This window comes from Lynx rufus, unplaced genomic scaffold (genome assembly GCF_022079265.1).
Source record: "Lynx rufus isolate CCGP_SWC_20201006 ecotype Redwood Valley unplaced genomic scaffold, mLynRuf1.p SCAF_14, whole genome shotgun sequence".
NCBI classification, from domain to species: Eukaryota; Metazoa; Chordata; class Mammalia; order Carnivora; family Felidae; genus Lynx; species Lynx rufus.
In genome coordinates this window covers 48,083,124-48,155,212 of record NW_025814828.1, presented here as the reverse complement: position 1 = coordinate 48,155,212, position 72,089 = coordinate 48,083,124, and the positions used below count along the sequence as shown (strand labels likewise).

General features: G+C 35.9%; 1 non-coding gene and 1 pseudogene across 1 annotated transcript; one reads left to right on the top strand and one right to left on the bottom strand.

The window, feature by feature from the left end:
* Positions 1-15,800: 15,800 nt before the first annotated feature.
* LOC124509712 (U6 spliceosomal RNA) lies at positions 15,801-15,908 on the bottom strand. Its single transcript, XR_006961491.1, has one exon. It is a non-coding gene; the product is annotated as a U6 spliceosomal RNA (small nuclear RNA).
* Positions 15,909-17,101: 1,193 nt separating this feature from the next.
* LOC124509266 (SUMO-conjugating enzyme UBC9-like) lies at positions 17,102-57,985 on the top strand (annotated as a pseudogene).
* Positions 57,986-72,089: the final 14,104 nt, after the last annotated feature.

Sequence of the window (72,089 nt, the reverse complement as noted above, 5' to 3'; positions counted from 1 at the left end):
GTTGAGCATCTGACTTCAGCTGGAGTCACGATCTCGTGGTCCTCGAGTTCGAGCCCCGCATCGAGCTCTGTGCTGACAGCTCGGGGCCTGGAGCCTGCTTCGGATTCTGTGTCTCCCTCTCTCTGCCCCTCCCCCATTCATGCTCTGTCTCTCTCTTTCTCTGTCAAAAATAAATAAACTTAAAAAAATAAAATAAAATAGAAGTTCCACCCTTTATTGCCCATCATTTCATTTTGGCATTGAAAAGATTTAAAAGTCAGTTTTAAATGGGTTTTTAGGGAGTTTATCCAGCACTGATTCACTGTTCACTTTTCCTCTAGATGTATTGATAAAAAGGAGTGATCATTGAATATCTGTGCGCTCCAGGACACCAGAGCTGGCTCAATCTGAGGGTATTGGTTTGGTAGAGGTCTCAGTCTATTCCTTCAAGTTCTCTAGAAACTATAAGCCAGCCTAGGTCAAGCTGTTATGGAGGGATATACTGATAGAAGACTCAGTGGGTCTCTGTTCCCATCTCCTTATCAGTTTTGGTGTCTCTTCTTTGATGTCTCTCTCTTTGTCATGCTACTAGAACTTTTCTGTGTGTGTTTCTATCTCATTCTGTGTCTCCTGATTTGTATTTATCACTTTCCTCTCATTCTTCTGTTTAGTCCTCTTTTTCCCTCTCTCTGTTGTTCTTTCTTATATTCTCCCTCCTTCTAATAGCCTCAGAAGGCCTCCGTGGGGAGGAACAAGTTGTACAGAATCAGCCATACCACCTTACAGCAATTTCTTTGGCATTCCTTTCATTGTCAGTTGCCTTCTGTATTCTCCTTCTCTAGCTTGTAGGTAGATGGTGTGTGTGTGGAGGGGGGGACAGGGGGTTATATTTTGGCTGGTCTTTCCCTCAGGCCGATCCTCTGCAGAGTTTTTCCTTGCTTTCAAGTGGGGGAGGTTTTGGACCTTGGCCAGAGTGTGGCAAGTTTTAACTTGGTGTGCTCTGTCTGGTCTGCTTGTTTAAAGAGACATGATGCTATTTCCACTAGAGCTAAATCTTTGCTAAACTCTATTATCACTAGACATGGTGCCTATTGGGGGTTTGTGGTGATATTCTGGGATAGGGCCCCGCTGCTCTTGTTCTCAGGCAATCTTTCCCTAGAAAGCAACACCTGCATAGTACAGGGGTGTGGAGCTTGGTGTAAGCCATTTAGGTCACCACTGTTGGCATTCTGCTGCTTACTGAAGTTAGTGTATTCTGTATATTCTGAAGGGTGGAGAAGAGAAATGGTGCCAGCCACCTCCCTTATCCCATAGAATAGAATTTGTATCCACTGCTGTCCAGGACACACTCCCAGAAAGATGAACAATCTCCCTTCATGTGTCCCAAGCTTCCCTTTGATCCCTGACTTCAAACTGACAGTGTCTGGGCTGTCTGCCCACCTGGCAGTGAAGTACAACTATGTTCTATTCCAGAAAGGCCAGATGAGTTTTAAAACTCCAAATTTTAGGGGCCTGGAATAGTGGGGGAGAGTAATGGCGCCTGCTGGCACTTTCGTCCCCATAGAGTCAATGCCACCACTCCCTGATGTGCTCCAACAAGGGTGAACTGTCTTTCCCAATGCAACTTAGGGGATCCTAAGATTGTGCCATCTGCTACCAGGGTATTTGCCCTCCTTCTCCACCGGAGTAGTGTAACAACTTCCAGGCTCCACACCAGCCATGCCATGGACCTCTAAAACTCCAGTCTTTGAGCTCTGCTGGTTGTAAAAATTTATAAAAATCTGCTCCTCTCATTTTCCCAGTCGATGTCTTTGGGGAAATGTTTTCCTTATGTAATACCCTGTGCATTCCTCTCTCTCTCTCTTTCATTCTCTCTCTTCTCTCTTTCCATAACCAGAGCTCCCTCCCTTCCACAGCACCCACAATCCTTTTCTCCCCAAATCACATCTCCACCTCCTACCTTCCATGATGTGGCCTCTTCTCTCCCTTTAGTTGTTCATTTTGTTCTGTTAGTCCTCAGATTGAATTCTTAGGTATTAAGAATGACTTTATATTCATCTAGCTGCTTTTGAGGGACCAGGCAACCCTAAGGTCCTCCTCCTACTCCACCCTTAGTTTTCTTCACAGTTTGTGATTTAGACCACTGCTTAGAAAAGAGAAAGTAAGGAATTTCTAAATATAGTACCATTACATAGCCCTCTCTATCCCCAGTTCTCTTCAGTGATTCAAGGTAAGAGAAGCAGTATAGAGCTGGGCCCAAAACTCAGCTGCTGCCTTTCAAGGAGGGCAAGCCATTCTCTTTGGTTTGATCTTCTTGTCTCCCCTCCATGGTGTTCTCCCCCACCCCCATTATGTTCTGGCAATTTGAAGAGTCTGGCATTCTGAGCTCATCTGGAAACCTCACCTTCTCGTAGCCAAATTTATAGCTGCCCTGGTGCCAAAATGCACTCAGAATTTTGGGAAAAGGCTGATGCCACTCACCAGGACATCAAAAAGCTCCTTCTTATGATAAGAAAGCTCCATCTGGTGGTAAACAGGCTTCCTGACAAACAATACTTTTGGAAGTCAAAGCATAAAAGTCACCATGTAGTGTGCTTCTCTGAGTTTGTATTACCCAGTGGTATTACCTCATATGTGGTTCATTTTCCCGCCATTTTCCTGGACCATAATGATCTTTGAAGTATCACAATCCATGGGGTCATTCATTTATTAAGAATTTGACTTTGTTAGAAGACAAGAACCTTTCAGACACAATTCCTCTTTCTAGAATGTATCAAAATGTCACTTGTGTTTTTAATATTTTTAAAGTTTTTATTTATTTATTTTGAGAGAGAGAGCAAGAGTGAAAGTGGGAGTGGGGAGAGAGAGAGGGAGAGACAGAGTCCCAAGCAGGCTTTGCACTGTCAGCCCAGAGCCTGATGTAGGGCTTGATCCCACAAACTGTGAGATCATTACCTGAGCTGAAATCAAGAGTCAAATGATCAACTGACTGAGCCAGCCAGGCACCCCACCACTTGTGTTGTTATTTTTATTTATTTTGTTTATTTTTTTAACATTTATTTATTATTGAGAGACAGAGAGACACAGAGCGTGAGCAGGGGAGGGGTAGAGAGAGGGGGAGACACAGAATCTAAAGCAGTCTCCAGGCTCTGAGCTGTCAGCACAGAGCCCGACGCAGGGCTCGAACTCACAAACTGCAAGATCATTACCTGAGCCGAAGTTGGTCACCCAACCAATTGAGGTACCCAGGCGCCCCCCACTTGTGTTTTTAAATTAGAAACCTTAGACAGTTTATTTTGATCATTCTTAGAAAAGGATGACATTGGACATGATTAATAGAAAATTATGGGCTAGGCTTTCAGACAACATTCTTTCTTAGTATCATTACTTAACTGTGTTCAGATTAGCCACTACTTCTATTTTCAAAAATAGAAGTGGCCCATTCCAGGTGCAATTAGCACATCAGCACCTAGGAAGCCCACTGAAATGACTTTGAAAATTAGGTTGCCAACAATTTTTGTTTTATTGTATTTGCATACACCTGTTAGCTTTTTAATTGTCATTATTTTAAATGGATTTTTGGGTATTTGCTAAAACTTCTTTGAACTTGGAAGCAATTGTAAAACTTTTTTCTTTCAGTGTAGTAAATCGTAAACAACTACCATTTGGAGAAAATAGAAGATATTTTCCCATTCAGCACTTTGAATGACACCAGCTATTGAGATGATGTGACTGATGTTGAAAAGATGACATTATAATATATAATATTTTATGGTGCATGAGGTACATGATACTTTTGAAATGAAGTTTTAAAAAATTTAAATATTTCAATTTGCTTTTAGCACTTTTATTTTTCAATACCTAACGAGGATGTATTGTGTCAGTTATTTATGCTTTAATAAAATTTAGATTTTATCCTTTGTCTGATCTTAATACACATACCTTGGATTCCAATTTTCATTCAAAATTGTTAACAAAATGATGCAAGTGTATGTTTAACACTTGTTGACTTATATTTAATATTTAAAGTCATGTTTATTTGATGAAAACCATGGATTGAAAAATGACTGATCACTTGCATAGGGTCATCCAAACAACTGAAAAAGATTGGACAGCATATCTAATTGATTGAAGAGAGTTTGGTCACAGGACAGCTGCCACAAAATGACCATACCCCCCCACCAAAAAAAAAAAAAATAAAGTATAACTTTGTTACTTGAGTGAAGACATTTTTATTGCAACCAATGTAGGGATTGTAGGAATTCCAAAATTCAGAAAGCTTTAAAATGGAAAATAGACTTAAGTTTACAAAAGCTAGTCATACTTCATAGGTTTTATTATAGTTCATTAGGTGATCTCTGATTAAAGTATAAAGGACTTTCTTAGTAGAAGGTATTTGATAGTGTCAAGTGTATGTTACTAATTAATATTTCTAATTTACTTTCTTGATTTTTGATCTTTACCTAATTCTTAGTTCACTGTTAGTTGCTGAATTTTTCTTTGGTTTCATTGTTATCACTTACTTGGTTTTACTTTTATATTTGTGTTAAGCATGAAAATAAAACAAGAACTTTTTCATTATATTATTTGAATATCATTGTTTAGTTACACTTCCTAAATTAATGAGGTTCTCTCAACAAATACATAATTACAACATACATAGCAAATGTACCTGTCATTACGTTACATGTAATTACAAATTCAATATTAGGAAGAATTATGTGGTAGTCTATATTTTACTTATTAACTTATTTTCTCTTTTAATTGATACTGAAAGAACACAGCTGAGACACTTTTATCTCCAATCAGATATTATTTTAAAGCATGTCAAATATGTTTTCTTTTTTATTTTTTTTAAATTACATTTATTTATTTTTGAGAGACAGAGTGAGACAGAGCATGAGTGGGGGAGGGGCAGAGAGAGGGAGACACAGAATCAAAAGCAGGCTCCAGGCTCTGAGCTGTCAGCACACAGCCCGACATGGGGCTGAAACCCATGAACTGTGAGATCATGACCTGAACAGAAGTTGGACACTTAACCGACTGAGCCACCCAGGTGCCCCTGTTTTATTTCTTTATTACAGCACATTTCAGAAACTTGAACAAAGATCAACCAAATCAATTTAATTTTCCATGGTGAAAAATGTAAAAAACAAAAATAGACAATTGAGATAATATAATCAAGGACATTTTTGAAGGGAATGTAGCTTTATATGTTATGTTGAACAACATTTTCTGTTGAATTTGGGAAACTTTATCTATTATAGATTGGCCCAGATCATGTTGGCATTTTCTAATCTTACTGAGTCCTAAGAAATTATTTTTATGCTATGTAGTACACTCTGGTTAGTAAGCAAAATTAAAAAAAAATATTTGAAACTGATCTATATGCTTTTTTAAAAATATCTCACTTTCATACTTGCAAATATAAACAATATTTTAATTATGTATTAATTTTTCCAAAGCTCAAAGATTAATACTACAGTAAAACAAAACTCAGCAGGCAGGAGATTCAGATTTTCTATGGTTGTACTATTTCATTCTTACAATTACATAAAACTGGTGTTTAGCATTCAGGTATAGTTCAGCTTGACAAATCACCTGTATTTAGTTTAGTAACTGATATTGTTATTTATTGTGTCTTCATCTATCTTAAAATCTATGGCTTTATGTAGTGTTATAGTTATGAATTTGATACTAACCGATTTCCATTATAACATTTACTTTCATTAACCCAATCCATATCTGAATAATTACTTACAACATAGATCACAAAACTTGTGAGCATATAACAACTGCATCACTATAGTTTTATACTTAATTATAGAAAAGAACAATGGCTTTCTTTAGAAAGTCCTCTAATGTGTAGAGTACAGATTTGGCATTAAATCATTAGTAGTTAAGAGATTTGAATTCAGTCACACAGACCTAGGTTAGCATTTTAAATCTACCACTTAATTACCTGATAAATTGGGTTTTTGTTTGTTTTATGGAGAAAGTTTCTTTGGACACCTTTATGTTATTACTTTATTTTAGTTTAGTTTAATTTATTTAGATGAATTTGGTTTAGTTTGTATTTAAATTCTAGTTTATTAACATACAGTGTAATATTAGTTTTGGGTGTAGAGCTTAGTGATTCATCACTTACATATAACACCCAGTGCTCACCACAAGTGCCATCGTTTTTTTTTTAATTTTTTTTCTTTTAAGTTTATTTTTGACAGAGACAGAGTGCAAGCATGAGCTGGGGAGGGGTAGAGAGAGTAGGAGACACAGAATCAGAAACAGGCTTCAGGCTCCAAGCTGTCAGCACAGAGCCCGACGCGGGGCTCGAACTCACAAACTGAGAGATCATGACCTGGGCCGATGTCAGTTGCATAACCGACTGAGCCACCCAGGCGCCCCACAGGTGCCATTCTTAATACCTATCACCTATTTAACCCATCCCCCACTGACCTTCCCTACAGTAACCCTCAGTTTGTTCTCTATAGTTAGAAGTTTCTTATGCTTTCCCTTTCTTTTTCTTTACCCTATGTTCATCTGTTTTCTTTCTCAAATTCCACATATTAATTACACCAAATGGTATTTGTCTTTCTCTGATTGACTTAATTCACGTACCACAATACTGTTTAGCTCCATCCAAGAACTTAAGTGTCAAGATTTAATTCTTTTTTATGACTAATTAATATTCCATTGTGTATATATACCACATCATTTTTTTTTTAATCCATTCATCAGCCCATGGACATTTGGGGCCTTTCCATAATTTGGCTATTGGTGATAATGCTGCTATAAACATCTTGGTGCATGTGTCCCTTCAAATCAGTATTTTTGTATCCTTTGGGTAAATTCCTAGTAGTGCAATTGCTGGATTATGGGATAGTTCTAGTTTTAACTTTTTGAGGAAACTCCATACTGTTTCACAGAGTGGTTGCACCAATTTGCATTACCACAGTGTACAAGTGTTACCCTTGCTCCACATTCTTGTGAACACCTATTCTTTCTTGTGTTGTTAATGTTAGCCATTCTGTCTGGTGTGAGGTGGTATATCATTGTTGTCTTGACTTGTATGTTCTTAATGATGAGTGATGTGCTCTTTTCATGTGTAGGTTAGCCATCTGTATGTCTTTGGAAAATGTTTATTCGTGTCTTCTGCCCATTTCTTAACAGGATTATTTGTTTTTTGGGTGTTGAGATTTATAAGTTCTTTATAGATTGTGGATACTGCTTTATCAGGAATGGAATTTGCAAATGTCTTCTACCATTCTGAAGGTTGATGTTTAGTTTTATCGATTGTTTCCATTGCTGTGCAGAAAGTTTTCATCTTGATGAAGTCCCAGTGTTCATTTTTGCTTTGGTTTCCCTTGCTTCCTGAGGTATATCTAGTAAGAAGTTGCTACAGCAAATGTCAAAGAGGTTACTACTTACGTTCTTCTCTAGGATTTTGATGGTTTCCTGTCTCACATTTAGGTATTTCATCTGTTTTGAATTTATTTTTGTGTATGGTGTAGTAAAGTGGTCCAGTTTCATTCTTCTGCATGTTGCTGTCCTGTTGTCCCAACACCATTTGTTGAAAAGACTGTCTTTTTTCCATTGGATATTCTTTCTGCTTTGTCAAAAATTAGTTGACCTTATCTTTTTAGGTTCATTTCTGGGTTTCCATTCTGTTCCATTGATCTATGTGTCTGTTTTTGTGCCAGGACCATACTCTCTTGACTACAGCTTTGTAATACAACTTGAAATCTGGAAATGTGATGCCTCCAGATTTACTTTTATTTTGAAGATTGCTTCATCTATTTGGGATCTTTTGTGGTTCCATACAAACTTTAAGATTGTTTTTTCTAATTCTGTGGGAAATTTTGTTTGCATATTGATAGGGATTGTATTAAATGTGTCGACAGCATAAGGTAGTATAGACATTATAACAATATTTGTTCTTCCATCCATGAGCAAGGGATGTTTTCCCATGTCTTTATGTCACCTTTAATTCCTTTATGCGTGTTTGGAGTATAGATATTTTACTTCTTTGGTTAGGTTTATTCCTAGGATATCTTATGGTTTTTGGTGCAATTATAAATGGGATTGATTCTTTGATTTCCTTTCCTGCTGCTTCATTATTGGTGTATAGAAATGCAACAGATTTCCATACATTGATTTTGTATCCTGTGACTGTATGGAATTCATGTATCAGTTCTAGCAAATTTTGGTGGAGTCTTTTGGGTTTTTTATATAGAGCAATATATTATCTGCAAATAGTGAAAGTTTGACTTCTTCCTTGCCAATTTGGATGTCTTTTATTTCTTTGTGTTGTCTGATTTCTGAGGCCAGGACTTCCAGTACTATGTTAAATAACAGTGGTGAGAGAGGGCATCCCTGTCTTGTTCCTGACCACAATGTAAAAGCTTTCAGTTTTTTTTCCCTTTTGGGATTATAATAACTGTGTGTTTCTTGGTATATGGCCTTCATTGTGTTGAGGTAGGCTCCCTCTTTCCTTTGCTGATGGTTTTTATTCTGAATGGATGTTGTATTTTCTCAAATGCTTTTTCTGCATCTATTGAGAGGATCATATGTTTCTTATCCTTTCTTTTATTAATGTGGTGTATCATGATGATTCATTTGTGAATATTGAACCACACTTGAAGCCTATGAATCAATTTCATTTGATTTTGGTGAATGATTCTTTTAATGTAGTGTGGGATTTCCTTTCCTAATATTTTGCTGAGAATTTTTGCATCCATGTTCATCAGAGATATTGGTCTGTATTTTGCTTTTAGTGGAGTCTTTGGTTTTGGAACAGGGAAAAGCTGGCTTCTTAGAATGAGTTTGGAAGTTTTCCTTCCATTTCTATTTTTTTGGAGTAGTTTGAGAAGAATAGGTATTAACTCTTCTTCAAGTGCTTGGTATAATTCCCTTGGGGAGCCATCTGGCCCTGGGCTTTTGTTTGTTGGGAGATTTTTGATTACCTATTCAATTTATTTTCTGGCTATCATTGTGTTCCAATTTTCTATTTCCTCCTGTTTTGCTTTTGGCAGTTGATATGTTTCTAAGAATTTATCCATTGCTTCCAGATTGTCTTACTTGGTGGCATATCATTTTTCATAATATTCTGTGAAAACTGTTTGTATTTCTGTGGTGTTGTTTGTTATTTATCTTCCCTCATTGGTGATTTTCTTTATTTGGGTCCTTTTTAAAATAAGTCTGGCTAACTTTTCAAAGAAGCAGCTCCTAGTTTCATTGATTTTTTTCTATTTTTTTGTTTCTATATCATTTATTTCTGCTTTAATCTTTATTATTTCCCTTCTTCTGATGGCTTTTTGCTTTATTTATTGTTCTTTTTCTAGTTCCTTTAAGTGTAAGATTAGGTTGTTCATTTGGGATTTTTCTTACCTCTTGAGGTAGACCTGTATTGCTATATAATTCTCTCTTTATTTTTTTAAAATTTTTTTAACATTTATTATTATTAAGAGACAGAGAGACAGAGCATGAGCAGGGGAGGGGCCGAGAGATGAGGAGACACAGAATCCGAAGCAGGCTCCAGGCTCTGATCTGTCAGCACAGAGCCCGATGCGGGGCTCGATCTCACAAACTGTGAGATCATGACCTGAGCCGAAGTCGGACGCTTAACCGACGGAGCCGCCCAGGTGTCCCTATAATTCTGTCTTTATGGCTGCCTTTGCTGCATCCCAAAGGTTCTGGACTTTCATATTTTTATTTTCATTTGTTTTCATTTACTTTTTATTTCTTCTTGAATTTCCTCGTTGACCTATTCATTCCTTAGTAGCATATTCTTTAATTTCCATATATTTGTGGTCTTTTCAATTTTTTTTCTTGTGGTTGACTTCAAATTTCATAGTGTTGTGTCTGGAAATAAGCCTGGTATGATCACAATCATCTTGTACTTATTAAGGCCTGCTTTGTGACACTATGTAATATCTTCTGGAGAATGTCCCATGTGCACTTGGAAAGAATGTCTATTCTGCTGCTTTAGGATGAAATATTTTGAATACTTGTGTTAAGTCCATCAGGACTAGTGTGTCATTCAAAGCCATTGTTTCCTTGCTAATTTTCTGTTTAGATAATCTGCCCATTGCTGTAGGTGGGGTGTTAAAGCCCTCTACTAGTATTGTATTATTATCAATAAGTTCCTTCACATTTGTTTTTAATTGTTTTATAAACTTGGGTGCTTCCACTTTGAGGGCATATGTATTTACAATTGTTAGATATTATTAGATTGACTTCCATTATGATATATTTCCCTTCTTCATCTCTTGTTACAGTCTTTGGTTTAAAATCTTGTCTGATATAAGTATTGCTACTCTGGCTTTCTTTTGACATGCCTTAGCATGATAAATATGTCTCTATCCTCTCACTTTCACACTACAGGTGTCTTTAGGTACAAAATGAGTCTCTTGCATCCAGAATATTGATTGGTCTTGTTTTTTTAAATACATTCTGACACCTTATGTGTTTTAATTAGAGTGTTTAATCTATTTACATTCAGAGTAATTATTGATATGTATTTTGTTCCATATTTATTACTTTTTTTGTCTTTGTTTCTAGAGATTTTCTTTGTTCCTCTCTAGTGTTTGTTGCTTTTAGTTTTTCCTTCCCACCCAAAGAGTCCCTTTTAATATTTCTTCCAGGGCTGATTTAGTGGTCACTGACCCCTTTAGTTTTTGTTTCTCTTGGAAACTCTCTCTTTCTATTCTGAATGATAGCCTTGCTAGACAGAGTATTCTTGTCTGCAAATTGTTCCCTTTCAGCACTTTGAATGTATCATGCCACTCCCTTTTTTTTCTTGCCGAGTTTCTTTTGAAAGATCTGCTGCTAGTCTTATGGGTCTTCCTTTGTAAGTTAAGGACATTTTTTGTCTTGCTGCTTTAGTATTTGTTCTTTATCTCTATTTTTTGCAAATTTGTTTACAATAGTCTTGATGTTGGCCTGCTTTTGTTGATTTTGATGGTAGTTGTCTATGCCTCTTGGACTTGAATGTCTGTTTCTTTCCCTATATTAGAGAAGTTTGCAGCTATTATTTCCTCAAATATACATTCTGCCCCCTTTTCTCTGTTCTCTTCTGAAACTTCTAGGATATGAATGTTATTACATTGAATGGAGTCACTGAATTCCCTGTCTATTCTTGTGATCCTAAATTTTTCTTTTTCTCTTTTGTTCAGCTTCATTATTTTCATTAATTCTATCTTCTATATCACTTATTTGTTCCTCTGCTTCTTCAATCTTTATGGTCATTACATCCAGACAGTTTCACATCTCAGTTATAGCATTTTTTTTTGCCTGACTAGTTTTTAGGTCTTTTCTTTTTGAAGTAAGGGACTCTCTGATGTCTTCTATGCTTTTCTCACACCCAGCTAGTATCCTTATGGTTGTTGCTTTAAATTCTGGACCAATCATAGTTATATCTGTTACAATTAGATCCCTGAATGTGACCATTTCTTATTCTTTCTCTTGGGATGAATTTCCTCTACCTTGGCATTTTGTCTAGGTCTTTTTGCCTTCTTCTCTGTGTCAGAAAATCCTGTTCTATTTCCTGCCTATGAGAGTAATGGTTTTATAAAGAACAAGTCATATACTGTCCAGGCCCTAGTGCTTTAGAAAGTGTCTCTGGTGTGTGCTGCATGCACTCTGTTGCTGTGTTTTGGCTGCTGTATCCCTCAGCTCAGTCTTATGCACATGTTCACCTTGCCTGCAATGGGCGGTGTTTGGACCTTGTCCAGAGCATGGCAAGTTTTAACTAGGTGTGTTCTGCTCTGCTCATTAAAAGAGATCTGATGCTATTTCTACTAAGACTGAAGCTTTATAGAGCTCTATGGTCAATAGAGCTGTTGTGTGTGTAGTTTTGTGCTGGTCTTATGGGGAAGGGGCCCATGCTAGTCCTTAAGCACACTTGCCCAAAAAAAGCACAACAAAGTGCAGAGGGGCAGGACCTGGTGTAAGCAGGTAAGGCAACCAGTGTTGGCCCTGTGCTCTTTACTGAAGCTAGTTTATGCTGAAGGGTAGGGGAGGAAAATTGTTCCAGTTCACCTCTTTGTCTCTGGAGACGGGAGTCCATGCTTGCTGCTGTTAGGGAAACACTTCCAGGGGAATGAATAATTTCCACTTGTGCATCCTATGTGTTTTTCAGATTGCTGTTTTCAGACTGTCTGCCTCTGGGTTGGTTGCCCATTTGAAGCATCACAGTGCACCTTGGGGTCCGTCCCAGCCAGGGATGCTGACTTTAAAAACTACAAATTTTAGGGACCTGGTGTTGCAGGAACCTGCACTGGTTCTCTGGGAAAGAGTCTTGCCATACTGGGACTGTTACAGGATTGACCCAGATGGAAAGTCATGCCAGGGTGCAGAGGTGTGGGATTTGGAGCAAAGCAGGCTAAATAGCCAGTGTCTGGATTAGCTACCATCAGCAGGTGTCTCTACACCTATGCTGAAGGGGAAGGAGGGAAATGGCACCTGCTGGCTCTTTTGTCCCTGGGAGACAATGATATGCTCTAATAGATGTGCTCTAAGGAGAGGGATAAGTCTACCTGATAACTTTGAATAAATTATTTAGATTTTCAGAGCCTTATTTTCTTTAATTATGTAATGTGGAGAAGAGGAGGAAACCATTTCATAGGGTTCCTATATGAATGAAATAATGATAATGCTTGCCTGGCATTTAGTTAACTTTGTTGAACACTCATTAACAACAACAACAAAAAAACAAAATCAGTGCTCATTGATTTAGATCCAATACTTTGAAGAAAATTCCTGAAATCAAACCCTTTCAAAAGATTATTTTTCCAAATTCTAGCTTGGATTGTTTTATAACTATTATCTATAGTTCAATCTACCCTGGTTTAAAATAAAAGTGAAAAACTTTAATTTCTGATGAGTCCACGTTTTGATTAGGAATGAAAGCTAACATAGAACAGTATAATTAAAAAAAAACTTGAATCATGAACTCTGCTTTTATTTTTCACAGATTTTTAAAAACTTTTTATTTTGAAGTAATTGTAGGTTTACATACAATTGGAAGCATAAATACAGAGAGATCCTACATACTATTCACCAAGTTTCCCCCAGTGGTAGCATCTTGCAGATCTATAGTACAATACCAAAACCAGGATTTTGACTTTAATACAATCCACTGATTTTGTCCAGCTTTCACCAGTTTTACACATATTCAGCTGTGTGTGTGTGTGCACGTGCACGCCCATATATATATTTAGTTCTATGTAATTTTGTGATAGGTGTAGGTTTGTGTGATCACCACCACAGTCAAGATATAAAATGCCACAAAGATTCCTCATGCTTTCTTTTTATAACTCTACCCAACTACCTACAGCCCTCACACCCGTAAATGGCAAATACATGTAACCTTTTGGTATTAACTTTTTTGGGGGAATAATTGGCATAATTCTTTAGAGATTTATCCAAATTGTGTATAGCCATAGTTTATTCCTTTTTATTATGGTAACACCCATGGTATGAATGTACACAATTTATTTAAGCATTTATCCATTGAAAGACATTCAATTGTTTCCAGCTTTTGGTGATTAAAAGTAAATCTGCTATGAACATTTGAGTACAGGTTTTTAAAACTGCTTCTTCTATCACCATCATAAACACTGGGGTCTGGCATTTTGTCAGTATTATATAAGCAGTTTCAATAGTAAAAATTCTTCTCCCATACTAATGTACCTACTATGTTTCAGCTGCCTACCCACTTAATTCGACCTTGATAAAGATGCTTTTCATTTTGGTACAATGTATCCAATGAACCTTGGACAAAGATATTATTGATAAAAGGTTAATTGTCATTAGAAAATAAAACAGTTTTGGAATTCAGCTAAAGTCACTATAATAAGTAGAGCTAAAGTTTTCATCACCACACCTACTACATTTATTTCATCCACTTCCCCACAATCTTGGATTGTTAAAGATTTAACTGTACTTGAGTACAAAAAACAAACAAAACTGTAAATAAACTTCTATAATATTGTAATTGGAGAGTAGAATATTTAAAACCTGTCTTGATTGGTTTGCACTAAATTGGTAAAGCATCTAAATATCTGTGACAAAGCTTCGTTTAATTAACTAGCTAGATAACTAACAAACTAAACATATACATTAAAAAGTAAAGGCTTTGGAAAATTAAATGCAAAATTACTTGCACAGAAAATTCTATGGGAAGGCAATATTGGTAGACACTATTCTTTTTTCTTCAATTCACAGAAAAATAAATAGCACTGCTATGTCAGAAATCAATTGCTCAGTCAGAAATAACCTGGACATCAAGGCCTAAGACCTTTTAGAGGGTCATACCACTTCAGAAAGGGATAGAATATTCAATATTAAATAGAATATACACAAGAATGGGACCTGAGTCAGCTGACCACAAAATGAATGTTACTCATCAAGCTATCCTTGGCATAGAGTAATCGTTTAGGTGTGGTTTGAGTTTCACTGGAGGACAACTCATTCTTGAAGGACCCTAAATGGTGCTTTAGAGAGTACTATAGCAATGACTACTATCCAGTAATTAAGACTAAACTTACTTCTCCACCCTAAAAAAAGTTTGAGTTGAGAAAAAAGAGAAGATAAAATAGAGAAATACCTCTACAATAGTGTTTGTAAAAGTGAATTCCATAGATTAGCTACATCTGAATTCTCTGTAGGTGTTGTTAAAAATCCAGAAGCTCTATCTTAGATCTAGACCCAGTCTTTGAGTGTGACTTAGGTCTATACGCTTAGGCATTTGGCATGTTATTAGAGAATTCTTGACCTGTATAATGAGGACCTCAAGGGAACCAGGGAGAATATGGAGATATGAGGTTTTCTAAAATACAGATTTTCTCAAATTAACCCTGAGAAATTCTTTCTGGGAACCATCAGCAATGACTAGTAAATACAAACACCATGATGCTGCCAGTAGCTGACAAATATTTAGTAGAAAGATGAGAATTGTACTATTTCTATTAGTATTATACCCCTGCTTGGTAAATGCTGCCCAGAAAACTCATATTGTGTGAAAGAATGGTCATTATTACATTTTATCTTATTTCTTAAAATCGCTAAGCAATGTAATTTGTGATTAGTTACTTCTCTGGGTTGTAGGCCTGAAAGACCTATCTGTGAACATTAGTTCTTTTGATGCTTCATAAGGTCCATATATTTATGTGTGTTGTTTCACATACACATATGCAGATTTGTGTATGTACATCTGTGTGTATAAAATTATTTTCAATTAAACCATAGAAGGTGCTGGCTTTTAAGCCCAGAGACTCCATTTCCTGTAGTCCTCCAGTTCTCCTGGAGTTGTCCTCCCTGATTTTTAAAGCTTTTAGAGTTAATCTCCACTTATTTTCAAAGCCCAGTATTATGAAGCATCAGTTTCCCAGTGATGGTCCCCATGGCCAGAATGTGCCAGGTATGGGGTCTGATCCTCCCAGTCCTCCATGTTCATGATGTCCCTCCCACTTGTGTTTAGTCACGCTGGAGGTTTGGTTTTCAATCGCATCTCTACCTCTCTTACTTTTTTGATGTGACCTCTCCAAGAGTAGTCATGAAAGACCTGTTCTGCCAGTCTTCAGGTTGTTTACATAGTGAGTTGTAATACATGTAGTTGTTGCCTCAATGTGTTTGTGGGAGGTGAGCTCAAGATTCTCCTACTCTTCTTCCTTTGAGATCGATTTTCTCTTGCCATTTTCAAAATTCTCTCTTTGTCCTTGACTTGGGACAATTTAATTATAATATGTCTAGTGTAATTCTTTGGTTGATACTTTTTTAGGACATTTTACCTTCATGAATGTGGATGTCCATTTCTTTTCCTCAAATTGGGAGACTTCATGAATTTGTGTAACATCCCTGTGTAGGCACCATGCTAATCTTCTTGATTTATTTCCAATTTTTAGTATATGTGCTGCTGAAGTGAGAACATACTATTTTTAGTAGGTTTATTTATATGTATTTTTATTTCTTCATGCAAATACAAGCAAACTTGAATACTCATACTTTATTCCCATTTTACACAAAAGATAGCATGCTTTAAACATTGCTCTGTAGTTTCCTTTTTTTCACTTGATATATCCTGGAGTCTTTGCAGTACATAGGGATATTCCTTATCATTTATTAATAGCTGTATTATATTCCATTCTGTGGATAAAGCATGGCTAATTTTACAAGTGTACCATAGTTGTCCACTGAGTCGTTTTCAATCTTGGATTATTACAAATAATCTTGTAATGAATAACCTTGCACATATTCTGTATGATATGTGTTTTTGTGTTTGCGTTCTGTAGGATTGTTTCCAGAAGCGGAAATGCTGAGCCAAAAGATATATACCTTTAAATTGTTCACAGATAGAACCAAATTCTACCCCATAGGTGTATTATTTTGCTTTTCCCACCAGTTATATGTGAGAATAACTGTCTTCTCACTATATTATTGAGTGTGCTATAATAAAAAAAGAAGTGGCATTTCACTGTAGTTTCATTTTAAAATTCTGTTATTATGAGTGAGGTTGTGCATCTTCAATATTTTCAGGAACATTGCTATTTCTTATACTGTGAATCGTCTGTTAATGTTTTCCCCACATTTCATATTGAATTGTTAGTCTTTTTTATGAATTTTATGAGAATTATTTATGTTGGAAATATTAGATCTCTTTTTGTGACACAAATTGTATTCCTTCAGTTTGCCATTTGTCTTTTGACCTCGCATAGGGTATTTTTTAATAAAAGTTTTAAATGCTTCCTGTAGTCAATTCTATCAATCTTTGGACTGCTTTGTGGTATGGTTTGAGCTATGGCTTTTGCTTTCTTTTCCAAATTACAACCCAGTTGTCCCCAAACCATGTATTACAAAGTTTAAGTACACTATTATCACATGTTCTTAAATTTATGTCTGGAATTTGTAGTTTTTTCAAATGGTTAATCTATCTGTTAATATCATGCTGATTTAATTACTTAGCATTTATACTATGTTTACATATCTGGATAGCCTGTGTTTTGTATTCTTATATAAAATGGTTATTCATATAAGGCCACATAAGAAGACAGAGGAGAGGCTCAGGAGAAAGAAAATTCACTATACTCACAGATTCTAGAGACAGAAGGCATGCTATGCCATGATGTGCTACATGGAAATACACCTGGGTGTTCAGGAAGTAGAAGACAAGAGCAAAGGGAAGGTTCGGGCCACTGTATTTATTGGGATTTCTGCAGGAAAAACAAACTTGGGAAAGGTGAGGAGCTTGGGGCTGTCTAGTTTGAATGATTTCAGTGGACTCTCAGGGTTTGTCCCTAGTTGCCTGGCACCTGGCCATGGGATGATTAAAGCAGAGGAATATTGCCTCCTGGGATGTGTGGGCCAAATAGAGGAGGTGTGGCTTTGAACTGGTTATTTTGTATATCAAAACACCATCCCTGATGAGCTCTTTGCTATCACTAAATATTGGCTAGTTTCAGGAGGGGTAGTTTCTCCCCATCCAGAGGTCAAAACATCATAGTATCAGAATTATTTTAGTTATAATGCAGATGGTACGCCTCATATTTTTTCATTTTCATTATTCTTCTGGCCCTTTTCTTTAAAAAATGTAATTTACATGAAGTAAAATATTCAAATTTTAAAGTGTAGAATTAATGAGGTTTTAAAAATAGATACACTTTTGTAATAACCAACCTAATTAAGGCATACAACAATTTTATCACTTCATTAACTTTCATCATAGCTTTTTCCAGTCAGTCTCCAGACCCCCAGAGGCAATCATCATCCCACTTTTTACACCATAGATAAGTTTTTAGTGTTCTAGGACTTAAAAATGGAAATAAATAGAATGTGTTCTTTTGTAATTGGTTTCATTGACTCAAAAAATATTCATTTATATTTTTGTTATTATGTATGTTGGTTGTGAATTAATTTTCACTGATGGGTAGTATTCTATTTTATGGACACATTACAATTTATTTATCTTTTCATGTGTTTAAAGACATAGTGATTGTTTACAGTCTTTAGCTACTGTGAATAACACTGCCGTGAATAACACTGTACTGTGAATACAAAATTTTGTGAGCTTATCTTTCAATTTCTCTTCAGTGAATGAGTGGATCATAAGGTACAAGTAGATATACAGATATAGATGATATATAGATGATATAAATAAATATATACACATAGATACAGCTATACATATAGATATCCAAACTGTTTTCCAAAGTGGTACTTTCATTTTACACTCCCACAAGCATTGTATGAGCATTCCAGTTGCTCCACATCCTTAGTAACATTTCGTGTTATCAGTCTTTTTAACTCTAGCCATTATAGCTTGCTTGAAGTGCTATTATTTTTGTCTGTTGAGAATTTCTCACGTGCTAATTAGTCAAAATATTTACTTTTGTAAAGTTTTTATTCAAGTCTGGTCCATTTTAATTGGTCAGCCATTTTTAAAAATTAATGAATAGTAAGAGATCTTTATATAGTCTGGTTTAGAGTCCTTTGATATGTACTTTGCAAATATTTCTCCCAGTCTATGGCTAGTGTTTTCATTTAATTAATGGTAACTCTTGAAGAGAAACATTTTTAATTTTGATGAAATAACATTAACCATTTTTTCTTATATACTTCATGTTTTTTTATGCTTGTATGTATCTTTGCCTATTTTGGGGGGAAGTTTGGGAAGACGGTGGAGTAAGAGGACCTTGAACTCACCCCATACCACATTTACAACTGTATATGATCCACATCCAAGTCAATTAACCAGCAGAGCAAACCAAAGACTGGCAGAACAAACTCTACAACTAAATATAGGGAAGAAGCTGCACATGAAGTGTTAGGAAGGTCAGAAAGTTGGAGGGAGGCTGTCTTCAGAAAAATGAGACATTGCATGAAGGAGCTCACACAGGGAAGACTAATCCCCATAAAAACTGGCTTTAAAAACAAGAAAGGCTGAATTCCATGAGTTTTTTTTTCTATTTTATTTTATTTTATTTTATATATATATATGAAATTCATTGACAAATTGGTTTCCATGAGTTTTTAAAACCAGTGGGCCTTGGGGCCTGGAACTTTAAGAGACAGCTAACTCAGCACTGAATGAGTCCTGAGGTCAAAGGATAGCTGGATTGCTGCCCTTAAAGAGATAGCAGCTTGCATGGAGAAGCAAGATAAAAACGGCACTTTACACAATGCCAGGGAGCAAACAGGAAACATATCTGTTCATACCAATTTTAAGTGTGCTGGGGGGACTTTGAAAAGGAGGAACATGGCAGGTGCCACTTTCCAAGTGCATAAACCCAGAGCCACCTGTAGGAGATAAGGTTGCATGGACACCTCTTGTAGCCTTGGCACAAGGCTAAGGGTAAATTTTGTTAAAGCTGCCCACATGCCCACACAAACGCTGGGTGCACAGCTACGTTTGCATGCAGAGCCCAGCTGCCACAGTATTCCCATATGCACACCCCTAGCCACAATTACATGATGAGCCTAGGTGTGTGCACTCATCATCGCAATTTGTGCCCAGCCCCAGGCCACCACAGTGGTTTAGAGAATCTAGCACAGGATTTATATCAGACAAACTAGATATTAAAACAAAGACTATAACAAGAGATGTAAAAGAACACTATATCACAATAAAGGGGTTTATCCAACAAGATCTAAAAATTATAAATATTTATGCATCCAACATGGAATCACCCAAATATATAAAACAACTAGTAATAAACATAAAGAAACTCATAAATAATAATACAATAATAGTAAAGGACTTTAACACTCCACCTACAGCAACGGACAGATTGTCTAAGCATAAAATCGAGAAGGATACCATAGCTTTGAATGACACACTGGACCAGATGGACTTAACAGATATACTCAGAACATTCATCCTAAAGCAGCAAAATAAACATTTTTTTGAAACCACATGGGACATTATCCAGAATAGATCACATACTGGGTGACAAATCAACCCTAAACAAGTACAAAAAGTTTGACATCATACCACACATACTTTCCAACCACAAAGCTATGAAACTTAAAGTCAACCACAAGAAAAAGTTTGGCAAGACAATAAATACATGGAGACTAAATAACATCCTACTTAAGAATGAATGGGTCAACAAGGAAATTAACGAAGAAATTTTAAAAATACATGGGATGAGAGAGAGAGAAGATGATGGCATAGGAGGATGCTGATATCACCTGCTGATCACTTATATTCCACCCACATCTGCCTAAATAACCCAGAAAACCACCAGAAGACTAGCAGAACAGATTCTCTGGAGCCAAGCATAGACAAGAGGCCCACGGAAGAGGGAAGGAAGGGCGGAGAGGCGGTACATGCTAAATAGACTGGCTGGAGGGAGCCAGGGCAGTGGAAGGGCAGCCCGCCCAGGCAAGGCAGAGCCCCCAAGTCTGGCTTGCAAAAGTGGAAGGGCCAGACACCGTGAGTTCTGACAGCCAGCAGGACTTAACATCTGGAATGTTAAAAGTCAACAGCTCTGCTCTTGGAGAGTAGGGAGGGTGAGAGGACACAAGGAGGGACAATTGTTGAGCCCCAGGACACAGAGCTCAGCTCACCAGGGGAACAAAGGTGCTGGAAAGTGCTGTCTCCCTCTCCAATCCCCCAGCCGAAATTCAAAGGGGACCAGTTCCCATCAATGAACTTGCTTACACCATTCAAACACCCAAGACTATGCTTCTGTGGATACATCCCTCCAACAGGTTTGCTTCCCTCCCAGTGCTGCAGGGTCCCTCCTGCAGGGGACCACCGACAGCAAAGCAAGCTAACCCTGCTGCTCCCACCCCTGTGCACCTTGCAGATCCACCCTGGTTAATATGCCAGATCCCATCGAAGCAGCGCAACAAGCCTGGAAATGTGCAAATAGCCCAGACAGGGGCCACACCACTCCACAATGAGTCTTGCCCCCGGGAGAGGGGGAAGATAAGGTACACACCAGTCTGACTGTGGCCCTGCGGTGGGCTGGGAGCAGACATTGGGTCTGACTATGGCCCCGCCCACCAACACAAGTTACTCTGGACAGTACAGGGGAAGTGTCCTGTAGTTTGGAGCACCCCGGGGAATACCCAAAATGATGAAACATAAGAATTATCTTCAAAAGAAACTCCAGGAAGTAGCGACAGCTAACTAATTGATCCAAAACAATTTAAACAATATAACAGAATAAGAATTTAGAATTATAGTCATAAAACTAAAGGCTGGGCTTGATAAAAGTATACAGGACAGCAGAGAATTTATTGCTACAGAGATCAGGGGACTAAGGAGCTAATGAGGAGATAAAAACTGCTATAAATGAGGTGCAAAATAAAATGGAGGTGACCACAGCACGGATTGAAGAGGCAGAGGAGAGAATAGGTGAATTGGAAGATAAAATTATGGAAAAAGAGGAAACTGAGAAAAAGAGAGATAAAAAAAATTAGGAGTATGAGGGGAGAATTAGAGAATTAAGTGATGCAATCAAATGAAACAATATCCGCTTAATGGGAATTCCAGAAGAGGAAGAGAGAGAAAAAGGGGCTGAAGGTGTACTTGAACAAATCATAGCTGAGAACTTCCCTGATCTGGGGAAGGAAAAAGGCATTGAAATTCAAGAGGCACAGAGAACTCCCTTCAGACGGAACTTGAATCAATCTTCTGCACAACATATCATAGTGAAACTAGCAAAATACAAGGATAAAGAGAGAATTCTGAAAGCAGCTAGGGATAAACAGGCTCTAACCTACAAAGGGAGACTGATAAGACTAGTGGCAGCCCCATCTACTGAAACTTGGCAGGCCAGAAAAGAATGGCAGGAAATCTTCAATGTGATGAACATAAAAAAATATGAAGCCAAGAATCCTTTATCCAGCAAGTCTGTCATTCAGAATAGAAGGAGAGATAAAGGTTTTCCCAAACAAACAAAAACTGAAGGAATTCATCACCACTAAACCAGCCTTACAAGAGATCCTAAAGGGGGACTCTGAGAGTGAAATATTGCAAGGACCACAAAGTACCAGAGACATCACTACAAGCATGAAACCTACAGAAATCACAATACCTCTAAACCCATATGTTTCAATAATAACACTGAATGTAAATGGACTAAATGCTCCAACCAAAACACATAAGGGTATCAGAATGGATAAAAATACAAGACCCATCTATTTTCTGTCTATAATAGACTCATTTTAGAACTGAGGACACCTTAAGATTGAAAGTGAGGGAATGGAGAACTATCTATCATGCTACTGGAAGCCAAAAGAAAGCTGGAGTAGCCATACTTATATCAGACAAACTAGACTTTAAATTAAAGGCTGTAACAAGAGATGAAGAAGGGCATTATATAATAATTAAAGGGACTATCTATCAGGAAAAGCTAACAATTATAAATGTCTATGCACCGAATATGGGAGTCCCCAAACATATAAAACAGTTAATCACAAACATAAGCAACCTTATTGATAAGAATGTGGGAATGGGGAATTTAATACTGTATTTAAAGCAATGGATAGATCATCTAGACACGTATCAATAAAGAAACAAGAGCCCTGAAAGATACATTGGGTCAGATGGACTTGACAGATATATTTAGAACTCTGCACCCTAAAGCAACAGAATATACTTTCTTTTCGAGTGCACATGGAACATTCTCCAAGATAGATCACATACCAGGTCGCAAAACAGCCCTTAATAAGTATAAAAGAATTGATATCATACCATGCACACTTTCAGACGACAATGCTATGAAACTTGAAATCCACCACAGGAAAAAGTCTGGAAAACCTCCAAAAGCATGGAGGTTAAAGAACACCCTACTAAACAATGAATTGGTCAACGAGGCAATTAGGGAAGAAATTTAAAAATATATGGAAAAAAATGAAAATGAAAATACAACAATCCATATGCTTTGGGATTCAGCAAAGAGTGTCCTGAGAGGAAAATACATTGCAATCCAGGCTTATCTCAGGAAACAAGAAAAATTCCAAATACAAAATTTAACCACACCTAAAGGACATAGAAGCAGAGCAGCAAAGACATTCCAAACCCAGCAGAAGAGAAATAATAAAGATTAGAGCAGAAAGAAACAATATAGAATCTAAAAAAAAAAAACAGCAGAGCAGATCAATGAAACAAAGAGTTGGTTTAAAAATTGATAAACCTCTAGCCAGGCTTCTCAAAAAGAAGAGGGAGATGACCCAAATAGATAAAATCATGAATAAATGGAATTATTACGACCAATCTCTCAGAAATACAGGCAATTATCAAGGAATACTATAAAAAATTATATGCCAACAAACTGGACAACCTGGAAGATATGGACAAATTCCTAAGCACACACACACTTCCAAAACTCAAACAGGAAGAAATAGAAAACTTGAACAGACCCATAACCAGCGAAGAAATTGAATCAGTTATCAAAAATCGCCCAACAAATAAGAGTCCAGGACCAGATAGTTTCCCTGGGGAATTCTACCAGACATTTAAAACAGAGATAATACCTATCCTTCTGAAGCTATTCCAAAAAATAGAAAGGGAAGGAAAACTTCCAGACTCATTCTATGAAGCCAGCATTACTTTGATTCCTAAACCAGACAGAGACCCAAGAAAAAAAAGAGAACTACAGTCCAATATCCCTGATGAATATGGTAGCAAAACTTCTCAACAAGATACTAGCAAATCGAATTCAATAGCATATAAAAAGAATTATTCACCATGATCAACTGGGATTCATTCCTGGGCTGCAGCGCTGGTTCAACATTCACAAATCAATCAATGTGATACATCACATTAATAAAAGAAAAGGACCATATGATCCTGCCAATCGATGCAGAAAAAGCATTTGACAAAATTCAGCATCGTTTCTTAATAAAAACCCTCAAGAAGGGCAGGATAGAAGGAACATACTTAAACATCATAAAAGCCATTTATGAAAAGCCCACAGCTAATATCATCCTCAATGGGGAAAAACTGAGAGGTTTCCCCCTGAGATCAGGAACATGACAGGGATGTCCACTGTTGCCGCTGTTGTTTAACATAGTGTTGGAAGTTCTAGCATCAGCAATCAGACAACAAAATGAAATCAAAGGCATCAAAATTGGCACAGGTGAAGTCAAGCTTTCACTTTTTGCAGATGACACGATATTATACATGGAAAACCCAATAAACTTCACCAAAAGTGTACTAAAACTGATACATGAATTCAGCAAAGTCGCAGGATACAAAATCAATGTACAGAAATCAGTTGCATGCTTATACACTAATAATGAAGCAACAGAAAGACAAATAAAGAAACTGATCCCATTCACAATGGCACCAAGAAGCATAAAATACCTAGGAAATAAACCTAACCAAAGATGTAAAAGATCTGTATGCTGAAAACAGAAAGCTTATGAAGGAAATTGAAGAAGATATAAAGAAATGGAAAAACATTCCGTGCTCATGGATTGGAAGAATAAATATTGTTAAAATGTGTATACTTCCCAATGTAATCTACACATTCAATGCAATCCCAATCAAAGTTGCACCAGCATTCTTTTGAAGCTAGAACACGCAATCTGAAAATTTGTATGGAACCACAAAAGACCCCGAATAGCCAAAGTAATTTTGAAGAAGAAGACCAAAGCAGGAGGCATTGCAATCCTAGAATTTAGCCTCTACTCCAAAGCTGTAATCATCAAGACAGCATGATATTGGTACAAAAACAGACACATAGACAATGGAATAGAATAGAGACTCGAGAATTGGACCCACACAAGTATGGCCAACTAATCTTTGACAAAGCATGAAGGAATATCTAATGGAAAGAAGACAGTCTCTTTAACAAATGGTGCTGGGAGAACTGGACAGCAACATGCAGAAGGATGAATCTAGACCACTTTCATACACAATTCACAAAAATAAATTCAAAATGGACAAAGGACCTGAATGTGAGAAAGGAAACCACCAAAACCCTAGAGGAGAAAGCAGTTAAAAACTTCTCTAACCTCAGCCACAGCAATTTCTTACTTGACACTTCCCCACAAGCAAGGGAATTAAAGCAAAAATGAACTATTGGGACCTCATGAAGATAAAAAGCTTTTGCACTGCAAAGGAAACAATCTACAAACTAAAAGGCAACTAAGGATTGAGAAAAGATATTTGCAAATGACATATCAGACAAAGGGCTAGTATCCAAAATCTATAAAGAACTCACCAAACTCCACACCCAAAAAACAAATAATCCAGTGAAAAAATGGGCAGAAGACATGAATGGACACTTCTCTAAAGAAGACATCCAGATGGCCAACAGGCACATGAAAAGATCCTCGGCGTCGTTCCTCACCAGGGAAATACAAATCAAAACCACACTGAAATACCACCTCACGGCAGTCAGAGAGGCTAAAATGAACAAATCAGGAGACTATAGATGCTGGAGAGGATGTGGAGAAATGGGAACTCTCTTGCACTGTTGGTGAGAACGCAAACTATTGCAGATGCTGTGGAAAACAGTGTGGAGTTTCCTCAAAAAATTAAAAATAGATCTACTCTATGATCCAGCAATAGCACTGCTAGGAATATACCCAAGGGATACAGTAGTGCTGATGCGTAGGGGCACTTGCACCCCAATGTTTATAGCAGCACTCTCAACAATAGCCAAATTATGGAAAGAGCCTAAATGTCCATCAAATGATGAATGGATAAAGAAATTGTGGAATATATACACAATGAAATACTATGAGGCAATGAGAAAGAATGAAATATGGCCTTTTGTAGCAACATGGATGGAACTGGAGAGTGTTATGCTAAGTGACATAAGTCATACAGAGAAAGACAGATACCATATGTTTTCACTCCTATGTGGATCCTGAGAAACTTAACAGAAGACCATGGGGGAGGGGAAGGAAAAGAAAAGTTAGAGAGGGAGGGAGCCAAAACATAAGAGAGTCTTAAAAACTGAGAACAAACTGAGGGTTGATGGAGGGTTAGAGGGAGGGAAGGGTGGGTCATGGGTATTGAGGAGGGCATCTGTTGGGATGAGCACTGGGTGTTGTATGGAAACCAACTGGATAATAAATTTCGTATTTAAAAAGAATTAAAAAATACAAAAAATTTAAAAAAGAATATAAAAATAAAAATACCTAGAAACAAACATGTTCCAAATCTTTGAGATGCAGCAGAAGTAGGGAAGTATATAGCAAAACAGGCCCACCTACAGAAGCAAGAAAAGTCTCAAATACACAACCTAACCTAAAGAAGCTAGAAAAAGAACAACAAATGAAGCATAAAGTAGAAGGAGGGAAATAATAAATATTAGAGCATAAATAAATGATGTATAAACAAATAAAAGGCACAGAACAGATCAATGAAACAAGGGGCTGATTTTTTGAAAGAATTAATAACATTTTTAAACCCTTAGCCAGACTTATCTAAAAGAAAAGATAAAGGTTCCAAATAGATAAAATCATGGATAAAAGCCGAGATATTACAGCCAACACCACAGAAATGGACACAATTACTAGAAAATATTATGAAAAATTAAATCTCAGCCGATTCGGGAAACTGAAGGAAATTCATGAATTCTTAGAAATATACAAACAACCAGAACTGAATCAGGAAGAAATAGAAAAACTTGAGTAGACTGAAAGACAGCAAAAACATTTAATCTGCAATCAAAAATCTCCAAACAAACAAAGTCCAGGGCCAGATGGCTTCACAGCAGAATTCTATCAAATATTTAAAGAGGAGTTAATACCTATTCTTCTCAAACTATTCCAAATAGTTGAAATGGAAGGGAAATTTCCAAACTCATTCTGAGAGGCCACCATAATTGTGTTTTCACAAAGACTTGACTAAAAAGGACAATTACAGGCCAATATACCTGATGAACATGGAGGCAAAAATTCTCAAAAAAATATTATCAAATTGAATCCAACAGTACATTTTGAAAGAATCATTCACCATAATCAATTTGAATTTATTCCTGGGCTACAAAGTTGGTTCTGTATTCACAAACCAAACAACGTGATACACCACATTAGTAAAAGAAAGAATAAGGACCATACGATCTCAATAGTTGCAGAAACAACATTTGACAAAGTACATCATCCATTCTTGATTAAAATCCTCAACAAAGTAGGGATACAGGGAATTTACATCAACATCATAAACGCCACATATGAAACACCGACAGATAATATACTCCTCAATGAAGAACAACTGAAAGCTCTTCCTCTCTCACCATTGGGATTTCCACTATCACCATTGTTTCTAAACATAGTACTGGAAGTCCTTGTCTCAGGAGTCAGGCAACAAAAAGAAATAAAAGACATTCAAGTCATTAATTAAATATTCAAACTTTTACTATTCAGTGATGTTATGATATTGTATGTGAATACCTGAAAGGACTCCACCAAAAAATTACTAGAACTGATAAACGAATTCAGCAAAGTGGTGGAATATAAAATCAATGTACAGAAATCTGTTGTATTTCTATATACCAATAATAAAGCAGCAGAAAGAGAAATCAAGGAATCAATCCATTTACAATTGCACAAAAAATTGTTAGATACCTATGAATAAACCTAACCAAAGAAGTAAAATATATCTACTCTAAAAACTATAGAACACTGATGAAAGAAATTGAAGATGACACAAAGAAATGGAAAAAATATCCCATGCTCATATATTAGAAAAAACAAACTTTGTTAAATGTCTATACTATGCAAAGCCATCTAGACACTTAATGTAATTCCTTTCAAAATACCACCAGTATTCTTCACAGAGCTAGAATAAACAATCCTAAAATTTTCACGGTACCACACAACATCCAGAATAGCCAAAGCAACCTTGAAAAAGAAATGCAAATCTGGAGGCATCACAATTCCAGACTTCAAGCTATATGCCAAAGTTTTAGAGATCAAGACAGTATAATATTGGCAGAAAAAGAGACACATAAATCAATGGAACAGAATAGAAAACAGAGAAATGGACCCACAACTCTATGGTCAATTAATCTTCAAAAAGCAGGAAAGAATATCCAATGGGCAAAAGACAGTATCTTCAACAAATGGTGTTGGGGAACCCAGACAGTAACATTCAAAAAGAATGAAAGTGGATCACTTTATTACACCATACACAAAAATAAATTCAAAATCAATGAAAGACTTAAATGTGAGACAAGAAATCATTAAAATCCTAAAGGAGACATAGCAGCAACCCCTTTGAACTCAGCTGTAGCGACCAACTTCTTACTAAAAAATTCTCAGGAGTCAAGGGAAAAAAAAGAAAAAAATGAACTATTGGGACTTCATCAAGATAAATAGCTTCTACACAGCGAATGATACAGTCAACATATTAAATGGTAACCTTTGGAAAGGGAGACAATATTTGCAAATAACATATTGGATAAAGGGTTAGTATCCAAAACCCATAAATAACTCATCAAATCCAACCCACCAAAACATATATAATCCAGTTAAGAATAGATATTTTTCCAAAGAAGACATAACAGACACATGAAAAGATGCTCAACATCACCAATCATTAGAGAAATAGAAATCAAAACCACAATGAGATATCACCTCAAGCCTATCAGAATGGCAGAAATTAACAACACAGGACACTACATGCATTAGTGAGGATGCTGAGAAAAGTGAACACTCTTACACTGTTGGTGGGAATGCGAACTGGTGCAGCCATTCTGGAAAACAGTATGGAGGTTTCTGAAAAAGTTAAAAATAGAATCTCCCTACAAACCACCAATTGCACTATTAGGTACTTAGCCAAAGGATACAAAAGTACTGATTCAAAAGGACACATGCATCCTGATGTTTATAGCAGCATTATCAACAATTGCCAAATTATGGAAAGAGCCCAAATGTCCATTGACTGATGAATGGATAAAGAAATTGTGATATATATGTGACATATATATATATATATATAAACTCATTCATCAAAAAGAATGAAATATGCCATTTGCAATGATGTGGATATAGGTGGAACGTATTATGCTACATGAAATAAGTCAGTCAGAGAAAGAGAAATATCATTAGGTTTCACTCATATGTGGAACTTAAGAAACAAAAGAGATGAACATGGGGGGAAAAGAGTCAGGCAAACCATAAAAGAGACTCTTAGATATAGAGAACAAACAGATTCATTGGAGGGTGTGTGTGTGGGGGGGGGTGAGATGGGCTAATGTATGGTGAGTATTAAGAAGAGCACTTGTTGTGACACCTGGTGTTGTATGTAAGTGATGAATCACAAAATTCTACTACTTAAACTTATATTGCACTATGTGTTAACAAGGTGGAATTTAAATAAAAACTTGAAAAAAACAAAGAGAAAATTAAAATATTCTCAGATTTTAAAAAAATCTGAAGGAATTCATTACCATTAAACATGCCCTACCAAAAAAAATGCTAAATGCTAAAGGGGTTTATTTAAGTTGAAATGAAAGGACACAAAACAATAACCTGAAATGATACAAAAATATAAATGTGTGTGGTAAAGTTAATTGAATAGACTTGATAAGGTTGATAATAGGGGAGGATATACATGTGTGGTGACAGAGGCTATTGGGTGAATCTCTATACCGTCTGCTCAGTTTTACTGTGATCCTAAAACTGCTCTAAAAAACTATTGTATATAACATTGTTGGAGAAGTAGAGAAATTGGAACTCTGAGCATTGCTGGTGAGAGTGTTAAGTGATACAGTTGCTATGAAAAACAGTATGGTGGATACTCAAAAAAATTAAACAGCACTAACATATAATCCAGGAATTCTACTTCTGAGTATGTACCCCAAAGAATTGGAAGTAAGGTCTTGGGCATATATTTGTACACAAATATTTTCAGAGTTTTATTCACATTAGGCAAAAGGTAGAAGCAACCCAATTGTCCACCAATAAATGCACGGCATACAAAATTGCAATTTCCTAAGATGAAAAAGTTAGTGAAGATGGATAGTGATGTTCATAAAACAATGTAAATGTACTTAAAACCTCTGAACTGTTTACTTAAACATATTTAAAGCTATAAATTTTATTATATGTATTTTACCACAATTTTTAAAAAAGAATAAAGCTATGCCATTTATGTACAGGTTTTTGAATAAGCATGTTTTTATTGTTTTCTTTATTTTTTATTGAGATGTTATTAACATATAGTGTTATATTAGCTGCAAGAGTACAATAAATGATTAAACAATTCTATACATTACTCAGTGTACATCACAATATTAACTTCAAGAGTACAAAAAATTATTAAACAATTCTATACATTATTCAGTGTACATCACAATAAGTGGACTATTAATCCCTTTTATCTATTTTACCAATACTCCTCGCCCCTTTGTCAGCCACCAGTTTGTTATCTATTTAAGTGTCTAAGATTTTTTGGTTTGTCTCTTTTTATGCTTTGTTTTGCTTCTTAAATTCCACATATGAGTGAAATTATATAGCATTTGTCTTTCTGTATCTGACTGGTTTAACTTACAATTATACCTTCTAGGATCTATCCATGATGTTGCACGTGTCAGGATTTCATTCTTTTTTATGAGTAAGTAATATTACTGTGTGTGTGTGTGTGCGCATAATTTTTAAATCAATTTATGTATGTATGGACACAGGTTGCTTGCATATCTTGGCTATTGTGAAAAATGGTGCAATAAACATAGGGGTACATATATCTTTTAAAATCAGTGTTTTCATTTTCTCTGGGTAAATACCCAGTAGTGGAATTACTGAATCATGTGATATTTCTATTTTTATTCTTTTGAGGAAGTTCCATAGTGTTCTCCACAGTGGCTGCACCAATTTGTAATCCCTACTGAAATACCAACAGCACTTTTTACACAACTGGAATGAATAATCCTAAAATATGCATAAAACCACAAAAGATCTCAAATAGGCAAAGCAATTTTGACAAAGAACAAAGCTGGAGGTATTACCATCCCAGATTTTAAGATGTAATACAAAGCTTTAGTAATCAAAAGAGTATGGCACTGATACAAAGTAGACACATAGGTCAATGAAAGAGAATATAGAAGCCAGAAGTAAACCCATGCTTATATAGTTAATTAAGGTATGATGAAGGAACCAGGAATATACAATGGGGAAAAACAGTCTCTTCAACAAATGGTGTTGGAAAACTGTACAGTTACATGTAAAAGCATAAAACTAGGCCACTTTCTATTGCCATCCACAAAAATAAACTCAAAATGAATTAAAGACCTAAATGTGAGACTTAAAACGATAAGATTCTTAGAAGAAAAAATATGCAGTAAATAGTTTGACATCACTCGTAACAGTATTTTTATAAATATATCTCATGACACAAGGGAAACAAAAGTAAAAATACACTTTGGGACTATATCAAAATAAAAAGCTTCTGTTCAGCAAAGGAAAAAAAAACAACAATACTAAAAGACAACCTACTGAATGGGAGAAAATATTTGTAATTGACATATCTGTTTAAGGGTAAGTATGCAAAATATATAAAAAACTAATACAACTCAACATCCTGAAAAAACAAACCAATTTAAAAATGGGCAGAAGACATGAACAGACATTTCTCCAAATAAGACATACATATGGCCAACAAATACACGAGAATATGCTCAACATCACTTATCATCAGAGAAATGCAAATAAAAACCACAATGAAATATCACCTCACACCTCTTAGCATGGCTAAAATAAAAAACTCAAGAAGCAACCAATGTTGGCAAGGATGTGGAGAAAAAGGAACCCTTATGCACTGCTTTTGACAATGGAAACTGGTGAAGCCACTGTGGAAGACAGTATGGAGTTTCCTCCAAAATTAAAAAATATATCTACCCTACCTATTATCCAGTAATCACACTACTGAATATTTAGTCAAAGAATATGAAAAAACTAATTCAAAGTGACATATGCACCTCTCTCTTTATTGTAGCATTATTTACAACAGCCCAGTTATGGAAGCAGCCTAAGTGTCCATGACAGATGAATGGATAAAGAAGATATGGTATATATATGGTATATATATGTGTATATATAGATATGGCATATATATGGTGTGTGTATATATATATATATTTATGTACATATATATATGGTATATATATATATAAAGAAGTTATATATATATATATATAAAATGGAATATTATTCATTCATAAAAATGAATGAAATCTTGCCATTGTCAACATCATGGATATATCTAGAGTATAATGCTAAGTGAAATCAGCCACTCAGGGAACGACAAATACCATACGATTTCACTGGTCTGTGGGATTTAAGAAACAAAACTAATGAACAAAGGTAAAAAAAAAGATACAAACCCAAAAAAGACTCTTAAGTATGTAGAACAAACATAAGTGGGCAGGGGTTGGGTGAAATAGGTGAAGGGGATTAAAGGTACACTTATCTTGATGAGCAGTGAGTAATATATGGAGCTGTTTAATCACCATATTGTACACCTAAAACTAATATAACACAGCATGTTAACTACACTGCAATTAAAATAAAAAAAAAGAACTTATACAGCACAAAAAAATAATATACATAAAAGATGAGGAGAGAACCTGAATAGACATGTTTTTAAAAAATAAATCCAAATGGTCAACAGACACACGAAAGGATGTTCAACATCAATAATTATCAGGGAAGTGAAAATCAAAACCCCAGTGAGATACTACTTTACATCTGTCAGAATGGCTAGAATAAAAAATATGAGAAATAATAAGTGTTGACGAAATCGTGGAGAGAAAGGAACCCTCATGCACTGTTGATGGGACATGTTTTCATTTTTCTCAGATAAAGGCCTGAATCCAGTTCTGTGTTTTTATGACAATTTCATATTTATTTTTATAAGAAACTGTCAATGAATTTAGAGTGGATGTTGAATCTTACATTTCCACTAAATATAATTTAGTTATCCAGTTTTTCTGAATTCTTACCAGCATTTCCTGCTGTCCTTATTTTTTACTTTAGCCATTCTGACAGATATGTAATATCACTTTGTGCTATTATTTTGCATTTCTCTAATGAAGAGATATTGATCAAAAATTATTGATCAATAATTTTTGTTGATTATTTTGTTGTCATATCTAACATCTCTTTGCCTAACACCAGTTAACAATTTTTTTCTTATTTTTTTCCTAAAATTTTGATTATTTTTATGTATTACTTACAATTCTATTATCCACTTTGAGTTATGTTTAAATATACTCTAAGTTTTGGTTCTAATTTTTTTTTCTTTTGCTCTGGATGCCCAATTCTTTTAGAGCCATGTGTTGAAAAGGCTATCCTTCTTCCATTGAAATGCTTTTTAATCTATGTCAAAATTCAATTGGCTGTTTCTTTGTGAGTCTATGACTGGGTGATTCTATTCTGTTCTATTGATCTATGTGGCTATTCCTCAATGAATACTACAGTGTCTTGGTTGCTGTAGCTATATTGTAAGCATTAATATAAGGTAGAGTGATTTCACACACTTTATTGTATTTTTTCAGATTGTTTTTATCAGAGTTTGTGCCATTTCATATAATTTTAGAATAATCCAGCCCATGTAAACAAAACAAAAAAGGGATGCCTGGGTGGCTCAGTCAGTAAGGGGTGTCTGACTCTTGGTTTCGGCACACGTCCTGAACTGTTGGTTTCGGCATGAGTCCTGAACTTATAGTTCATGGGATTGCACCCCACATTGAGCTATGTGCTGACAGCATGAAGCCTGCTTGGGATTCTCTCTCTCCTTCTCTCTCTGCCCCTACCCTCACACTTTCTCTCTCTCAAAATAAATAAACTTAAAAAAATTCAAAAAAATTTCTGGGATTTTGATAGTAATTTAGGAGAATTGGCATCTTTACTACGTTGAGTATTCCAATCCATGAACATGCTGTATTTTTGCATACATATATAGGTCTTCATTGATTTATTTTGTTAACATTTTGTCAGTTCCCCTGCACAGAACCTATACATATTTTATTACATTTATACATAACTACTTAATTTTTTTACAGTTGAAAATGGTTTCATGATTTAATTTCAGCTTTCATGCATTACATTGTTAATATATAGAATATTATTCATTTTATATGCTGATTTTGTATTCTGCACCCTTGGGGGAACTCACTGAATAACTTAATATATGTTTTGGTATATTTCCTTGGATTTCTATGTAGGCAATAATGCCATCTGCAAATAGTGACAATTTTATGTCTTCTTTTGCAATTGCATTTATTTTATATTTATTTATTTATTTATTTTTTGCCTTACTGCAAGGGGCAGACCTCCCAGAATTATGTAAAATAAGGGTGGTTATAGGGAACATTTGTACTTTATTCCCATATTAATAGTCATCATTTTTCATCATTAAGTTTGATGTCACCTATACATTTTGTAGGTACCAGTTATCAAGTTAAGGATTCCTGCTCTTAAATTGCTGAGAGATTTTTTAAAATCATGAATGTGTTGTATTTTGTAAAATTATTTTTTGCATCAATTGATACAATTATGTGATTATTCTTGCTTACTTTGTTAATATGGTCGATTACATTGATTGATTTTCAACTGCTGAGGCAACCTTACCTATCTGGAATAAATGTGTGTGTGTGTGTGTGTGTGTGTGTGTGTGTGTGTGTGTGTATTTAACATAACTTATTGTCAAATTGGTTTCCATACAACACCCAGTGCTCATCCAAACAAGTGCCCTCCTCACTACTTGGAATAAATATATTTAAGTTAAATTTTTTATTTTCTTTGGGAAATATACACTAGTAGAAATACTGAATCGTAGGGTAGTTGTATTTTTAATTTTTTGAGGAATTTCCATACTGTTTTCCAGAGTGGCTGCATTCTCACAAACAGTACACAAAGGTTCCAAAACTTAAAAATATTTTAATAGTGGCAAAAATCATAACATGAGATTTACTCTTTTGAAAAGATTCTTAATTGATCACAGTGTCTTTATTTTTTAAATACATTGTTGGTTTTGTTTTTGTAACATTTAATTGAAGATTTTTGGCCTGTAGTTTTCTTTTTCTTCTTTCTGGTTTTAGTATTAAAACTGTGTTAAACACGTGTCAATTCTACTTTAGATGTTTGGTTAATATCTGCAGTTATTTGGGATTGAGGATTCTTTATTGGGTGCTTTTAAATTATATTCACTTTTTCTAATGCTTTTAGGACTATTAAGGGTTCCTATTTCAACTTGGTTTATCTTTGATAGTTTGCCATTTTTTAGCAATTGCTTCATTTTCCCTAAGTTGTCAAATTTATGAGCATAAGATTTTCCAACCTGTTTTTACAAATCTTTGTGGACTGCAAAATAAACAGTGATACACCTAGTTTCACTTCTGATATAAATGATCTCACGTTTTACTCTTGGGAATTTTGTCAATCTTACTAGTGGTTTATTATTTTTTTTTCAAAAGCCATCTTTTCATTTTATTGATTTTTATGTTGTTTTCATACTTATTTTGGCTCTTATCTTTATTATTTCTTTCTTTTTTTGCTGTGAGCTTATTTCACGTTTATTTTCCTGTTTATTGTAGAAACTTACATTTTTATTTGGTGCATATACTGTTATCAAAAGTAAAATTTTAGTGCTATAAATATTCCTTTCAGCATTGCTTAAGTTGAATTACATGCTTTTAAAATATTGTGTTATGTATATATATATAACATCAATTTAATCTTTCCTAAGTGTGCGTTTCAGTGACATTGAAGTGATGAAAAAGTTTGATGTAGTTATACTTTTTTTTTTGTAGTTATACTTTTTTAAAAATTTTGATTCAAGTTAGTTAACATACAATGTAGTCTTGGCTTCAGGAGTAGAACCCAGTGATTCATCTCTTACATATGACACCCAGTGCTCATTTCACAAAGTGTCCTTCTTAGTGCCCATCACCAGTTTAACCCATCCCCCCACCCACCTCCCCTCCAGAAACCATCAGTTTGTTCTCTGTATTTAAGAATATCTTTTGGGGGCGCCTGGGTGGCGCAGTCGGTTAAGCGTCCGACTTCAGCCAGGTCACGATCTCGCGGTCCGTGAGCTCGAGCCCCGCGTCGGGCTCTGGGCTGATGGCTCAGAGCCTGGAGCCTGTTTCCGATTCTGTGTCTCCCTCTCTCTCTGCCCCTCCCCCGTTCATGCTCTGTCTCTCTCTGTCGCAAAAATAAATAAACGTTGAAAAAAAAATTAAAAAAAAAAAAGAATATCTTTTGGTTTCTTTCCTTCACTGTTTTTATCATACTTTTCCTTGCTTCCCCTATATTCATCTGTTTTGTTTCTCAAGTTCCACATATGAGTTAACTCATATGAAAACTGTCTTTCTCTGACTTATTTCATTTAGCATAATACACTCTAGTTCTATCCACGTTGTTGCAAATGGCAAGATTTCATTCTTTTTAATTGCTGAGTAGTATTCCATTATGTATATGTGTATATATATGTATGTATATACATATATGTGTGTGTGTGTGTGTGTGTGTGTGTGTGTGTACACACACCACATCATCTTTATCCATTCATCAGTTAATGAACATTTAGGCTCTTTCAATAATTTGGCTATTGTTGATAGTGCTGGTATGAACACTGGGGTGCATGTGCCCCTTTGAATCAGCATTTTGTATCCTTTGGAGAAATTCCTAGCAATGCAATTGCTGGGTTGTATGGTAATTCTTTTTTTTTTCTTTTAGTTTTTTGAGGAACCTCCATACTATTTTCCAGAGTGGCTGCACCAGTTTGCATTACCACCAACAGTGCAAAATTTCCCCTTTATCCACATCCTCACCAACAGCTGTTGTTTCCTGAGTTATTAATTCTAGCCATTCTGACAGGTATGAAGTGTTATCTCATTGTGGTTTTGATTTTTATTTCCCTGATGATAGTTGCACTTATTTTGTGTGTTTGTTTTGCTGCTTTTGGAGTCTTATCAAAACCAATCGTAGACAGAACTTCTGTCAAAAATCTAATTATCTATGTTTTTTCCTAGGATTATATGTCTTCATATCTTATGTTGAATTCTTTAATCCATGATGTGTAAAACTTTGTATATGGTGTAAGATAGTGTTCCACTTTTATTGTTTTACATGTGTCTGCCCAGTTTTTCCAGTATTGTTTCTTGAAAAGACTGTCATTTCCCCCTTTGAATATTACTGGCTCCTTTGTTGTAAATTAAGTGACCATATGCACATGGATTTTTTTCTGGTCTCTATTCTGTTCTCTAGATGAATGTGTCTGTTTTTATGCCAGTAAGATACTGTTTTATGACTGTAAATTTGCAATATTTTTAAAAATCAAGATATGTGATGCTTCCAGCATTGTCCTTTCCCCTCAAGATTGCTTTGCCTATTTTGTGCCTGTTGTGTTACATACAAATTTTAGGATTGCTTGTTCTCTCTGAAAAATGTTACTGGAATTTTAATTGGGATATCTATAGATTGGATTACATACAATCCAACAATAATAATTTTAACAATATCAATTCTTTTGGTATATAAACATGGAATATCTTCCCATGTATTTGTGTAATCTTCAGTTTTATTTACTGATGTCTTATAGTTTTCAGTGTGCAGATTATTAAACACCTTGTATAATTTATTCCTAAGTAGTTTATTTTTTGGATACAATTGTAATTGAGATTGTTTATATATTTTTTTTAATTTTATTTTAAATTATATTTAGTTAACATATAGTGTAATATTAATTTCAGGTATACAATAGTGATTCAAATCTTTCATCCAACACAAGGTTCTCATCACAAGTGCACTCTTTAAACCCCATTACTTATGTGACCCATCCCCCACCCACTTTTCTTCTGGTAACCATCAGTTTGTTGTCTATACTTAAGAGTCTTTTTCTTGGTTTGCCTCTCTCTCTCTCTCCCTCTTTTTGTCCCTTTGCTCATTTTTTTGTTTCATAATTCCACGTGTGAGTGAAATCACATAGTTTTTGTCTTTATTGACTGTTTTTCACTTAGCATTACATTCTTTAGTTACATCTATGTCTTTATAAATGGCAAGATTTTATTATAGTTTATGGCTCAGTAATATTCCATTGTTTATATATACCACCTCCTTATCCATTCATCAGTTGATGGACACTGGGTCTATTTCCATAAATTGGCTATTATACATAAGTTTCCATAAAAATCGGGTTGCAAGTATTCCTTTGAAGTAGTATTTTTGTATTTTTGGGTAAATACCTAATAGTGCAATTACTGTATCATAGGGTAGTTCTATATTTAATTTCTTGAGGAACCTCCATACTGTTTTACAGAGTGGTTGAGCATGTTTGTATTTCCACCAAGAGTGCAAGAGTGTTTCCCTTTCTCCACATCCTCACCAACACCTGTTGTTTCTTGTGTGTTTATTTTAGACATTCTGACAGGAGTTAGGTAATATCTCATTGTAGTTTTGACTTACATTTCCCTGATAATCAGGGACATTGAGCATCTTTCTATAAATCGGTTGGCCATCTGGATTTCTTCTTTCGAAAAATGTCTATTCACGTTTTCTGGGCATTTTTTAAATTGGATTATTTGTTTTTTCGGTGTTGAGTTTGATAAGTTCTTTATATATTGTGGGTACTAGCCCTGTATCAGATATGTCGTTTGCAAAATCTTCTCCCATCCCTTCAGTTTTGTTGATTGTTTCCTTCAGTGCAGAAGCTTTTTATTTTGATTAGCTTCCAATGGCTTATGTTTTCTTTTGTTTCCTTGCCTCAGGAGACATCTTTAAAAAGAAGTTGCTATGGCCAATGTCAAAGAGTTTCCTGCCTGTGTCGTCTTTTAAGATTTTTATGGTTTCGGGTTTCACATTTAGGTCTTTAATACATTTTGAATTTATTTTCATCTATGGCTTAGGAAAGTGGTCCAGTTACATTCTTTTGCATGTAGCTTTCCAGTTTTCCCAAAGCCATTTGTTGATGAGACATTCTTTTGGCCATTGGGTATTATTTTCTGCTTCGTCAAAGATTCATTGGCCATAAAGTTGTGGGTTCATTCCTTGATTTTCTATTCTGTTCCATGGACCATGTGTTTATTTTTGTACCAGTACCATAGTACTGATTTGTTTTTTTTATTCCTACAGCTTTGTACTATAACTTGAAGACTTGAATTATGATGTCTCCAGATTTGCTTTTTTTTTTTTTTTCAAGATTGCTTTGGGTATTCAGGGTCTTTGGTAGTTCCATACAAATTTAGGATTGTTTTAGTGCTGTGAAAATTGCTATTGCTATTTTTTTAATGTTTATTTATTTTTTGACAGAGAGAGAGAGAGAGAGAGAGCATGAGCAAGGGAGGGGCAGAGAGAGAGGGAGACACAGAATCTGAAGCAGGCTCCAGGCTCTGAGCTGTCAGCACAGAACCCAAAGCGGGGCTTGAACTCACAGATCGCGAGATCATGACCTGAGCCGAAGTCCGACACTCAACCAACTGAGCCACCCAGCGCCCCTGCTATTGCTATTTTGATAGGGATTGCATTAAAAGGTGTAGATTCCTTTGGATTATATAGACATTTTAATAATATTTGTTTCTCCAATCCATGAGCATCACATTTATTTCATTTCTTTATGTCATCTTCACTTTGTTTTATCAATGTTTTATAGATTTCAGAATATAGGTCTTTCACCTCTTTGGTTAGGTGGATTCCTAGGTATCTTATGGGTTAGGGTACAATTGTAAGTGGGGTTGATTTTTTAATTTCCCTTTCTGCTGCTTAATTAGTGGTATACAGAAATACAACAGGCTTCTGTATATTGAATTAGCATACTACAATTTTACAGAATTTATCAGTTCTAGCAGATTTTTGATGGAAGTTTTCAGGCTTCCTCTATATAGCATCATGTCTTCTGCAACTATCTAACGTTTGACTTCTTCCTTGCTGACTTGGATGTCTCCCTTCCTTTCTTCCTCCTTCCCTCCCTCCCTTCCTCTTTCCTTCCCTCCTTTCTTTCTTTCTTTCTTTCTTTCTTTCTTTCTTTCTTTCTTTCTTTCCTTTTATTTATTTCGATTGCTGTGGTTAGGACTTTCATTACTACTTTGAATTAAAGTGGTGGGAGTGCACATCCCTGTATTGTTCCTGATCATAGAAAAAATGTTCTCATTTTTACTTCATCTAGAATATTAGTTGTGGGTTTTTCATGTATGGTCTTCATTATGTTGAGATATATTCCCTCTAAACCTGCTTTTTGAAGTTTTTTTTTTACCATGAATGAATTTGTATTTTGTCAAAATGCGTTTTCTTCATTTATTGAAATGATCATATGGTTCATGTCCTTCCTTTCATTACTGTGGTGTACTACATTGATTTGTGAATATTGAGCTTCCCTTGCAATGCAGGAATAAATTACACTTGGTAATGGTGAATTATTCTCTTAAGGTATTATTGGAGTCAGTCTGTTAGTATTTTATTGAGAATTTTTGTATCTGTCTTTTTTTTTTTATATATGAAATTTATTGACAAATTGGTTTCCATACAACACCCAGTGCTCATCCCAAAAGGTGCCCTCCTCAATACCCATCACCCACCCTCCCCTCCCTCCCACCCCCCATCAACCCTCAGTTTGTTCTCAGTTTTTAACAGTCTCTTATGCTTTGGCTCTCTCCCACTCTAACGTCCTTTTTTTTTTTTTTTCCTTCCCCTCCCCCATGGGTTCCTGTTAAGTTTCTCAGGATCCACATAAGAGTGAAACCATATGGTATCTGTCTTTCTCTGTATGGCTTATTTCACTTAGCATCACACTCTCCAGTTCCATCCACGTTGCTACAAAAGGCCATATTTCATTTTTTCTCATTGCCACGTAGTATTCCATTGTGTATATAAACCACAACTTCTTTATCCATTCATCAGTTGATGGACATTTAGGCTCTTTCCATAATTTGGCTATTGTTGAGAGTGCTGCTATGAACATTGGGGTACAAGTGCCCCTATGCATCAGTACTCCTGTATCCCTTGGGTAAATTCCTAGCAGTGCTATTGCTGGGTCATAGGGTAGGTCTATTTTTAATTTTCTGAGGAACCTCCACACTGCTTTCCAGAGCGGCTGCACCAATTTGCATTCCCACCAACAGTGCAAGAGGGTTCCCGTTTCTCCACATCCTCGCCATTCAATAATTATTTAAAAGAACCTGTTCCTAGTTTCAATCATCTGTTCTACTGTGGGTTTTTTTTTTCTGTATCGTTATTTCTGCTCTAATCTTAATGTTCCTCTTCTGTTGGTATTAGGATTTATATGTCGTTCCTTTTCTAGTTCCTTTAGGTATAAAGTTACAGTGTGTATTTTAGATATTTCTTGCTTCTTGAGGAAGGCCTGTATTACTATACACTTAGGTCTTATGACCACTTTTACTGCATCCCAAATGTTTTGGATAGTCGTGTTTTCATTTTCACTTGCGTCCATGTATTTTTAAAATTTCTTCTTTAGTTTTCTGGTTAACCCATTCATACTTTAGTAGGATGTTCTTTAATCTCCATGTATTTGTAGTCTTTCCATTTTTTTTCTCCTGTGGTCAACTTCAAGTTATATAGTGTTGTGGTCTGAAAATATGCATAGTATTATCTTAATCTTTTTGTATTTGTTGAGGCCTGGTTTTTGACTCAGTTTGATCTATTTTAGAGAATGTCCCATGTGCATTTGAAAAGAATGTCTACGCTGCTGCTTTAGAAGAAATGTTCTGAATATAACTGTTGGTCCATTTTGTCCAGTGGGTCATTCAAAGCCCTTGTTTCCTTGTTGGTTTCCTGCTTAGATCATCTGTACATTGCTTTAAGTGAGGAGTTAGTGTCCCCTACTATTATTGTAATATTGTCAATGAATTTCTTTATGTTTGTTATTAATTATATATTTGAGTGTCCAAGTTGGGGGCATAAATATTTATAATTGTTAGATCTTTCTGTTGGATAGAACCCTTCATTATTATATAGTTCCCTTCTTCATCTCTTGTTACAGCCTTTGGTTTAAAATCTAGTTTCTCTGAGATAAGTATGGTTAGTCTGGCTTACTCTTGACATCTGTTAGCATGATAAATGGTTCTCAATCCCCTCACTTTCAGTCTATATTTGTCTTAAGGTCTAATGTGAATCTCTTGTAGGCAGCATGTGGATGATTCTTGTTGTTTTTATCCATTCTGATACCCTATGCCTATTGATTAGAGCATTTAGTCCATTTACATTCAGTGTGATTATTGAAGGATCTGAATTCAGTGCCATTGTATTACTTGTTAAGTCCCTGCTTTCAGAGATTTTTTTCCATTCCTTTATTGTATTTGTTGTGTTTGCTCTTTATTTCACCCTGAAAATGTCCTATTTAATATTTTTTTTTACAGGGCTGGTTTAGTTTTCACAAAATCCTTAAGTGTTATGTGTCTAGGAAACTCTTTATCTCTCCTATTCTGAATGTTGCCTCTGTCCCTATGCTAATGAACAGGGCCGCACAATGGTTACCACTGGCTCTATTATATCTTGAGAGGTAGTGCCTCCTCTCCCAAGTCCACTTCAGGAAGGAGAACCAGCTTTTCAAGTGTGACCCAGGGGATCCTTGGACAACACTGTCCACTCCAAGGCTTATGCCCTCCTTCTCCAAAGGAGCACAACTATGTCCATCAGTCTTTTCATCAGCCATTGAGTGGACTTCTAAAACTTTAGTCTTTGAAATCTAATGGTTGTAAAAACTCATGATAATAAGCCAATCTCATTTTCCTAGTGAATGGTTTTGGGGAAGTGTTTTTCTTGTGCAATCCCTGTGTGCTGTGCTCTCTCTCTCTCATGCTCTTTCTCCCTTTCTCTCTTTCTTTCTTTCTCTCTTTCCTCTGTCTGATCAAAACTTCCTTCCCTCTGTAGAAACTTCAATTCGTTTCTACCCCAAATAACATCTCTGCACCTCCTACTTTCCACAATGTGGCCTCTTTTCTACTCTAATTGTCCAGTTTGTTTGCTCAGTCATCACATCAATTTCTGGGGAGTTCAGAATTATTTATATAGCTGTGGTCAAGGGAAGAGGCAAGCATAGGGTCCCCTACAACTTGGACATCTTAAGTCCTCCCCCATATTTTGCTTTGATATAAGTATAACTACCCCATCTTTCTTTTGGTTTTTACTTGCATGCAATATCCCTTTACTTTCGATCTGTGTGCCTGTGTATTTGAAATGAGTCTCTGATAGGCAAGATAGAGATGAATCTTGTTTTTTTTATCCATTAAACCATTAAATGTCCTTTGTATAATTTAGTCCATTTATATTAAAAAATATTGCTACATAGGGACTTATTGCCATTTTGTTACTTGTTTTATAGATTTTTAAAATTCCTTGTTTCTTTTTTATATTTTGCTCTCTTGCTTTGTGATTTGATCACTTTCTGTAGTGGGATGTTTAGATTCCTTTCTCTTTATTTTTTGTGTATCTACAATAGAATTTTGCTTTTTGTTACAATAAGGTTTGCATAAAGCAACCTATATTTATGTCTATTTTACATTGATAACAACTTAAGTTTGAATGCATTCTAAGGTTTTACATTTCTACACTCCCCCCCAAAATTTTGTTTTTGGTGCCACAATCTACATTTTTTACATTGTGTGTACACTAACAAGTTATTGTAAAGTGATTTTTTAACTTTTTTTTCTTCCAACCTTTATACTAGCTTTATAAGTCATTAACCCACAACTTTTACAACATTAGATAGACTGTTCTGGATTTTCATATTCATTTGTCTTTACAATGAGCTTTATATTTTCATATGTTTTCCTGTTACTAATTACCAACCTTTTATTTCAGTTTAAATAATTTGTAAGGTAAGTATAATGGTACTTTATCTTTTGCTTGACTGGAAAACTCTATGTCTCCTAAAATTTTGAAGGACAACAAATTAGCATCTTTTCATTTGCTTACTGGCTATTTATGAATCTCATAATATGAGATATGAGATATGTCTGTTTAAATTTTTGACTTATTTTTGGGGGCTCCTGGGTGGCCTAGTCAGCTAAGCATCCAAATCTTGATTTCAACTCAGGTAATGATCTCATGGTTCATGAGATCAAGCTCTGTGTTGGTCTCTGTGTTGACAGCACAGAGCCTGCTTGGGATTCTTTCTGTCCCTCTCCTCTCTGCCCCTCCCCTACTCATTCTCTCTCTCTCTTTCTCTCCCTCTCTCTCTCCCTCTCTCACACACACACAAAAAGCACACACACACACACACACAAAACAATAAACAAATACTCTTTAAAAAATAAAAATAAATCAACATTTGACTGATTTTATTGGATTTTTAGTTTTCTTATTGTTTAGTTTAGAAATTTCTTTCTATATACTGGATACAATTCCTTGATTGGGTATGTGATTTTCCAGTATTTTCTCCAAGGTTTTGGCTTATCTTTTCAATTTCTTAAAAACTTTTGGAGAAAAGAGTACTAAAATTTTGTTGACTCTCAATCTGTCTATTTTTTGTGGATTTGCTATTTTGTTATCACATCAAAGAAATTTTCTAACCTAGGATGACAAAGGTTTTGTTCCATGCTTTGGTTTAGACATTTCAGAGTTTTAAGTGTTGCATTTAGGTCTACGTTTCATTTTGAATTAAATTTTATTTATGCTGTGAGGAATAAATTCAAGTTATTTTTTTCTTTCTTCTTTCTTTCTTTCTTTCTTTCTTTCTTTCTTTTTCTTTCTTTCTTTTTGCACTTGGATATCCAATTGTTACAGCACCATTTATAGAAAAGATCACTCTATCACTTCAGTACCATCTTTGTGTATTTGTTAAAAATTAGTTGTCCAGGGCAGCGTAGGAGGACGTTGAGCTCACAGTGTCCTGCGGATCACTTAAATTCCACCAACACCTGCCTAAATAACCCAGAAAATTGCCAGAAGACTAGCAGAATGGATCCTCTGGAGGCAAGCATAGACGAGAGGTCCACGGAAGAGGGTAGGAAGGGCAGAGAGGCAGTACCGCTCCACGGACTGGCGGGAGGGAGCCAGGGAAGAGGGGCAGCCTGCAGGCAAAGCAGAGCCCCTGAGTCTGGCTGGCAAAAGCGGAGGGGCCGGATGGAGTGTGTTCTGACATCAAGCAGGACTTAACATCTGGAAGGTTATAAGTTAACAGCTCTGCTCCAAGAACGGGTGGGCTGGAGGACAACGGGAGGGAGAGTTGTCGAGCCCTGGACTACAGAGCACAGCTTGGCAGGGAACAAAGGCGCTTGTCAGTGCCATTTCCCTCGCCCATCCCCCAGCCAAAATCCCAAAGGGAACCAGTTCCTGCCAGGGAACGTGCTTGCACCACGCAAACACTGAACACTGTGCTTCTGCGGATCCATCCCTCTGGCAGATCTGACTCCCTCCTGGTGCTACAGGGCCCCACCTGAAGTAGATCTCCAAAGGAAAAGCGAGCTGAGCTTGCCTCCCGGCCCCCGCCCCTGTGCACCTTGCCAATCTACACCGGCAAATACACCAGATCCCCAGCACCACAAGCCTGGCAGTGTACAAGTAGCCCAGATGGGCCACACAACCCCACAGTGAATCCCGCCCCTAGGAGAGGGGAAGAGAAGGCACACACCAGTCTGACAGTGGCCCCACGGTGGGCTGGTGGCAGACATCAGGTCTGACTGCGGCCCCGCCCATCAATGCAAGTTATTCAAGACAGCACAGGGGAAGGGCCCCACAGTCCAGCACCACTCCAGGGACTATCCAGAATGATGAAACGGAAGAATTCCCCTCAAAAAAAGTCCTGGAAATAACGACAGCTAATGACTGATCAAAAACGATTTAAACAATATAACAGAAAGGGAATTTAGAACAATAGTCATAAAATTAATCACTGGGCTTGAAAAGAGTCTAAAGGACAGCAGAGAATCTCTTGCTACAGAGATCAAGGTACTAAGGAACAGCCAGGAGGAGCTAAAAATGCTATTAATGAGCTGCAAAATAAAATGGAGACAACTACTTCTCGGATTCAAGAGGAAGAGGAGAGAATAGGTGAACTAGTAGATAACATTATGGAAAAAGAAGAAGCTGAGAAAAAGATAAAAAAATCCATGAGTATGAGGGGAAAATTAGAGAACTAAGTGATGCACTAAACAGAAATAATCTGTGCATTATTGGTATTCCAGAGGAGGAAGAGAGAGGGAAAGGTGCTGAAGGTGTACTTGAAGAAATCATAGCTGAGAACTTCCCGGATCTGGGGAAGGAAAAAGGCATTGAAATCCAAGAGGCACAGAGAACTCCCTTCAGACGGAACTTGAATCGATCTTCTGTACGACATATCATAGTGAAACTGGCAAAATACAAGGATAAAGAGAAAATTCTGAAAGCAGCTAGGGATTAACATGCTCTAACATATGAAGGGAGACCTATAAGACTCGTGACTGATCTCTCTACTGAAACTTGGCAGGCCAGAAAGGAATGGCAGGAGATCTTCAATGTGATGAACAGAAAAAATATGCAGCAAAAAATCCTTTATCCAGCAAGTCTGACATTTAGAATAGAAAGAGATAAAGGTCTTCCCAAGTAAACAAAAACTGAAGGAATTCATCGACACTAAACCAGCCCTACAATAGGTCCTAAGGGGGATCCTGTGAGACAAAGTACCAGAGACATCGCTACAAGCATGAAAATTACGGACATCACAATGATTCTAAACCCATATCTTTCTATAATAGCACTGAATGTAAATGGACTAAATGCGCCAACCAAAAGACATAGGGTATCAGAATGGATAAAAAAAACCAAGACCTGGGGCGCCTGGGTGGCGCAGTCGGTTAAGCGTCCGACTTCAGCCAGGTCACGATCTCGCGGTCCGTGAGTTCGAGCCCCGCGTCAGGCTCTGGGCTGATGGCTCGGAGCCTGGAGCCTGCTTCCGATTCTGTGTCTCCCTCTCTCTCTGCCCCTCCCCCGTTCATGCTCTGTCTCTCTCTGTCCCAAAAATAAATAAACGTTGAAAAAAAAATTAAAAAAAAAAAAAAAATCAAGACCCATCTATTTGCTGTCTACAAGAGACTCATTTTCGACTTGAGGACACCTTCAGATTGAGAGTGAGGGGATGGAGAACTATTTATCGTGTCACTGGAAGTCAAAAGAAAGCTGGAGTAGCCATACTTATCTCAGACAAACTAGACTTTAAATTAAAGGCTGTAACAAGAGATGAAGAAGGGCATTATATAATAATCACAGAGTCTATCCATCAGGAAGAGCTAACAATTATAAATGTCTATGCACTGAATACAGGAGCCCCCAAATATATAAAACAATTAATCACAAACATAAGCAACCTTATTGATAAGAATGTGGTAATTGCAGGGGGCTTTAATACTCCACTAGAGAAATGGATAGACCATCTAGACACACGGTCAATAAAGAAACAAGGGCCCTGAATCATACATTGGATCAGATGGACTTGACAGATATATTTAGAACTCTGCATCCCAAAGCAACAGAATATACTTTCTTCTCGAGTGCACATGGCATCTTCTCCAAGATAGATCACATACTGGGTCACAAAACAGCCCTTCATAAGTATACAAGAATTGAAATCATACCATGCATACTTTCAGACCACAGTACCATGAAGTTTGAAATCAACCACAGAAAAAAGTCTGGAAAACCTCCAAAAGCATGGAGGTTAAAGAACACCCTACTAACGAATGAGTGGGTCAACCAGGCAATTAGAGAATAAATTAAAAATATATGGAAACAAATGAAAATGAAAATACAGCAATCCAAACGCTTTGGGATGCAGTGAAGGCAGTCCTGGGAGGAAAATACATTGCAACCCAGGCCTATCTCAAGAAACAAGAAAAATCCCAAAAACAAAATCTAACAGCACACCTAAAGGAAATAGAAGCAGAACAGCAAAGGCAGCCTAAACCCAGCAGAAGAAGAGAAATAATAAAATCAGAGCAGAAATAAACAATATAGAATCTAAAAAACTGTACAGCAGATCAACGAAACCAAGAGTTGGTTTTTTGAAAAAATAAACAAAATTGATAAACCTCTAGCCAGGCTTCTCAAAAAGAAAAGGGAGATGACCCAAATAGATAAAATCATGAATGAAAATGGAATTATTACAACCAATCCCTCAGAGATACAAGCAATTATCAGGGAATACTATGAAAAATTATATGCCAACAAATTAGACAACCTGGAAGAATTGGACAAATTCCTAAACACCCACACACTTCCAAAACTTAATCAGGAGGAAATAGAAAGCTTGAACAGACCCATAACCAGCGAAGAAATTGAATCAGTCATCAAAAATCTCCCAACAAATAAGAGTCCAGGACCAGATGTCTTCCCAGGGGAGTTCTACCAGACGTTTAAAGCAGAGATAATACCTATCTTCTCAAGCTATTCCAAAAAATAGAAAAAGAAGGAAAGCTTCCAGACTCACTCTATGAAGCCAGCATTACTTTGATTCCTAAACCAGTCAGAGACCCAGTAAAAAAAGAGAACTACAGGCCAATATCCCTGATGAATATGGAAGAAAAAATTCTCAATAAGATACAAGGAAATGGATTCAGCAGCATATGAAAAGAATTATTCACCATGATCATGTGGGGTTCATTCGTGGGCTGCAGGGCTGGTTCCACATTCGCAAATCAATCAACGTGATACATCACATTAATAAAAGAAAAGATAAGAACCATATGATCCTGTCAATTGATGCAGAAAAGGCCTTTGACAAAATTTAGCACCCTTTCTTAATAAAAACCCTCGAGAAAGTCGGGATAGAAGGAACATACTTAAACATCATCAAAGCCATTTATGAAAAGCCCACAGCTAACATCATCCTCAATGAGGAAAAACTGAGAGCTTTTTCCCTGAGATCAGGAACACGACAGGGATGTCCACTCTCACCGCTGTTGCTTAACATAGTGTTGGAAGTTCTAGCATCAGCAATCAGACAACAAAAGGACATCAAAGGCATCCAAATTGGCGAAGATGTAGTCAAGCTTTCACTTTTTGCAGATGACATGATATTATACATGGAAAATCCGATAGACTCCACCAAAAGTCTGCTAGAACTGATACATGAATTCAGCAAAGTCGCAGGATACAAAATCAATGTACAGAAATCAGTTGCATTCTTATACACTAATAATGAAGCAACAGAAGGACAGATAAAGAAACTGATCCCATTCACAATTGCACCAAGAAGCATAAATACCTAGGGATAAATCTAACCAAAGATCTAAAATATCTGTATGCTGAAAACTATGGAAAGCTTATAAAGGAAATTGAGGAAAGGTATAAAGAAATGGAAAAACATTCCATGCCCATGGATTGCAAGAATAAATATTGTTAAAATGTCAATACTACCCAAAGCTATCTACACATTCAATGCAATCCCAATCAAAATTGCACCAGCATTCTTCTCGAAACTAGAACAAGCAATCCTAAAATTCATATGGAACCACAAAAGGCCCCGAATAGACAAAGTAATTTTGAAGAAGAAGACCAAAGCAGGACGCATCACAATCCCAGACTTTAGCCTCTACTACAAAGCTGTCATCATCAAGACAGCATGGTATTGGCACAAAAACAGACACACAGACCAATGGAATAGAATAGAAACCCCAGAACTAGACCCACAGAAGTATGGTCAACTCATCTTTGACAAAGCAGGAAAGAACATCCAATGGAAAAAAGACAGTCTCTTTAACAAATGGTGCTGGGAGAACTGGACAGCAACATGCAGAAGGTTGAAACTAGACCACTTTCTCACACCATTCACAAAAATAAACTCAAAATGGATAAAGGACCTGAATGTGAGACAGGAAACCATCAAAACCCTAGAGGAGAAAGCAGGAAAAGACGTCTCTGACCTCAGCTGTAGCAATTTCTTTCTTGACACATCCCCAAAGGCAAGGGAATTAAAACCAAAAATGAACTACTGGGACCTTATGAAGATAAAAAGCTTCTGCACAGCAAAGGAAACAACCAACAAAACTAAAAGGCAACCAACGGAATGGGAAAAGATATTTGCAAATGACATATCGGACAAAGGGCTAGTATCTAAAATCTATAAAGAGCTCACCAAACTCCACACCTGAAAAACAAATAACCCAGTGAAGAAATGGGCAGAAAACATGAATAGACACTTCTCTAGAGAAGACATCCAAATCGCCAACAGGCACATGAAAAGATGCTCAACGTCACTCCTCATCAGGGAAATACAAATCAAAACCACACTCAGATATCACCTCACGCCAGTCAGAGTGGCCAAAATGAACCAATCAGGAGACTATAGATGCTGGAGAGGATGTGGAGAAATGGGAACCCTCTTGCACTGTTGGTGGGCATGAAATTGGCTCAGCCCCTCTGGAAAACAGTGTGGAGGTTCCTCAGAAAATTAAAAATAGCCCTACCCTATGACCCAGCAATAGCACTGCTAGGAATTTACCCAAGGGATACAGGACTACTGATGCATAGGGGCACTTGTACCCCAATGTTTATAGTAGCACGCTCAGCAATAGCCAAATTATGGAAAGAGCCTAAATGTCCATCAAATGATGAATGGATAAAAAAATTGTGGTTTATATACACAATGGAGTACTACATGTATGAATTTTTCAAGACTCTTGAAACTGTATACTAAAGCATGCATTTTGCTAAATGAAGAACATAAGAAGAAAAAAAAATAAAGTGCATTGTCTTTTGTCCAACAGCTTTTCTGCATCAATTAAGATGATTATGTGACTTTTTCCCTCCACTGAATTAATCTAATGTATTAAATAAATTAATTTTTTCATATCAAATTACTATTGCATTCTAAAATAAAATCCACATTGCAATGACATATCATCTAATATGCTACTGTATTTGGTCTGCTAGTGCTTTCTTGGAGGTGTTTGTACCTATCTATATTCATAAGGAAAATTGGTTTATAATTTTCTATTCTTTTGATGTATTTGTTTGATATCCAGATACATCTCGAAGAGTAAGTTGGAAAGTGTTCCTTCTTTTTTTAATTTTTGGAATAATTTGGAAGAAATTGGTGTTAATTCTTTAAAAATTTTGGTAGAACTTGGGGTGCCTGGGTGGCTCAGTCAGTTAAACATCCCACTCTTGATCTCAACTCAGGTCATGATCTCAGGGTTTCATGGGTTCGAGCCCCACATCAGGCTCTGTGCTGGCAGCGCTGAGCCTGCTTGGGATTCTGTCTGTCTGTCTGTCTCTCTCTCTCTCTCTGCCCCTCCCCAATTCGTGCTGTCTCTGTATCTCCCAAAATAAGATAAAATTGATAAAAAAATTTGGTAGAACTTAATAGTGAAGTCTACATGGATTATGGTTTTTCTTTGTTGTGAGGTATTTGTTGATTTCATTCCTGTATGTATATATGTCTTTTTAATATTTTCTATTATTTCTCCATTTAATTTTGATAGTATATGTGTTTTTAGGAATTTGTCCATTTTATCAAGGTTATAAAATTTGTTAACATAAAATTGTTTATATTATTGTATTATAATTATTTTTGTTTCTGTAATCTGTTAATGTCCTTTTTATTTCTGATTTTAGTAAATTTAGTATTCCCTTTTGTGTGTTACCCATCTACTTAAAAGTGTGCCAATTTGGTCAATTACTTTCAATGAAATATTTTAAATTTTATTTATTCTTGGGGCGCCTGGGTGGCTCAGTCGGTTAAGCGTCTGACTTCAGCTCAGGTCGTGATCTCACGGTTTGTGTGTTCGAGCCCCGCGTCAGGCTCTGTGCTGACAGCTCAGAACCTGGAGCCTGATTCAGGTTCTGTGTCTCCTTCTCTCTATGCCCCTCCCCCATTCATGCTCTTTCTCTGTCTCAAAAATAAATAAACATTAAAAAATTAAAAAAATATATTTATTCTTTACATTGTTTATTTCATTCATCTTTTCTCTGATTCTTATTACTTTCAGAATTCTGCTAGTTTTAAGTTTGACTAGCTTTTCTCTTTCCAGGTCCAGATGTTGTAAAGTTAGATTAGTTGGGTTAATGATTTGGGATTTTTTTTTCTTTACTGTAAGCATTTATAATTGTACATTTCCTCTGAGAAATGCTCCCACTGAATCTCATAGGTTTTGGTATATTGTGTGTTAGTTTTAATTTCTTGTAAATGCTTCTAATTTCCCTTGTCATTTCTTCTTTGACCCATTGATTATTTAAGAATAATTTGTGGGGGCACCTAGGTGACTCAGTCTGTTAAACCTCCGACTTCACCTCAGGTTATGATCTCACAGTTCATGGGTTTGAGCCCCATGTTGGACTCTGTGCTGACAGCTCAGAGCCTAGAGCCTGCTTCACATTCTGTGTCTCCCTCTCTCTCTGCCCCTCCTCCACTCATGCTCTCTTTCTCTCTCAAAAACAAATAAACATTAAAAAATTAAAAAGAGGGGCGCCTGGGTGGCGCAGTCGGTTAAGCGTCCGACTTCAGCCAGGTCACGATCTCGCGGTCCGTGAGTTCGAGCCCCGCGTCGGGCTCTGGGCTGATGGCTCAGAGCCTGGAGCCTGTTTCCGGTTCTGTGTCTCCCTCTCTCTCTGCCCCTCCCCCGTTCATGCTCTGTCTCTCTCTGTCCCAAAAATAAATAAACGTTGAAAAAAAAATTAAAAAGAGTATAATTTCCACATATTTGTGAACTTTTTACTTTTCATTTTTTTAAGTTTATTTATTTATTTTGAGAGAAAGAGAAACAGAGTACAAGCAGAGGAGGGGTAGTGAGAGAGGGAGAGGAAATCTTAAGGAGGCCTTACACTCTCAGTGCACAGCCCAATGTAGGGCTTGAACCCATGAACTGTGAGATCATGACCTGAGATGAAATCAAGAATTGGACGCTTAACCAACTGAGCCAACCAGGCGCCCCTTCGCTTTTCCATTTTTCAAAATGATTTCTAGTTTCAATCCATTTTGGTCAGAGAAGATACTTGTACAATGTAATTCTTTAGATTTATTGAGACTTGTAGCCTAAGATGTGATCTATCTATGGGAATATTTAATGTACAATGCTGGTGTTCTGCATATATTTGTTGAGTATCATATGTTTTTCTTGTACTCTATTTTGTTATTGGTCTTACTGTTATAGCCATAACTGAAACACAGTACTGTAGGCACCTACCATTACTATCTATTTCTCCATTCAGATCTTTCCATTTTTACTTCATATATCATGGAGTACTGTTGTTGCATACATGTTTATAGATGTTATATGTTATTGATTGATATCAATATATAATATTCTTTTTTCTCTTGTAAAGTTTTGTGACTTAATGAAAGTCCATTTTTTTCCTGATATTAGCTTAGCCACCTTATCTCTATTTTGATTACTATTAGCATGAAATATATTTTTCCAACATTTCATTTTTGACTTGTCCTTGAATCAGAATTGAATTTATTTAGTCAGAACAGAGTTATCATGTTTGTAAAAATCAATTCTTCTTATAAATTATATTGTTTTTTATTAATTAATTAATTTATTTTATTTTTTGAACTTTTAAAAAACTTGCGTAGAGTTGACACACCATGCTATATGAATTTCAGGTGCACAACATAGGGATTTGACCAGCTTGCTTATGTATCATGATATATTCACCACAAGCATAGATACTGTGTCATTACATCACTATTACAATACTACTGACCATATTCCCTATGCTGTGTCTTTTATTCCCATGAGTTATTCATTCAATAACCACAACCCTGTATCCCCCTCTCCCCTTCAGCCATTCTTCCCAACCCCCCAACACCCTCCACTCTGACAACCTTCAGCTTGTTCTTTGTATTTATAGGTTTGATTTTGTTTTTTTCTTTATATATTTTTTTAGATTCAACTTATGAGAGGAATTATATGGTGTTTGTCTTTCACAGTCTGACTTATTTCACTTAGCATAATACCTTCTAGGTCCATCCATTTTGTCTCAAATGGCACAATGTCATCCTTTTTTCTGGTTGCATAATATTCCATTGTGTATGTACGTATGTATGTATCACATCTTCCTTATCTAATCATATATTGATGAAAACTTGGGTTGCTCCCATATCTTCACTATTATAAATAATTCTGCAATAAACATAGGTGTGCATATGTCATTTTGAATTAGCTCCTTTAGTTTCTTTCCATAAATATTCAACAGTGGAATTATTGGATCATGTGGTATTTATATATTTGATATTTTTAGGACCTGCCATTCTACACTCTCCACAATGGCTGTTTGTATTTACATATCGATCAATAGTTGATGATGGTTCCTTTTTCTTTACATCTTTGCAAATACTTGGTATTTCTTGTCATTTTGATTTTAGCTATTCTAACTGGTGTAATGTGGTATCTCATTGTGGTTTTGATTTGCATTTCCTGATGACTACTGATGTTGAGAATCTTTTCACGTATCTGTTGACCATCTGTATGTCTTCTTTAGAAAAGTCTCTATTCAGTTTCCTGCCCATTTTTTAATCAGATTTCTTGTGGTTTTTTGGTGTTGACTTGTATAAGTTCTTTGAATATTTTCTATATTAACCCCATATTAGATATATTATTTTAAAATATCTTCTCCCATTCGGCAGATTATCTTTTTGTTTTGTTGATAGTTTCTTTTGCTGTGCAAAACCTTTTTATTTTGAAGTAGTGCCAATACTTTGTTATTGCTTTTGTTTCCCTTTTAGGACACATATCTAGAAAAAGTTGCTGTGGCCAATGTCAGAGAAATTACTGCCTGTGTTCTTTTCTGGAATTTTTAGTTTCATGTCTCACATTTAGGTATATAACCCATTTTGAGTTTATTTTTGTAAATGGTATAAGAAATTGATCCAATTTCATTCTTTTAAATGTAGCTCTCCAGTTTTCCCAGCACCATTTATTGATGAGACTGTCTTTTCCCCATTGTGTATTTTTGCCTCCTTTGTCATAGATTAATTGGACATATAAATGTGGGTTAATTTCTGGAGTCTTTATTCTGTTCTATTGATCTATGTTCCTATTTTTGTGCCAGTACCATACCATTTTGCTTACTACATCTTTATAGTGTATCTTGAAATCTAGTGTTGTGATACCTGTAGTTTTTTTTTTTTCTTGCTTGAGATTGCTTTGGTTATTCAGGGTCTTCTTCTGTTGTATCATAAAGATTTTAGTATTATTTGTTCTAGTTCTATGAAGAAGGTATTGGTGTTTTAATAGAGATTGCATTGAATCTGTAGGTTGCTTTGGGTAATATGGACATTTTAACAATATTAATTCTTCCAATCCATGAGCATTGATATCTTTCCATTTGTTTCTGTCACCATCAATCTCCTTCATCAATATTTTATAGTTTTCAAAATACAGATCACCTCTTTGGTTAAATTTATTCTTAGGTATGTTATTTTTTGTGCAATTGTAAATAATGTATTTTTTTAATTTCTCTTTCTGATACTTCATTATTAGTGCACAGAAAAGCTATCAATTTCTGGTTATTAAAGTTATGCCCTGACATGCTAATGAAGTAATTTATTTTAGTAGTTTCTTGGTAGAGTCCTTATGGTTTTCTATGTACAGTATCATGTCTTCTGCAAATAGTGATAGTTTAACTTATTTTCCAATATGGATCGCTCTTATTTCTTTTTCTTGTCATATTGCTGTGGCTAAAACTTATAGTACCATGTTGAATAAAAGTAGTAAGAGTGGAAATCCTTGTCTTGCTCCCAATCTTAGAGGGAGAACACTCAGTTTTTCACTTTTCAGTGTGCTAATAACTGTGAACTTTTCATATATGGACTTTATTATGTTGAGGTAGGTTTCCTCCAACCTTAATTTTGGTGAGAGTTGTTATCATGACAGATGTTGAATTTTGTCCAATGCTTTTTCTCAATCTACTGAGAAGATCATATGATTTTTATAATTTTTCTGATATATTGTGTGCTTCTGACTGAGTTGCAAATAAGGAGCCACGATTTTATCTCTAGAATAAAGTCCACCTGATTGTGGTGAATAGAATGATCTATTTAGTGTATTGTTGTACATGATTTGCTAGTATTCTTTTGAGAATTTTTTCATCTATGTTCATCAGGCATATTAGCTTGTACTCTTCTCTTTTTTTATAATGTCTTGGTCTAGTTTTGGTACCAGGGTAATGCAGGTTTTGTAAACTGCATAGGAAAGCTTTCTTTTCTAATTTTTGGAATAGTTTGAAAATAAATATTAAATCTTTAAATGACTGGTAGAATCCACCTGTGAATTCATCTTCTCCTAGACTTTTATTTCTTTATAGATTCAATTTTATTACTTGTAATCTGTATGTTCAGATTTTCTACTTTCTCCGGGTTGGTTTTTGAAGATTACTACATATTTAGCCATTTATTCTAGGTTTTTCAGTTTTTTTGAATATGATTTTTTTTGCACTTTTGTCTTACAATCCTTGCTAATCCTGTGATATCAGGATTGTCTTCAATCCTGTCTCATTTCTGATTGTCTATAGTTTGGTAATTTTTTTTCTTAATGAGTCTGGCTAAAGGTTTTTCAAATTTATTTATCTTTTAAAAGAATCAGCTTCTGATTTCATTGTTTTTTTTCTACCTTTTTTCAGTCTCTGTGGCATTTATTTCTGCTCTGATTTTTATTGTTTTCTCTTTTCTACTCACTTTGGGTTTTTATTGTCCTTTTTCCCCTAGTTATTTTAGGTGTAATGTTAGATCATTTATTTGAGCTTCTTCTTGTTTCTTGAGGCATCCCTGCATTGCTATGCACTTTCCTTTTTGGACAACTTTTATTATGTTCCAAAGATTTTTGACCAGTTTGTTTTCATTTTCATTTGTGTCCAGGTATTTTTTTTTTTTAATTTTTTTTTTTTCAACGTCCATCCATTTTGGGACAGAGAGAGACAGAGCATGAACGGGGGAGGGGCAGAGAGAGAGGGAGACACAGAATCGGAAACAGGCTCCAGGCTCTGAGCCATCAGCCCAGAGCCCGACGCGGGGCTCAAACTCACGGACCGCGAGATCGTGACCTGGCTGAAGTCGGACGCCCAACCGACTGCGCCACCCAGGCGCCCCAATGTGTCCAGGTATTTTTTAATTTTTTCTTTGATTGCTTTGTTGACCCATTAACTATTTATTATCATTTTGTTTACTCTCCACATGTTTGTGTTTTTTCCAGTCTTTTTCTTATGAATTATCTCTAGTTTCATACTGTTGTGATCAGAAAAGATGCATGGTATGATTTAAATATTCTCAAATTTATTGAGGTTTGTTTTATGGCCTATTACGCGATGCATTCTGGAGAATGTTCCAAGTGCATTTGAAAAGTATGTGAATTCTGGGATTTTTGGATGAAATTTTCTGTATATATCTGTTATGTCCATGTGGTCCAATGTGTAATTCAAAGACATTGTTTCTTTGTTGATTTTCTTCCTGGATGATCTATCTATTTCTGTAAGTGAAGTGTTAAAGTCCCCTATTTTTCTTGCATAACCAACAATTTCTCTATGTCCATTAACATTTGCTTTATATATTTAGGCACTCCTGTGTTAGGTGCATAGATATGTACAATTGTCATACCCTCTTGTAAGATTGATCACTTGGCCACAGAATGTGCTTTGGGGTGAAGTCTTGAGACAAAGAAATCACCACCACCATCTCATCTATATTGTTCACCAGGCCTTGGACACAAAAGGAACTTTGGATTAATATGGGATTGCCCTAAGTAGAATCACCCAGAAGCAGAAAATCTGGAGAAAGGACCACCCATTTGGCTTTGTTGCTGTCTCAACAAAAAATCCCAATGGCACAATAAACCTCATGAACTAGGAGTATGCCATTACAGAAAGAGACTCCATTGGAAAGAGGCTTGTTTAAACTACAGATGCGTTTAGTTTAAACTTCCCCTCCCTCAATGCAAATTTGAACTATCACTGTTTTACCCCAACTTGGACCCATCAGACACTGTGCCTGTCCATCTTTAAAGACATAGACTGTAGGCAAGCCATCATGATTAAGCAGATATTAAGAACACAAGACCTTCTAAATGAACCAAATATCCCAGACCCAACTCAAGCAGAAGCCTACAGGATTTACTGCAAAAACAGAGTGCAGTATGAGAAGGTTTGAACACAAGCCAAGAAGTTTGCACCTTCATAAGTGGTGACCATGTGGCATCATAAGAAGGAAAGGATTGGTTTGGAGAGAATTTGTGCACAACAGTTTTGCAAATTTAACATTGCTCTGTTCAATTACAATTACCTGGGGAGAGAACTGGGAGTACACAATTTTCCATTTCCACCACTGGTACACAGTTCTTGATTCACTGAAGTGCCTGGTTTTTCACACAGGATCTCTTCCTTAAGTCTTTTGTATATTTGATTGTGATGTAAAACTTGTTTTCATTTTAATATTGATGTCAGTATTTAAAAGCTGTATCATTATAAACTTTTATACAATAAGCCCCCTTGAACTAGATTCCTTTAATTGCAAATTCAGGAATGCTTGACACCAATTAAAGCTGCACTTAGCCTCCAGCTGGCCTCTAACCTGCTTCATTCTCCTCTGAATTTGGGTTATGTTACTTATGAACCTCAGATCCAAAGTCAGCTGACCTCTAATTTCTGCAACACTTCCTTTGTTTTTATATGGAATTTGCCTGTGTTGCAGTTTAAACTATATATATTTTTAAAATATTGAGGCACTTGGGTGGCTCAGTTGAGCATCTGACCCTTGATTTTGGCTCAGGTCATGATTCCAGGGTTGTGGGATCAGGCTCTGCATCTGGCTTTGTGCTGAGTGTGGAACCTACTTGGGATTTTTTCTTTGTCTCAACCTCTGCCTCTAACCCCAACTTGTGTTTTCTCTTTCTCTCTCTAAAGTAATAAAATAAAAAATAAAAAAAAACATATATTGATCAATTTATCATCATATCATCTTTGTCTCATTATGGTCTATTTTTTTCATTCTTTGTTTTGAAGTCTATTTTATCTTATATATGTATGTATATCTTATATAAGCTTTTTTTGCTTTCATATGCATGGTGAATATTTTTCTAGCCCTTCACTTTCAGTCTGAATGTGTTTTTAGGTCTGAGGTGAGTTTCTTCTAGGTATCATATAGATGGGACGTCTTTATTATCCATTTCACTATCCCATATCTGTTGGTCAGAGCATTTATGTCATTTACATTTAAAATAATTATCAATGAGTGTATCCTTACTGTCATTTTATTAATTGTCTTCTGGCTGTTATTGTAGTTATTCTCAATTCATTTTTTCCCTTGCTCTCTTTCTTTGTGATTGATGAGTTTCTATGGCATTATCTTTGGCCTTCTCCCTTTATTTTTTGTGCATGTGTCATAGATTTTGAGTGTATGTTTACCAAGATGTTCATATACGATATCTGAATGAAATTAGTAGTCTATACTATTTGATAGCAATTTAAGTTCAAACACATTCTAAATAAAATAAAAAAGATAATTTTCTTTCTTTTTCTTTCTCTCTTCATTTATTACTCCTTTTTGTGTTTTATGTATGTTATCATTTTTTTTACATCTTTTTATTCATAATCTTCAACATCATACTGGGAATTCTAGCAAATATAATTGGAGAAGAGAAAGAAATAAAAATTATACAGATTTGTAATGGAGAAATAAAACTGCCTTTGACAGTCAACAATGTGGAAAAAAACTCAACAAGAATCTGGAACTAATAAGCAGTTATTTCAAGTTTGCAAGGTTCAAGGTTGATATACAAAAGAGAATCATTTTTATATGCTGACAATTATAAGTGGAATTTGAAATTAAATACATAATAATATTTACTTTAACACTTCCCAAAATGAAATTCTTATGTATAAATATAATAAAAAATGTAAAAGATCTATAAAAGGAAAATTACAATACTCTGATGGATGAACAAAACGCTAAGTAAATTAGGGAGATATTCATGTTTATGGATAGGGAGACTCCATGTTGTCAGTTATTCCTATTCAACAAAATCCCAATCAAAATCCCAACATTTATTTTGTGGATATTGACACACTGATTCTAAGATTAATATGAAGAGTTAAATGATTCAGAATAAACACAATATTGCAGGGAAAGAACAAATAAGAAGACTGACACTACATTACTTTAAGCTTACCCTAAAGACACAATAATTAATACAGTATAGCATTATCTGATGAAGAGAGAAATAAATCACTAGAACAGAATAAGGAGCTGAGAAATAGACCTACATAATTACAGTGAACTCATTTTTGACAAAGGACCAAAGAAGTACAATGGAATAATGATAGTCATTTCAACAAACGGTGCTGGAACAACTGGAAATACACACACACACACACACACACATTGATAAGAATCCAAATACAGACCTTACATATTTCCCAAAATTAACTCAAGATGGATAATAGGCCTAAATACAAAATATAAAACTATAGCACTCCTAGAAGATAAAACAGTAGAAAACCCAGGTGACTTTGTGTATGGTGGTGACTTTTTGGATAAGCACCAAATACACAGTCCATAAAGCAAATAATTGATAGGTTAGACTTAATTTAATTTAAAAACCTCTGATTTATGAAATACAATTAAGAAAAACAAATGAGAACACAAGCCACAAAATGGGAGAAAACATTTGCAAAAGACACATCTGATGAAGGATTGTTATCCAAAATATATAAAAAAATCATTTAAAAATTCAACAAATAAATGAATACCCTGATTAAAAAATGAGCCAGTCCTTAACAGACACCTCAATAAAAAAGAGAGGAGACAAATAAGCGTATAAAAAGATGTTCCACATCATATGTGATCAATTAAATACCAATTAAAACAACAATGGAAGAGGGAGGAGTTAAGTTGGTGGAGTAGTAAAGGGACCCTGGGTTTGTCTCCTCCCTCAATCACAGAGCAACATCAAACCTTTATGAACAACTGGGAAATCAATCTCAAGATTAACAGAATAATCTGTATAATTTTAGAGAGAGAAAAAGGCAGGTATGCGGTGCACAAAGGTGAATTGGAGAGAAGAGCTACAGTGTCACAGAGGGAAGAGAGCTGTTTTTGCAGAGAGGGTGATGACGGAGAGAAACAGTGCATCAGTGTTTGTGAAAGAAAGCACTCTCTCTGAAAGCAGCTAAAGAGAAAGAGTGAAAACATGTACAGGGACTGCACGAGAAAATTGTTCCCCAAAACCACTGATGAGAGAAAAATAAGAGGGCTTCAATGTCAGATTTTTATAAAGAGCAGAGCACAGAGTCTGAAGTTCCAGAGGTCAGTCCCTGATGGTGCTTCAGAAAAGAGGCAAAGTGGAGCCAGGGAGTAAGCAGCACGATTTGAAGATCCCCTGGGTCACATGAGGAAAAGTGGTTCCCCTGCTTAGAGTGCATTTGGTATAGGTGATATGTCCTCTCTGCAGGCAAAAAACCTGGCAGTGCCATCAAGCCACCATGTTCAATTGTATAGGTTAAAAACATGCCAGCTAAGGGCAGCAACCCCTTACTCCAGGTGTGTGTTGTGATTTACCATAAACTCTGAGGTGCTATAGCTAGAAGGTAGCACTATTTATTGGGACAAGCTGGCCCCAGCAACAGTAAGATGACACCCGCCCCCAGAGGATCAATGCAGGTCAGAGCAACAGGGGTGTCTGAAGTGTGAGGCTTTGAAATACAGCTGTGCCTTAGATAAGACTCTGGACAGAGGTGACACCTGGTAGGCAAATTGAACACAGGAAGAAGGCAGAGAGCTGACAGAAAGGGAGATGTAAGAAAGGTAAGTGTTTGTAAGGATGCAAACTTCAAGCTGTAGAGACTACAGAGCTGGGTGAAACCATTTTCATTAGCCCACCAACACTGATCAACACCAGTGACCTAAACAGTGCCATCAAGTGGAGAATGGAGCTATTACACCAAAGGCCACTCTCATGTGCCCTACAGGCTCATCTCCACTAGTGCAAATTGGCCTGAGAATCAGAATAGCAGGCCGCTTCCCCAGAGACCAGCACAATCCCTACAAGGAGCTTAATATAACAACCATAGACTGCTGCAAAGTTTCAGCTGTAGGAGACCTAAAGACAATGGTACATTGAAAGTGAAGGGATGGAGAATCATTTATCATGCTAATGAAGGTCACAAGAAAGCTGGAGTAGCCATACTTATATCGGACAAACTACATATTAAAACAAAGACTGTAACAGATGAAGGATGGCATTATATTATAATTAAGGGGTATATCCATCAAGAAGATCTAACAATTGTAAACATTTGTGTCCCCAACTTCGAAGTATCCAAATATAAAAATCAATTATTCACAAACATAAAGAAACTCATTGATAATAATACAATAATAGTAGGGGACTTTAATCATCTAAGCAGAAAATCAACAAAGAAACAATGGCTTTGAATGACACACTGGACCAGATGGACTTAACAGATATATTGAGAACATTTCATCCTAAAGAAGCAGAATACACATTCTTTTTAGTGCACATGGAATATTCGTCAGAATAAATCATGTACTGGGTCAAAATATCAGCCCTCAATAAGTACAAGAAGATCAAGATCATACCATGCATATTTTCAGATCACAACACTATGAAAGTTGAAGTCAACAAGAAAAAAAAAAGAAAGCCCTCAAATACATGGAGGTTAAAGAACGTCTTACTAAAGAATGAATGAGTTAACCAGGAAATCACAGAAGAAATGAAAAATTTACAGTGAAGCAAATGAAAATGAAAACCTGACAGTCCAAAACTTTTGGGATGCAGCAAAGGCAGTCGTAAGAAGGAAGTATATTGCAATTCAGGCCTATCGCAAGGAACAATAAAGGTCTCAAATACACAACCTAGCCTTCCCCTAAAGGATCTAGAAAAGTAACAGCAAATAAAGCCTAAATCCAGCAGGAGAAGGGAAATAACAAAGGTTAGAGCAGAAATAAATGGTATAGGAACAACAACAACAAGAACACAGTAGAACAGATCAAGAAAACTAAGGTCTGGTTCTTTGAAAGAATTAAACTTGATAAACCCCTAGCCAGACTTATCAAAAAGGAAAGGGAAAGGACCCAAATAGATAACGTCCTGAAGGAAAGAGGAGAAATCACAACCAACACCACAGAAATACAAACAGTTATTAGAAAACACTACGAAAAATTATATGCCAACAAACTGGACAATCTGGAAAAAAATGGATAAATTCTAAGAAACTCAGAAACTACCAAAACTGAAACAGGAAGAAATAGAACAGTTGAACAGACCCATAACCAGCAAATACATTGAATCAGTAAGCAAAAGTCTCCCAAAAATAAGTCCAGAGACAGATAGTTTCCTAGGTGAATTCTACCACACATTTAAAGAAGACCTAATATTTAAGTCTTCTAAAACTGTCCCAAAAAATAGAAATGGAAGGAAAACTTCCAAACTCATACTATGAATCCAGCATTATCTTGAGTACAAAATCAAAGACCTAACTAAAAAGGAGAATTACAGGCCAATATTCCTTGATGAATATGGATGCAAAAATTCTCAAGAGTATATTAGCAAATTGGATTAAAATGTAAATTAAAATATTCACCATTAACAAGTGGGATTTATTCCTGGGCTATAGGCCTGGGTCAACATTCACAAATAAATCAATGAGATGCACCACATTAATAAAAGAAAGGATAAGAATCATATGATCCTTTAAATAGATGCAGAAAAAATATTTGACAAAATGCAGCATCAATTCTTGATAAAAATTCTCAAGAAAGTAGGGATAGATGGAACATAATTCAACATTATAACCCACAACTAATATCATCTTCAATGGGGAAAAACTGAGAGTCTTTCCCATATGGTCAGTAACAAGATAAGGAGGTCTACTTTTATTTTTAGTATTTAACATAGTACTGGAAATCTTAACGTCAGCAATAAGACAACAAAAATAAATTAAAAGCATCCAAATCAGCAAGGAAAATTCAAACTTTCACTCTTTGCAGATGACATGATACTCTATGTAAAAAACCTAAAAAAAACTCCACCTAAAACCTACTAGAACTAATGTATGAATTCAGCAAAGTTGCAGGATGTGAAATCAATGGGCAGGAATCTGTTGCATTTCTATACACTAATAACAAAGCAGCAGAAAAATAAATCAAGGAACCAATGTCATTTATAACTGCACCAAAAACAATAATATAACAAAGAATAAACCTAACCAAAGAGTTAAAAGATCTATTCTCTGAAAACTATAGAACACTTATGAAATGAATTATAGAGGACACAAAGAAATGGAAAAGCATTCCATGCTCATGGATTGGAATAACACACACTGTTAAAATGTTTATACTAACCAAAACAATCTACACATTTAATGCAATCCCAATCAAAGCACTACCAGCATTTTTTGAAGTGCAAGAACAAGCAATCCTAAATTTTGTATAGAACAACAAAAGACCTCATATATCCATAGCAAACCTGAAAAAGAAAAAAAAAACTGGAAACATCACGAGTTTGGATTTCAATCTAATTACAAAACAGTAGTGATCAACACAGTATGGTACTGGTACAAAAACAGACACATAGATAAATGGAACAGAACAGAGAATCCAGAAATGGACCCACCATTATATGGTTAACTAATCTTCAACAAAGGAGGAAAGAATTTTCAATGGAAAAAGACAGTCTCTTCAACAAATGGTTTTGAGAAAACTGGATGGCAACATGCATAAGAATGAAACTGGGCCACTTTCTTACACCATACACAAAAATAAATTCAAAATGAGTGGAAGACCTAAATGTGAGATAGGAAACCATCAAAACCATAGAGAAGAATGCAGGCTGCAACCTTTTTTACCTTGGATGGAACAATTTCTTCCTAGACACGTTGCTTAAAGCATGGGAAATAAAAGTTAACATGAACTATTGAGAGTTCATCAAGATTAAAATCTTCTGTATTATGATGGAAACAATCAACAAAACTAAAAGTCAGTCTATGGAATGGGAGAAGATATTTGCAAATGAAATTTTAAGTAAAGGATTCATATACAAAATCTATAAAGAATTTATGAAACTCATCACCCTAGAAAACAAACAATCCAGTTAAGAAATGGGCAGAGGACATGAATAGACACTTTTCCAAAGAAGGTATCGAGATGGCTAACAGACGTATGAAAAAAAAAAAAAAGGATCAACATCACTCATCATCAGGGAAATATAAATCAAAACTATGATGGGATACAAACTCACACTTGTCAGAATGGCTAAAATTAACAACACAAGAAGCAACAGGTGTTGGTGAGGATGCAGAGAAAGGGGAACACTCTTGGACTCTTGGTGGGAATGAAAACTGGTGCAGCACCTCTGGAGAACAGTATGGATGTTCCTTAGAAAACTAAAAATGGAACTACCCTAAGACCCAGCAATTACACTACCAGGTGATTACCCAAATGATACAAAAATACAGATTTGAAGGGGTACCTGCACCCCAATGTTTATTACAGTATTACCAACAATAGCCCAAATTCTGGAGGGATCGCAAATGTCCATAGACTGATAAATGGATAAAGAAGATGGGGTAGATAGATTAGATAGATAGATAGATAGATAAAAGATATTAATCAGCCATTAAAAAAGAATGAAATCTTGTCATTAGCAATGACGTGGATGGAGCTAGAATGTATTGTGCTAAGCCAAATAAGTCAATCAGATAAAGACAATTGCCATATGATTTCACTCATATGTGGAATACAAGAAACAAAACAGATGAACATATGGGAAGGGAGTGGAAGAGAAGAGAGGGAAACAAACCACAGGAGACTCTTAATGATTAAAAAAAATATGTGAGTTGACAGAGGAAGGTGGATGGGAAATGGGCCAGATGGGTGATAGGTACTAAGGAAGGCACTTGTGATTAGCACTAGGTGTGGTATGTAAGTGATGAATCACTGAATTCTACTGCTGAAACAAACATTATACAAAAAAACAAAACACCAAACTTGAAAATATCAGAGGAAAGAAAATAATAAAGTTTAGAATGGAGGTAAAAGAGAGTAGATATTAACAGAGAAGAACAAGAAAAATAGAACTTGGTTCTTTGAAAAGATTACAAAATTGATACATAATTAGCTTACATGGACTAAGAAAAAAGAAGATTCATATTATTAAAATCAGAGATAAAAAGTGGGGAAATCACAGAAATAAGATGAATTACCAGAGAATATTATGTGCATTGGATAATCTAAAGGAAAGGAAAACTTCCTAGAAATTAACTGTATTTGTCAGCTCAGGCTGCTATAACAAAATACTATAGACTGGGTGGCTTAAGCAACATAAATTTATTTTCTCACATTTATGGAATCTGGAAGACTGAGATCAAGTTATATGCATGGTCGGGTTCTAGTTAGAGCTCTCTTACTGGCTTGAATGTGGCCATATTTTTGTTTTGTCCTCATATGGCAGATAGATCTCTTTTTCCTCATTTTATAAAGTCAGTAATCCTATCAGATTAAGGCCCCACTCTTATAATCATTTAACTTTAAGTATCTCCTAAAAGTTATAACTCCAAACACAGTAATATTAGGGGTTAGAGCTTCAACATATAAATTGGGGGGGGCATGATTCAGTTCATATGGCACACAGCCTACCTAAACTGAAAAATGAAGGTATAGAAAATCTGAGTAAAGGGACTGAGTCAATAATAAAAACCTTACACACACACACACACACACACACACATACACACACAAGCTGTATACCAGATGACTTCACTGATAAATGTTAGTAAACATTTAAAGAAAAATTAATACCAACCTTTGTCAAAGTTGTTTCAAAAATAGAAGAATATAGATCAATTTATAATTTATTCTAAAAGACCAACGTTATCCAGATCCCAACCAGACAAATATATCATAAGAAAAGCATAGATCAATATTACTTATATTTTTTATTAAAAAATAATTTTTATTTATTCTTGAGAGAGATAGGGCGTGAGCAGGGGAGGGGCAGAGAAAAAGAGAAACATAGACTCTGAAGCAGGCTCCGGGCTCTGAGCTGTCCCCACAGAGCCCAATGTGGGGCTCAAAATCATGAACTATGAGATCATGACCTGAGCCAAAGTCAGACACTGAACCGAATGAGTCACCCAGGTGCCTCTCCTTATATTTTTTAATATAAAAATTCAAACAAAATGCTAGAAAACTAAATTCATCAACAAATTTAAAAGGTTATACATCTCAAAAGGAGATTTATTCCTGGAATGCAAGGATGGCTCAACTTATAAAAATTGATCTGTGTCATATACCACATTAACAAAATAAGGGGAAAATTACATGGTTTTATTAATTGAGGCAAAGAAACCATTTGACAAATACAAAACACGTTATTTTTTGTTAAATACCAGCAATAAAACAGAAGTAAAAGGAAACTTCCTGAACATGATAAAGGTCATATATGACAAGCCACCAACTAAAATCACACTCCATAGTGAATTAATGAAAACCATTTTAGTAACATAAGGAATTAGACAAGGGTGCCTAATTTCTTCTATTAAGCACCACTTCTATTAAGCACAATATTAAAAAATTTAGACAGAGTAATTAAGCAGCAAAAGAAATAATGGCATTAAAATTATCAAGGTGGAATTACAATAATCTCTGTTTGGAGATAAAATGATATTACATCCAGAAAACAATAAATATTCCACCAAAAGTGTTAGAACTAATAAATAATTTCAGCAACATTACAGCTTACAAAATTAGCACACAAAAATCTTTTACTTTTTGATATGCTGACAAGACCCATCTAAGAAGGAAATAAATATACAATTCCATTTACAATGCCACCAAAAAATAAAATACTTTGGCATAGACTTAATCAATGAGGAAAACACTTGTACAGAAAAACATCAAAAAAAGTTGAAAGAAATTAAAGAAAACATTATGAAAATACTTCCAGTTTTTATGAACTGGAAAATTTAATATACTGCTAAGATGACAATACTATCCAAAGCAATCTGCAGTGCCATCTCTATCAAAATCCTAGTAGAGGGGCGCCTGGGTGGCGCAGTCGGTTGGGCGTCCGACTTCAGCCAGGTCACGATCTCGCGGTCCGGGAGTTCGAGCCCCGCGTCGGGCTCTGGGCTGATGGCTCAGAGCCTGGAGCCTGTTTCCAATTCTGTGTCTCCTTCTCTCTCTGCCCCTCCCCCGTTCATGCTCTGTCTCTCTCTGTCCCAAAAAATAAATAAACGTTGAAAAAAAAAATATTTAAAAAAAAAATCCTAGTAGAAACTTTTTATTAAATAGAAAACTCATAGTAAAATTCATATGAAATTTCAAGAGACCTTAAAATAGCTAAAACAATACTTAAAAAGAAGAACCAAATTGGAGAACTTACACTAAATGCTTTCAATTTTTATTAATTAACTATAGTAATCAAAACTGGGTTGAAACATAAAGACTGACATGTAGATGAATAAAATAGAATAATGAACCAACAAAAAATCCCTTGCATATATGGTCAAATGATTTCCAACAAAAATGCCAAGACCAATGGGGAAAGGACAGCTTTTTCAACATTTGGTGCTTAGAAAACTGGATATCTTTATGCACAAAAATAAAGTTAGACCCTTACTGTACATCATATATAAAATTTTACTGAGATTAAAATAAAAAATTGAAAGAAATGAAGTTTAAAAACTCAGAAAAAACAGGAGGACATGTTCATGACATTGAATTTCATGGGAATTTCCCAGCTATGACATGAAAACAGAAAAAAAAAATAAGCTGGACTATATCAAGCTTAAAAATTTTGTGCATCCAAGGAGTCTATTAAAAGAGTGAAAATGTAGCCCACAGAATTTACAAATCATATATTTGATATGAGATTAATATCCAGAATATGTAAAGAATTTCAACAATGCAACAATAACAACAAACAACCGAATTAAAAGTGGAAAAAGTACTTAAATAGACATTTCTTCAAAGAATATATACAAATGGGTAAAAATATATAAAAATGGTCAATATTACTAGTCATAAGGGAAGTGCAAATAAAAGTCATTGTGAGATAAGCTCACACCTATTAGGATAACTATTATAAAATAATTGAAAATAATTAGTATCATGAAGGATTAGTGCTGTGAAGAAATTAAAACACTTTATTGATGGTGGGAATATAAAATGGTTCAGACACTGTGGAAAATGTGTAGAAATTCATGAAAAAGTTAACCATAGAATTACCATATGATCCAATAACTACATTTTTGGTATACACACTCAAAAAATGAACAGAGAATCATATATTTCTACATCAATGCTCATAGCAGCATTATTCACAGTAGCATAAAGGGGAAACAAATGGCCTTCAACAGATAATTAGATTAACAAAATTTCATATACATACAATGGAATATGATTCATCTTTAAAAATGAAAGTCTGATACATAACTCAACAAGAACGAACCTTAAAACATTATGTTAAGTGAAATACGTTATACATAAAAGGACAAATATTGTATAATTCCACTTAGAAAAGTCTCCCTTCTTGACAATATTTTTGTCCGGCTTCTCTGAAACCTCTTCACAACTAGACTTCAACATTTGCGCTTATGCGTTCATATTTTTATCTTTCAATTTTTGTAAGAATCTTGCTAACTCATTACAGCAAGTATACCCTACAATCAGTATCTGATTACTCTTGATATCTGATTAAATCCCTCTTTCTTTGCTATCCCCCAGGGGACATTTAATCTTCCTGGTTTATCTTCAGCAAGAATTTGGCCAAGTTGGCTTAGTTAGAAATTCCCATTACCACTGATGTTTCACCTTAGTGACTTTTTATACATTCACATCTCTTATTATCCTTGGCTAAAAATCTTGACACTTTCCATCATGTATTCAGAAATGAGCCATATCAGAAATGATATGCTGAGCATATCAGCAATATGCCTGATAAAGGATTCAAAGTAATGGTCAAAAGGATACTCATTGGACTTGACAAAGAATGTAAAATTTCAGTGAGATATTCAACAAAGTGATAGACTATTAAGAAATATGCACAGCTCATTAACTTATATAAAAAATACACTGGGAGGGGGGAGGAGTTAAAATGGCAGAGAAGTGGGGGGGGCATAGGCTTTCCTTCTCCCTCAAACACAGCTGTATTGAGGTCAGATACTTGGAACACCCAGGAAATCTATCTGCAGGGTGGCAGAAGGACCTCCATATTAGGAGGAAGTCAACTTGGCAAGTATGAGGTGAGTGGATGTGAAATGGGGGAGAGAAAAACAGCAGTGACGCCAAGGTAAAGGAATCTTTCCTGTGGAGAGACAAAATGGAGAAAAAGAGGTGTTGAGGTAGTGTGGCATAGAATTAGCACAAGAGGATAACCTCTCTGGGTCACGGACTGAAGAGTGAGAAGTGCTGAGTGCAGTAGTTCTTTTTTGCCAACAGCTTTTGGAGCTCAAACTCTGAGGTTTTGGAAGTGCATGACATTCTCCAGAGCAGGAACTGTGGCATGCACTCCTAGGGAGGAAGGGGCTGGCCCTGGAGTGTGTAGCATGGTGTAGAGATCTCTGGGTTGCACTGGAAGAGAACAGTCCCCTTCGTGGAGGACTTCTGGAGAGGGTCTGTTGCCTCCCCAAAGACAAAAGATCTTGCAGGTGCCAAAGGCCTTTCATCAGCAAGGTGGAGACATTGTACTCTGGAGGAGGAGAGTGAACTCACATGGTGCTGGGACACTTAAAACTTTATGTTTTGAAGCCCATCCAAAGAAAAAAAAAGTAGAATATTTGTGGTGCAGGGCAAGATGACTGCCCTTGCTGTTCTGTGAGGGCTGTCTGAACAGCAGGGGTTGAGATCTCTGGTCAGGGGATGAAAGATTGGAGTGGTGCCAATTTTTCTCCCAACTCCAACATGGTGGGACTGTAGAAGCAGCACAGAAGTCCCTGGTGGAGGCAGGACATGCTTACACCAAACCCTGCCACTCAGAGCCAGGCAATTGCTTATTTACTGGGGCAAAACTGACTCTGAACAGATGCACCTGGTCTCTTACCCAGACCAAAACAGCCAGCACCCCACAAGCACCAAGAGACTACACTTTTTTTTCTTTTTTTCTCCTTCTTTTCTTTTGGAATCAGGCTCATAGTGTCTTATTTGTTTTTTCTAATTTCCTTTTATATTTTTATTACTTTTTTGAGCAGGGTTTTTGTCCTTTTCTTTTGTCTTCTTTTCTTTTTTCTTCTACTTATTTTTCTTCTTTTTCCAATCTTTCTCTTTGGAAGCAGGCTTGTAGATTTTTGATTCTCTCTTTGATTTCTTGTGTTCCTTTTCCTTTTCTCTTTTTTGGGATCATGATCCCCACCTTTTCTTCCCCCAAGGGTTACTTCAAAAAACAAATCAAGACACCTACTTAAAAGTCCAAACACTCCAACACTGCAGGTAAGGAGAAGCTCTGATGAGGACTGACCAATGGAAATGAGCAGCCAAAATGAAACAGCAGAGTGCACAGAGCATATACTAGAAACACTTGTGGAGTACCAGGCTTCAGACAGTGTATTACCCCTTTTAATATAGTAGTACTCTCAGGTGCAGGAAACATCACAAGGTATTAAAACATGCAAAAGACAGAAACTTAGCCAAAATGACAAGACAGAGGAATTCCTTCTTGAAGAAAGGTCAAGAATAAATCACAGCCAGAGACTTGCTCAAAACGGATATGAAAAATATATCTGAACAAGAATTTAGAAAAACAGTCATAAGACTACTATCTGGGCTTAAAAAAAGATAAAAGACACCAAAGAAACCCTTGATGCAGAGATCAAAGACCTTAAAACAAGTCAGGATGAATTTTGAATTAAAAAATGCTATAACTGAGATGCACAATAAACTGGATACAGTGAAAACTAGGATTGAAGAAGCAGAGGAGAGAATAGGCGAAATAGATGATAAAATTATGGAAAATAATAAAGCTGAAAAAAAAGAGGGAAAGAAAATTCCTAGAGCATGAGGTGAGCCTGAGAGAACTGATTCCATAAAATGAAACAATATCCTTATATTAGGAGTCCCAGAAGAAGAAGAGAGAGGAAAGGGGGCAGAAGGTTTATTTGAACAAATTATAGCTGAGAACTTCCCTAATCTATTCCAATAAATACAGAGAACTCCCTTCAAAATCAACAAACACAGGTCAACACCACAATATATCATAGCCAAACTTTCAAAATACAAAGATAAACATATCATAGTCAAACTTTCAAAATACAAAGATAAAGAGAGAATTCTG